At 42.4% G+C, this 72089-nt stretch overlaps 1 protein-coding gene and 1 non-coding gene across 3 annotated transcripts; one reads left to right on the top strand and one right to left on the bottom strand.

Moving 5' to 3' along the window:
• Nucleotides 1–4772: 4772 nt before the first annotated feature.
• Trnat-agu (transfer RNA threonine (anticodon AGU)) lies at nt 4773–4844 on the bottom strand. Its single transcript has one exon. It is a non-coding gene; the product is annotated as a tRNA-Thr (tRNA).
• A 21017-nt stretch (nt 4845–25861) lies between these two features.
• Nucleotides 25862–41423, top strand: LOC126212881 (speckle-type POZ protein-like). 2 transcript variants are annotated; one of them, XM_049940382.1, is made up of 4 exons: nt 25932–26028; nt 30211–30787; nt 32488–32625; nt 40873–41423. In XM_049940382.1, the coding sequence occupies exons 2-4, from the start codon at nt 30222–30224 to the stop codon at nt 41351–41353; spliced, it is 1185 nt and encodes a 394-aa protein (XP_049796339.1). In that variant the 5' UTR covers nt 25932–26028; nt 30211–30221; the 3' UTR covers nt 41354–41423. The 2 variants fall into 2 exon arrangements, with proteins under 2 accessions (XP_049796340.1, XP_049796339.1); XM_049940383.1 differs by lacking the exon at nt 32488–32625 and having other exon boundaries at nt 25862–26028.
• The last annotated feature ends 30666 nt before the right edge of the window (nt 41424–72089 follow it).

Genomic DNA, 72089 nt, shown 5'->3' on the forward strand with positions numbered 1-72089 from the left:
AGAGAAGACTTAGAGTATTCTAGAGAGGAGTCGAAGGCTAGACACGAAAGAGATCCGATGTGTACAGTAGTAGTTCCGATGGAAATGATGCCGGATCTAGCAGTGTTTCATACATCAAAAGTGTTGGAAAGTGACGGCATAATTATTCCAATGTGTGTGTAGAAATTTCGGAATTTTAAGTGAATTTTGTAACGAGAAAAGACATATATTCCACGTGGCGTGTTGAGCAGGTCGGTGGCTACAAACTGTGACTGCATTTGGTACCGACAGACTTAATATTTAGCGAGCATTCTCAACCAAAAATAATCAGTATTTTTGTAGCTATTACGTTTTCGGGAAATGCAATACCATAAACTTGCTAACGTGAGTGGAAGTGAAGTGTTAAGACTAGCACGGGCTTGGCAGTGATACTTGTTCACCTAAGTTTCAGAATATATTAATTGAGGACAATATTTCCAACCTTTCGTTTCGTGTTTCTCCCGAAACGTAGATTAGTGACTGTAATTGCAGCCTGGTTCACTCGGCATTCCTACTGATGATCTGCTGAGACAATGTTCACAGGTAGGTGCAAGTCCGTCGTAAAGGGACGGAAAGAACCGCACCTCTGCAAGAGGAATCGTGAAATACAAGAAAACGCAAGTATAACGAATTTAACGGCGAGCAAACACAGCATAACAGAAGAAATAGTTTAAATGATCGATGGAAGAAGAAAGTACAAAAATGTTCAGGAATGCAGCGATATAAATCACTTCAGAACGAAATAAACAGGAAGAGCAGGGAACCCAAGACAGAGTGGCTACAAGGAAATTGCCAACAAATCCGAAAGTAAATTGTCGTCGCAAGGAGAGATTAAGCATTCACATAGGTGAAAACAATCATAGGGGAAATTAAATGTAAATGTGTCACCATTAAAGCTCCAAGAGGCATTCCTCTGTTAAATGGAAACGAGAAGACGAATGAGTGGAGAGAGAACACTAAAGACCTGTTCGAGCGGTAGTAACTGTCTGATGATGCGACAGAAGAAAATACGGGAGTTGATATGGAAGGCACAGGCCATCCAGTATCAGAGTCCGAAAATAATGCAGAAGGCATAGGTAACGTTCCTTAGTAATTCCCAAAGTCATTGGGGAAAGTGGCAACCAGACGACTATTCAAGTTGGCATGAAGAATCTGTGAGTCTGGATCTTCAAAAGAATATCACCCACACCGCTCCGAAGAAAGCAAAGGCAAATAAGTGAGAAGACTATAGCACCCAGAGGTTAACAACTCATGCATCCAAGTTACTGACAAGAATAATAAAGAGAAGAGTATAAAAGGAAGCGGATGATTTATTAGGCGACGATTAGTTTGGCTTTCTGGAAGGTAATGGTACCAGAAAGCAATTCTGACGTTACGATTCACAACGAAAGCAAAAGTTCAGAAAAATCAAGACACGTTCATAGGATTTACCGATTTTGAAAAAGATCCTGTAATGTTTAATTGTGCAAGAACTTTGAAATTCTCAGCAAAATAAGTATAAGCGGTATGAAAAGATTGGTCATACATAATACGGACAACAATAAAGACGGAAAAGTAAGAACGGAAGAATGTGAAGAAAGTGCTCGCATCAGAAATGATATAAAACACGGATGCATTCTTCCATGTCTACTGCTCAATCTTTACATCTAAAAGTAAGTGTGGGAAATAAAAGAAAGATCCCGGACTGGGTTAAAATTCAGGTTAAAAGGATATCAATGATAGTATTCGCTGCTGACATTGCTAGACTCGGTGAATGTGAGAAAATATTGCAGGACCTGCTTAATGGAATAAGCAGTGTGATGTTCACACACTAATGATTCAGGGTAAACCAACGAAAGACGAAAGTAACGAGGATTATAGAAATAAGATTATTGGCAAATGTTACATTACAACTGAAGACCACGAAATAGACGACTGAAGCAAGGTGGATATAAAAAGGAGACAAGTTTAGACAAAAAGGGTATTCTTTGCCAAAGATTAACAGCATCAAAAATCGAATTTTAATTTGAGGAAGAACTTCCTGAGGGTGTACGTTTTGAGCACAGGATTACATGCAAGTGTTGTTTCCAGGGCTCTCGGGTGTCCAGCCGCATGCAGCTGTTGAATTCCCAACGATATTTCGGCGAATAACTAACCTTTCCGCCATCTTCAGGTGGTTCTGATGGAACCACCTGATGATGGCGGAAAGGTTATTCGCCAAAATATTGTGGGACTTCAACGGTCGCATCCGGCTAGACACCCGAGAGCCCTGGAAACAACACGTACGCCGGGAAGGCCTCCGATCGCATACCGCACATGTAAGAGAATTATGGACTGGTGGGAAAACAGAGGGTATTCCTTGTCAAAAGACGATTAGCAGCGTCAAAATCGAAGAAACCCTGTTTCATATTTCCTGTCTATAACCTGTGTCTCTGATTTTGCAACGAAACAGACAGGCATGGAAAAGTACTACAGTTTCTATCATTTGACACTCTAAATCGTCTTGCCTTACAAACGTTTCAAAAGAAAGTTTAAAACTGTTAGAGCTCCAACACGGACAAATGCACTTTTTCTTAAAACACTTGTGCACGACGCCCCGACAATGCATCTACACATTTTCAAAACATTGAATGTTACGTATAAAAATTCGTACTTTATTTAGAGATAAAATGTGTCCTATTCTGTTTGTTCCATTAAGTGCCACACCAATTTCATCTTAACATCAGGACTGCAACAACACCAGTTCTACAGTCGACGCCAGAACTGAATGGTTGATACCGAAACTTTCTGAGAGATAAAAAGTGTGTGCCAGCCTGGGATTGACCCTGGGACCCTTTGCCTTTCGTGGAAAAGTGCTCATCCAACTTTTATCTTCAATAATACATTTTTCCCAGTGTACGAGTGAGAATACGTTACAGCGAAGGAGGAGAGAATCAGGCTTAGGAATTAGTGGAGGATGGGGCAAATGAACGTTGGATTCAGGAGAATACCATAGGGGACAATTCTGATTGGATTATAAACGAACTCCAGGACAAAAGAAATACTTCTGAGACTTGGTATGGATTCATGAAACACCGTTCGAGGGAGACATCATCCCGTTATATCACAGACGATATCTCGAAATTAGTACTCATAGACGAAGAGATTCATTAGGTCTTCTCAGATTACAGAAATGCATTCGATACTGCACCAAATGATGGAATGATAATTACGAGAATCGCATAGGGTATATCTTCTAAGACAAGTTCACAATGCAGAGAATTTTTGACTGGTACAACTCAGACGACAACACCTCAATAGATGCCAATGTCCCAACATGTGCTCATGAGACGGTTCCATAGGACTCTAATAATCTCAGCATTTGTAATCGTTTTAGGTGAGAGCATCAGCTGCATTCTCAGAGGATGTCGTCGCCCACGGGAAACACTCGTCTCTGAAAGGCTACAAGGAAGTCAGGAACAACTCTGGAGAGTTCGGTACCAGAAAAGTTATTTCTGAAGATGTGTCAATGCAATGCAGAAATGGTCAACATATACAAACATTCCTTTGTAAAGGCATAGCAGGAACAGGAATATAATTTTATCAAGAATGCTAAGCAAGCTAGAAGCACTGTTGAACGACTCTGAATCCCATTCTTAATCATCTGTGGTGACATTTTGGAAATGTCTTTCACCTCATGGTGTTTAAGACATATCGTCTAAATAGTTCGGTAGTGGAAATTATGGCGGGTAGTACATGTTTAAGACAATCTGAATCCTTTATTTTCTAAGAGTTATGTTATCATCTATGGCATGCTGAAAATGAATAGAATGCTAAAAGATTGTAACTTAAAGGCCTAACTGCTTTAATATTTTTAAAACACTGCAGTATCAGTAGATAAAGTTTATGAAAACATATAGCTGATGGATATTTCTGTTTAACAATATTTTGGACACCTACATGTTTACTTACCATTACTGAAGCTCTGTTACATGTTCGGCTCGCTATTTTATCAGTAATTACCCAAACATCAGGTGCAAAAAATACAATTTTTGATAACAACTTGGCAGTTTTTTCACTAGAAATATTGTGAAAACCAATAAATCTCTCTGTAGGACCGCCTTCTCTATCAAATCCCAGAATAATCCTCATTTGTGACTTAGAAGAGACATCCAGGGTGCATCTGCTTGCACTCCAACAAACACACATGACCGGAACTATCCTTCAATGTGATCATTAATTACATCGGTAACTGATCCACTTAATTAGTTCTGAATTGTGCTTGGTGTTAATTTGAATCCACTGCAAATGATCACGAATAAACTGTTCATGTGGAGACAAAAGTTCCAAGGGCATTCCTTTTGTTGTCGGGACTTTCACCTTCAAAGTGTTCTCTGAATGCAAGTTCTTGCTTGTCCAGGAAACAAACAACAACATTAAGTTCTGGAATACGAATCTTCAGAAATCGAATGTTCGGTTTGTGCTTGACCCAACAACTAAAAACTGTTGGTTCTGAAGGGGCCTTCTTGAATTTTAGTGTTTCTCGGTTTTTGCATCAAAATTGTTGGTCACATATACTCTTAGAGAAGCTGATGACCTTTCTTTTACAGTCGCAGACCCATCAAATAAAATGCATGCGTAACAATGCTATTTATTTTTTGCAGAATAGTCTGTAAGCAAAGGATACATTTTATTCCAAAAAAATTGAAATTGCAGTGACACAGTTTCAGAGGCTTTACTGATCTCGTACATATATGATTTTAAATCTACAGACTGAACCAGTGACTGCGAATTTGTACCAAGGCCAGGAATCGAACCTGGGTCTCCTGCTTACTAGGGAGGTGCATTAGCCACTAAGCCACCCTGGCACAGTAGTTAGCACAACTGCTAGGATTACCTCGGCATGCCTCCCTCAAGGATCCCATTTCTCACTCCCCCCTCAGTCCACTTCAATTTACCCATTACACATGAACGATGCTCTGGAATAGCACCTCAGAATCGATGGGGGATCCAGCACGAAACCCAAATACACGTACTTATACAAATGAAATGACACTGTCAGTGACTTATTATACAAACATGATTTTATGTGTGCAGACTGAAGGCCAGCTCAAAGCTACTGGCTAACACATTTGACTAGTAAACAGGACACACGGGTTAAATTTCTAGCCTTGGTACGAATTCTGACTCGCTACTTCACTCTATAAACAAAAACTTATATCTGTATGATACCAGGAAAGTCACTGACATTGTGTCACTTCATCTGCATAAGTACCTGCATTTTGGTTTCATGCTGATTCCCCTATTACGTCCGATGCTGGGGTGCTATTCCAGAGAATTGAGAACCTCGCCAATTCCGTCTATGTGTGATGAGGAATTTAAAGTAGACTGGGGCAGCAGTGAGAATATGGATCGAGGAGAGAGGCATGCCGGGGTAATCCGTGCAGTTGTGCCAACCACTGTGCCAAGGTGGCTTAGTGGCTAACGCACCTGCCTAGTAATCAGGAGACCTGGGTTCGATTCACAGCCTTGGTACAAATTTTCAGTCGCTGCTTCGGCCTATACACATAAAATTGAAATTATACAAATAACGACACCACTTCTCTCTCTGCACAAACCATAATTGTTCCAGTTCATCGTATGTAGTCACGAGGCATATTATTAAGAGAAGTTTCCTTAAATAAAAACTGTACAGTGCCCGAAACAACACACAGTTTCACAGCTGAGGCATGCATTACTGCCATGCTCTTACGACACCCATGAATGCCTGTCGCCCTGTCAGCTACCATGTGGGAACAATGGGCTATTTATAAAAGCCTCCAGTAAATGTTTAACTAGAAAACATGCACAACGCAGTGAACTCTCAACTCATGGATGGATCAGCTGAAGCCGTAGTAACATACAAAACAATCTTACACAGTTTTCAATGCATTATGATATTCTACCTGTAATTGTAAGTATCCTACAAGTTTTAGGGTAGGCTAAGCCACTGATAAAGATGTGCTACTGAAGATTTTCAAAAGTGTTTTATTTGTTATGTTTCCTGTTTCTAGCGTGGGGCTTGGCAGATACGGAAGGACCTGTCTTCATGTCCAGACAAAAAAAAAAAAAAAAAAAGAAACATCACTGGACACCTTCGGCACCGAGTTGACAGCCGTTTTGCATAGAAAACATCTCAAGGCAAGTCGCCACACCCTGTGCTAACAATGAAAACAAGCAAATAGAATGTGATAAGAATTGTAAAATGATGAAAGATAATAAGTTCACATTTGTCCTTAGCCTCACTTAGATGAAAATTATTGAGTATTGAAGTACTGTTTTAGACATGACAATCTTGTTGACGTGTAAAGACGTGTATGTAATAAATATTTTAAAAAATGTGAGAAGTTGCTCAGAATATTTTAATTCATGCTTGAAGACCACCTTCCTGAATAAATTAAGTTTGAAACATAATGCGAGTGAAATGAGTCTTCAGAATAGCATCTCTGAATTTAGGGAAAGTGCGCTATGGTATTTTGTGTGATCTTACTTCACAAATTTTGGTAAAAAAATGTATGGAAGTTTTTTTAATGTAAGCTGATTTTCTGTTAGCTTTTGACACAGTGATGTTTCATTAATTGTGGAAAAATTGTTGAAGTGACAGTTACGAATTAAATGAACATAGATAACCATTGTGTGTACAGCTGAGCACCTACTAATACCACTGGCTGCTATGTACGACGCTCACTCAAAAAGAATTTTTGTAAAAATACAGTTTTCATTCTGCATGTGTGAAAGTTTTACAGTGTGTAGATACATCCTTCCTGCTTGTTTTCACACTTAGTTCAAACTGTTCCCGTGAGTGGCGCCTCACAGCATGTCTTCAAGATGGCTGCTACACTTGACGTTCGTGAGAAGCAATGTGCTGTCATAGAATTCCTGTGCTGTGAAAACGAGACATTGGGAAACATCCACAAGAGGTTGAAAAAGGTGTATGGAGATGCTGCTGTCGATCGCAGTACAGTTAGCCGGTAGGCAAGCCGGTTACGTGATGAAAGCGGGCACGGCAATATTGAGGATTGTCCTCGCAGTGGCAGGCCTCATACTGCACACACTCCAGACAATGTGCAGAGAGTTAACGAATTGGTGACTGATGACAGACGCATCACAGTGAACGAATTGTCACGCTACGTTGGGACAGGGGAAGGAAGTGTTTGCAGAATACTCAAAGTGTTGGCGTTAAAAAAATTTTGTGCCTGGTGGGTTCCCAGGATGTTGACAGTGGCTCACAAAGAAACAAGAAAAACGGTATGCAGCGAACTTTTGGAACAGTACGAGAGTGGTGGAGATGAATTTCTTGGAAGAATTGTGACAGGTGATGAAACATGGCTCCATCATTTTTCACCAGAGATGAAGAGGCAGCCAATGGAGTGGCATTATGCAAATTTACCCAAGAAACAAAAATTCAAAACCATACCTTCTGCTGGAAAAGTTATGGCTACGGTCTTTTTCGATCCGAAAGACTCTTGCTTGTGGATATCATGCCAAGTGCAACCACCATAAATTCTGATGCATATGTCAAGACACTGAAGAAATTCAAGCTCGACTGAGCCGTGTTCGACCACATTGGCAAAAGCAGGATGTTTTACTGTTGCACAACAATGCACGGCCACATGTCAGTCAAAAAACCATGGAAGCGGTCACAAAACTCGGATGGACAACACTGAAACACCTGCCTTACAGTCCTGACCTGGCTCCATGTGACTATCATCTCTTTGGGACACTGAAAGACTCTCTTCGTGGAACAAGGTTTGAAGATGATGACTCCCTTGTGCACGCTGCCAAACAGTGGTTCCAACAGGTTAATCCAGAATTTTACCATGCGGGTATACAGACGCTGGTTCCAAGATGGGGTAAGACAGTTGAGAGGGATGGAAATTAATTGGAGAAATGAAAATATCGTTCCTAAAGGATGTATCTACACACTGTAAAACCTTCAAACATGTAAAATAAAGGATGGATTTAAAAAAATATATAGTGTGCATTTCTTTTGGAGTGACCCTTGTATGACGATAAAGGAGTTATTGATGCTGAATATTGTAGTTCATACAAGAGGACCGTAATAATATCTAAATGTCAAGTTAAAAGAATTTCAAACTGGTAGCAGAAGACTCAGAAATTACCGACTGCATTGCGTCCATGCAAAGTGAAAGTCTGAAGATTACTGTAACAACGAATCAACAAGACCATAATACGACAATGAAGATCCAGATTTTATTGTCTGTTATTAATAAAAACAAAGCTTAAGCCCTCGATGATCGAACATGAGAAGACAACCTGCGAAATTTCTGAAAAATAACGTCAACGATACAGTGGTTTGTTGGCTAGGTAGTTAGTTAGTTATATGTTCCATAGATCATTTGAATTATTCTTTCATCGAAATGATGTGGAATGAGTCAGTTTACAGATTATGTACGTCTGGTCAGTGTTGACATTAATGAACATGTTATAATTGTATTCCCACTTTTGCAGCTGCACTTATAAACTAACTCCTACTTCTACAAGCTACCAGTTGTTGAGTAGAAATTCGTCAGTACAATAGAAGAAACTGTCCAGGAGAAATGATTTTAAATTAGATTTAAAACTTGCTTCGCAACCTGATAGACGTTTTGCATTACTGGGCAAATGATCAAACATTTTTACTGCTGAACTCCTCTCTGAGCCTCTTGTGAATTTCACAATGGGTAATAAAGGTCATTTTTTAAATCTAGTGTTATAGGTATTGCATCACTGCTCTTCTCAAATTGTCAATCATTATTTATGATGGATTACATTGGCAAAAATATGTATTGTGATGCCATGGCTAAAATGCCTAGCTCCTTCAAGAGTTGCCTACATGGCGTCCACAATTGAACCGCACATATTATTCTTACTACTCTCTTTTGTACAATCATTACTTCCTATGAGATGAGTTGCCCCAGAAAATTATTCTGCACGGCGTAATGGAGTGGAAATATGCAAAATATGTCAGGAGGTCAATATGTTTCTTTCCAAGATTCGAAATTATATGAAGAGCAAAATTAGCTGAAACTAGTTTTCCTGGCTTCCTGGCTTGGGTAGCTCAGATGGTAGAGCACTTTCCTGCGAAAGGCAAAGGTCCTGAGTTCGAGTCTCGGTCCGGCACACGGTTTTAATCTGGCAGGAAGTTTCATATCAGCGCACATTGCGCTGCAGAGTGAAAATCTCATTCTGGAAACATCCCCCAGGCTGTGGCTAAGCCATTTCTCCACAATATCCTTTCTTTCTGCAAGGTTCGCAGGAGAGCTTCTGTAAAGTTTGGAAGGCAGGAGACGAGATACTGGCAGAAGTATAGCTGTGAGGACGGGGCGTGAGTAGTGCTTGGGTAGCTCAGATGGTAGAACACTTGCCGCGAAAGGCAAAGGTCCCGAGTTCGAGTCTCGGTCCGGCACACAATTTTAATCTGCCAGGAAGTTTCAGATTATCGTGATCTACACAATCGAAGGCCTTAGAGAGATCACAAAAAATATCGACAGACGATGTATTATTAGTTAAAGCTTGAACTACTTGATGACTCGATGGACACATAACATTCTCAATCGAGCAACCTTTTTGCATTTCAAACTGTGATATGCTAAGTAAACTGTTTCCATTTAAGTTCATGTGTACTCTAGCATACATTACTTTCCCAAATATTTTGGAAATGATGTCAATAAAGAAACTGGGTGATAATAATTGTTTACGTCTGTCTTTTCAGTTTTCTTATGAAGTGGTTATTAATTGCATATTTTAATGTCTGAAAAAATTCTCTATTCCAGTGACATATTGGCTACATCACTACTTGTTAAGTCGGAACTACCTTTTAGAATTCAGTTTGAAATTCTATCAACCCCACAAGAGCTTCCGCTTTTTAGAATTTTTATAACTGTATTAATTTCAGTGAAGAGTGTTGGTGCTACTTCTAGTTCTTTACAGTTTTGTGTAATGACATTTTAATATACCATTATTTCTATATTTGCTGCTACGTTTGAAAGTGATTGTTAAGAGTGCTTGCAGCCTGTGAATAATCAGTCACAACATTGTTATTTAATTGTTATAGAATCTTGTGCGCTAACTGGCTGTCAAGTCTCCTGTTTGGCAACATCAGATTTAGGTGTAATCTTACTCTCTGCATTATTTACTTCTGTCAGAACATACATAATTCTGGACTTTCCTTAAGGTACTACAGCATTTTTTATAGAATGCAATAAATGTGAGATCTTAACTTACTCTGACCTTTACACAAATTTCCCTCTTTTTATTACAAGAGATTTTAATTCCCTTAATTATCTATGGCTTACTTGCCTTCAATGGCTAGTTTGGATAATTTTTCAGAAAGCAACTTTCAATTATTGACACAAATTTACTATGGGATAAACTGAATCTGACATTAGCAATACGCCTCATCCCATACTACCCCTTCTTGATTTCTCTTAAGACGTTGTATTCTCTTCTCATTAATAAGCCTCACTACTTTGTATGAACCTGATTTAGGGCTGTAAGATGCCACAATATTTATTTCAATTAATTGTCATGATCAGATAGTACATGAGCAACTGGGTACACTTTAATTGTTTCAACATGAGCACTGCCTATAAAAACGTTATCAGTATCCTACTCTTTTGCTGTACGCGAGGTGGAAAACTGACTATAGAAATTAGATTAAAACAACCATATAATAATAGGCCAATTTCCTAGGTTAACAATATACTTTGGATTGTGGTTATTCTGATTGATTATAATATTTAAATATAATTCTCAGAAAATATCTGTTATTTTTGTGTAATTAAAGCTTAAAAATCATTAAATATCAGGATCTGGTCATATGATCGAAATCGCACTGTTATTTGCTGATGATGTCACACACTAGGAGTAAGATGAAACTGAACATGTGTTACAGGAGCGTTATCCGAAGTTACGCGGTTTTACATACTTTTTCTGCAAACAATATGGCTATTTAGTGATGGAAAACGCAATTAAAATTTTTAATCAACTATAGATAGTAATGTTGTAAATACTGGTTGTAGAAGCCTTGCGAAAGTTAATGTGTTTATGCTCCACCCATTTAGAGCAGTGATATGTTTTATGACAGACATTCTTTTTCCCTACTCCCTGCAACGTCATTAAACCCACTCAAAACTAAAGAACTGTAGTACTTTTGCAAATGGGTGTGTAAATTATAACTAGATTGTCAACTTTCAGTCATGAGCTAAGATGCTAAACACAATAAAACTACTGTGGGCGAAACTTACTGCTGATTCCCTGTGTAAAAGACACTGAGCAGAGCTATCACATTCATCAGGCATTCAATGGCAGTCGGAATGGTAGCTCAGCGTGTTCAGTCAGACCACGAACAATAATGAATAAAATGATATTTAAAAAAAGAATAAGATGGCACAGTGGTCCGAGCGTGCTACTGTAGCTGAATGGGTCACATGTTCGAATCCTGGAAGGGTGATATATTTTTTAATGATTTACACGAAAAATGAAAATAGCGTTATCAAGAACTGATTGTAGCAGTTGTTTCGATTGTGGGATGTATTATATATAGTTACACATTTGTTTTAGCCTGAGATATGGGCAACAGAGGACAAATGCATTGTCTTTGCTAACAAACAATTCACTTTTTTGGAAAGCATTGCTAGTAGTGAAGATACCACAATACGCCCACAGTACAACGAGGTGCAGACGATGAGGTTATACAGAGAGATATAAAACGTGTACAACATGCAGTTTACAGAAACCTAAGGTGAGTGTAAACTAACGTTAGTATCTGTAGCAGACTTACTTATGTTTACGTAAGAGGATGAAACTGCAACACTCAAAAACAATAAGGACCCTCGCTGAACAACGTGAAGATAAATCATTGTTTCTAATAAAGTAAAAAGTTTGTGGTCATATTACCCAGAAAATATTTTTTTTGAACGTTATGTGTGTGAACAGCGATTGCAAATGTAAGAGAATGTAAACAGCAAGGAAAATACAATAATATTCTGTTACTGATCGGTGGGGTGAAGTTTTATCACTGTGATTTGGTTTTCATATGAGAGGACTATCGAGTCGTTTTACAAATAAGTTAAAATGCTTTTTCGGACTAGATTCGAAAGAGCGATTTATGGACATCATCTTATAAAATTCGACGGTTTACCGCTTTAACAACTGAACTACCGAAGACTTGATGTGTAGCTGGATAAAGCGATAATTTTCACTAGGAGTTTTATTTCGCTGAATGATGCTTTCCTTCGTTGTAACTGTGGTACAGCATGTTTCGGAGGCAAGTCAATGTCAACTTTGCAGTGCAACACATGTTTTATTAAGTTAGTGAATTTGTGCGTCGACGTGGTGGCAATTTGCTGGTACAGGGCAACCAAATTTTAAGCATCTTCCCATTCTCTGGAACATTCAAAAATAACTTTTTAGGAGCTTTTACCGATGTATTTGTACAGTACGGCACTACACACCATTTGTGACCAATTTTCCGAATCGTAAATTCCAAAACAAAGTATCACTGCGAATAAGCATTACTACAGTAGAAGCAGCGAGCTAGTCACTGTCATCACAGGCATCACACGACTCGAATCGAGCGTTTTATTTGAATTTCATTTCTGTTTTTATAAAAAATGCTGAACGTGAAGAAGAAAGAAAGCATGTTAGGAGCATAATGCGTCATAATTAATTATTTAAGGCAATTTCCAGCAAACAGTGAAATACCACACTCAGATTCATTTTTCCTTCCCGCATTTTTAAGAAATCTGTATTGAAATATCCACAAACTACTAACTGTTTCTTCTTGCGTGACAGGTAGTTCAATAACACATCTACATTTCTCATAAGCAGCTGAAAGTGTCCTAGATGTGATCTCTAGACTATTACAATTACTACAATTACTACAGAAATACTCTGCAGCAACAACTCACAAGCACGTGCTTCTAGGTTCTAATCAACACAAAATCTACTTGTTTCAACAATTTTTACTTTGTATCCAACTCTTACTTTTGTAACTCTTTTTCTTTACATGTTAACTCCACACGAAAATAATGCAATTCTATAGCCCATGATATTTAAATGTTCTGTCCCTGTAGTTTGTATTCAAAGAATCTCGGAACATCTATCTCTTCAAAATTTTGCACATCTTCTAGGCGTACAATAAGCTCATTTATCTTGTTTTTTAACTCTCTAATGTTCTAATGAAACAAATTAGTTTTCTGTTTCTGGAAACTAATACATGTATTGTGGTCTTGCACTGCTCTGATTTCTTTCAATACACATTGTCTGTAACTAATGTGAAAAAGGGCCCCTTTGATTCGAGTAATCATAGGGATTTTGTCCAGTGTGCTTGTGGCCCAGCTTACACTTTCTGCAAGGCACTTAGCTAGTCTTTCCTTCCCCCTGCTGTTTAGGTGCAGGCCATGGTTAATGTATCCTCATCTCGGAATCGTAGTAACAGACACAGCACAGATATTAGACTCTGTTTCAGTCGACAGCAACTCGCTCACCTCTCTGTTCACACGACTAACAGCTGTCCTTACCCAGAGCTGGTCACGTCGCTGCAAAACTTCGACAAACACGCAGGAGTGTGTGCTGTTTCTGCTCCCATATCCTCCAGGTCACCTCTAATGTTGTCCTAAGCTGTTGGCCAAACCATTTCCTGATCCTCCTACAATAAATATCTTACCCTCATCACCAAAATCTCCTCACAAGGTCCCTATGTTCTCTGTCACCTGGCTAAGCTTGGCACCAGGTTTCACGATGCTTGTGACCTGGTGTTCTATGAGTAGCTTTTCCTGTAGCAAGTGGCTTGCACCTAGACCATGACTGCTCCCCAGTAGCAAGAACCTTTCCTTCTATGTGACTTTTCTACTTACCTAGCCTTAAAGTCGTTCCTATTAGTCTGCTGCACACTGCTTGAGGCTTTTCCCCTGATTCAGGTAACAAGTCAAACTGACTTCTAACCACAATTTGAAGTATAATTTCTGAGGTTTTCTGCTTTTACCTATTACATGTCACATTCTCCCAGCTCCCATTGTCTGTTTCCCCCTTCAGCCTATTAAATTCAAAATATTGCATTTATAATTCTACCTGGAGGACATAAATCTTTTTTCTCTATTCCACTATTTTCTTGTCTCGACTACATAATCTACAAGTCCATGGAAGAGCAGAATCTGACACTGTTTTAGCTTCCCCGCTCCATTCTCCGCAATGAAACACCAACCTACAGTGCTGACATATTTGTCCCATAAGAGTTAACCTTTAGCAACATACACATCTGTCACACATGATGCTACACTTAGAATAAACTAAAGAGCACTACAAAACACTTCAACTGTAATAAAATAATAATCAATAAAACTTATCTCTGTGTGACTTACGCAGCTAACTTTCAGGTGTCAGGCAGACGTAGAATAGTACGATGGAAGTTTGTTAAAGGTAGTTTGTACCAGACCTGAAGTGAATGAAAACTATAAAAGCACGATATTCTCTAGCGACACTCTTAAAACGAATCTATTAGGAAATTATTTAAAACGCTGTAATGAATCCAAAACAGCATTATACGGTGAGCAGAAGTTAGCACTAGGCTATAAACACACCACTAATTTTCACTCGTAGGTTCTAAATCATGCAACACACGAAACGAATGAAAACTCTACAAAACAAGATATTTGTAACAACACTATACAACAAGACACAATCCGGAAATTATGGTGAGACTGCACTGCATTCCAAACAACTCGTAACACCTCGCCAGTGCTGTTTACTTCCGAGCGCTTACGGCTCGTCGTCTGAGACGGCTGCCACCTGCTAACTTGCAGTGTGACGCTATTTATATCTGTCTTATTGTCGGCAGTAGCAGTGCAACCTAACAACTAGAGATGTCTGTGACGTGCACCTCCTCCAGAACAAATCAAAAAAATGTTCAAATGTGTGTGATATCTTATGGGACTTAACTGCTAAGGTCATCAGTCCATAAGCTTACACACTACCTAACCTAAATTATCCTAAGGACAAAACACACACACCCATGCCCGAGGGAGGACTCGAACCTCCGCTGGGACCAGCCACACAGTCCATGGCTGCAGCGCCTCACACCGCTCGGCTAACCCCTCGCGGCAGAACAAATCCCACGCACTCGCTTGCCAGGATGCAAAATGCGCACATCACAGTGTCTGTGCGCTACGGAGCACATCTTTGTGTGTACAGCAAGAATGCCACCTGCTAAATACATTGTCAAGATATCGTGTGCTGAAAGGCATGATGCCAAAAGCTTAATAACGATCTGTTGTACACAAGCAGTGTAACATAACTAACGGCTGCAAATTGAAATGGACTGCTTGAAAGCGAAAACAGTTTCTGAATGTACGAAAAACTTCACTCTTCCACGACTTTTATAACTAACGTAACTGCTAATAAACACAGTTCAATGTAGACATTCGTTGACGCTGTCATTCCAGGCACCAGTCGGTGTTATATGCTCGTCGGACGCTGAGTTTTAATCTTCTGCAGTGCGACGATCGACACTAATGGAAGGCTGCCTACTTGTGACAGCATCTCATGAGAGGAGCGAGAAGGCTGGGGCTGTTCGGCTGTGTTGATGCCATGTACACCTATCAGCTCCAAGGTGTTTGCATTGCATAATGTTTACTGTGAGAAGTGATAGATCGAATGATGTTGCAATAGTCAGACGCTTTACTACACCTAAATGTTTCTACAAGTCCTGATTCACAGCATAGCAACATGAGAAACTGAACATTCTCGATAGATTACTGCCCTACTTCAATCGTGCTGAAGCGTACTACAATCTTCCTGCTGCTAGTAAAGAGTGACACACTTATTCCCCATCTTAAACTTCTCTTTAACTGGTTAGTTCCTTAGTTACATGTTCCATAGATTATTTGAACTATTCTTTTCTTAAAATGATGTGGAATGAGTCCGTTTACATATTATGTAAACAAGAGTATTGTTAACATTGATGAATATATTATCATTTCATTTCCACTCATCCACCTACACTTAAAAACAAGACTTTTTTTACTGCCTACTAGATTTTAAGAAGAAATTTGTCAATGGAATAAAAGGAGGTTCCATGAGATATGATTTTTAATTACATTTGAAGCTTGTTCGCTACCTGACAGACGTTTTAAGTTACTGGAAAAATGATCAAAAATCGTTATCGCTGCGTATTCAGCTCTTCTCTGTGCTACTGCTAGATTTAACAATGGACATCAAAGGTCATTTTTCCCTCTAGTGTTGTAAGCATAGACATGACTGTCCTCAAATTGTGATGAATTATTTATGACGAATTTCTTTAACGAAAATATGTATTGTGACGGTGCAATTAGAATGCCCAACACCTACAAGGGGTACCTACATGACGTCCGCAGTTTTACATAACATATTATTCTTATTGCTCGCTTTTATGCAATCAATACTTTCTTCTTATGTGATGAGTAACCCCAGAAAATAATTCTGCACGACATTGCCGGTGGAAGTATGTAAAATATGTCAGCAGGTTCATACATTTGTTTCCAACATTAGCAATTATATAAAGAAAAAAAGTAGCTGAAGTTAATTGTTTGAGAAGCTCAGTAATACACTTCTTCCAGTTCCTGTTTTCATCAATATGTACACCCAAAAAGTTTGGAGCACTTTACCCCGCTTACTGACTCCTGCTCATGTGCTATATCAGTTGTTGGTAGGACTCCATTTGTTGTACAGAACTGAACGTAGTGCGTTGTCTCAAAAATTAGAGACACTCCATCTTCAGACAATCACTTAATAATTCTTTGGGAAATATCATTTACTAACTCTTCTGTATCTTTTTCTCTAATGGGATTTGTAGTAACATTACCACAGTCTACAAAAAGTACCAGTTTTGCTTGTTGAATGTTATGTGGAAGGTCATTCACGAATATAAGAAATAGGAGTGGATGCCAAATTGAACGCTTTGGGACTCCCTTTCAATTTTTTCCCCAGACAGATTCTGAATTATTCAGCACAACCTTTGGCACCTCATGTTCGAGAAGCTTGTTACAAAATCAAAATCAAAAGCTCATAATAACTTCTTGGAATGGCATACGATCATCCACGGGTCAGTGTAGGCTGAAGGAGTTAAGGGAAGCACTGCTGTGACTATAAGGGTTCAGTATATCTCATATTAAAGTGTACTGCTAATCACTGGTGAATGTGAATGGGAATTCTAGAAAGATGACAGTTTTCTCACTAAGCTCTGTTGGTTATGTTTATAGATCTATTACGCAATTAAAGCAGTGAAACAACTCTGCTGCTCGATATGTCTCTCATAGGATCACAATAATAAGATTAGAGAGGTACGAAAACATGTGTCAAGTTGACCAGACAGTCTTTTCTCGCTCCATTGGTATAGAACAGCACAAGAACTGGATAACATCGCTACAATGCTTCTTCTGCCAGGCATTCACCCATGTATTGCGAATTTTATATATACACTCCTGGAAATTGAATTAAGAACACCGTGAATTCATTGTCCCAGGAAGGGGAAACTTTATTGACACATTCCTGGGGTCCGATTCATCACATGATCACACTGACAGAACCACAGGCACATAGACACAGGCAACAGAGCATGCACAATGTCGGCACTAGTACAGTGTATATCCACCTTTCGCAGCAATGCAGGCTGCTATTCTCCCATGGAGACGATCGTAGAGATGCTGGATGTAGTCCTGTGGAACGGCTTGCCATGCCATTTCCACCTGGCGCCTCAGCTGGACCAGCGTTCGTGCTGGACGTGCAGACCGCGTGAGACGACGCTTCATCCAGTCCCAAACATGCTCAATGGGGAACAGATCCGGAGATCTTGCTGGCCAGGGTAGTTGACTTACACCTTCTAGAGCACGTTGGGTGGCACGGGATACATGCGGACGTGCATTGTCCTGTTGGAACAGCAAGTTCCCTTGCCGGTCTAGGAATGGTAGAACGATGGGTTCGATGACGGTTTGGATGTACCGTGCACTATTCAGTGTCCCCTCGACGATCACCAGTGGTGTACGGCCAGTGTAGGAGATCGCTCCCCACACCATGATGCCGGGTGTTGGCCCTGTGTGCCTCGGTCGTATGCAGTCCTGATTGTGGCGCTCACCTGCACGGCGCCAAACACGCATACGACCATCATTGGCACCAAGGCAGAAGCGACTCTCATCGCTGAAGACGACACGTCTCCATTCGTCCCTCCATTCACGCCTGTCGCGACACCACTGGAGGCGGGCTGCACGATGTTGGGGCGTGAGCGGAAGACGGCCTAACGGTGGGCGGGACCGTAGCCCAGCTTCATGGAGACGGTTGCGAATGGTCCTCGCCGATACCCCAGGAGCAACAGTGTCCCTAATTTGCTGGGAAGTGGCGGTGCGGTCCCCTACGGCACTGCGTAGGATCCTACGGTCTTGGCGTGCATCCGTGCGTCGCTGCGGTCCGGTCCCAGGTCGACGGGCACGTGCACCTTCCGCGGACCACTGGCGACAACATCGATGTACTGTGGAGACCTCACGCCCCACGTGTTGAGCAATTCGGCGGTACGTCCACGTGGCCTCCCGCATGCCCACTATACGCCCTCGCTCAAAGTCCCTCAGCTGCACATACGGTTCACGTCCACGCTGTCGCGGCATGCTACCAGTGTTAAAGACTGCGATGGAGCTCCGTATGCCACGGCAAACTGGCTGACACTGACGGCGGCGGTGCACAAATGCTGCACAGCTAGCGCCATTCGACGGCCAACGCCGCGGTTCCTGGTGTGTCCGCTGTGCCGTGCGTGTGATCATTGCTTGTACAGCCCTCTTGCAGTGTCCGGAGCAAGTATGGTGGGTCTGACACACCGGTGTCAATGTGTTCTTTTTTCCATTTCCAGGAGTGTATATACTAGTGCTTTGCAATCACATCTCTGTTGCAAGTTGTAGGAAGTTAATGCTGCAGTTCAATGCTATTGCGTAATACAGTTGGACAGACTGGGTTTGTTTCTGGGTGATATTTGAATACATACACGAGAGTCATAATGCTGAAATTAAATAAAATTGGTGACTGAGTATAGTACTGAGCAAATTACAGCCCAGATGCTAACAGAAAGGACGTGAAATTCCCATGGCCAGACAGTGAGCTGGTCCCACTCCTTCTGCCTCCCAAAATGGCCAGCTCCTTCCCTGGAGCAGTGCCTGCTCTGGCGGCCATGTCGGCGTGATGTGAGGCTCCGCCTAGGGTGAGCTCTGCCTGCAGTGGCAGGGCTGCTGTGTCCGCCACAGCCACAATGACTGTAGCTGCCATGGCTACCCTCCTCCCCTCTCCACCATGGTGATGAAACTCATCACACTGTACTGCCCATCTGACCTCACATGTAACCACACGCACACACAATTGGAAGAAATGGGCAAAAGAAATGACAAGAGAAGTTGTGTCCATGATGGTAAACAAACTGGTGACATATCCATTAGTAGCAATAGTAGTCCACAAACATTAGCTAATTATTGTTTTTACTTCATGGAACAACTAGGGAAGGCATTATAATATTTAAGAGTTGACCTTCTCATTATTATTGGCTGATCACCATTTCAAGAAGACAGGAGAGACTGTAGCTGTGTGAAAATGCAGGTTAATTCACACAATAAAGTAAAAACTCCAGTCAGTTGCTGTAAATATTGATCTTTAGTGGGAAAAAATATTGGCATTAATGGTACTGGTTTCAAAGCAGCAGGTTCATCTCAAGACAGTAGTTCACGTTTGAGCCGCGTTGTGCTGTATGTGCTGAATGTGGTGATGATTTCCTAGCGTGGCAATACCTACAGGGAAAACATTTTGCATGTAAAAGGACTGGTTTGTTGCAAACTGATGTAATAATGACAATAATAATAATATCCTATCTCAAGAAGCAAAATTTTTATGCCACAAAACATGCGCCAGAACGCTGGACATTAAAATTACAACAACCATGAATATGATATGCAGCAAACTTCGAACTGGAGATAGCGTATGTATAGATACCGATAAACACTTTTTACTAATGTTAGGAACTAAATTATACGACACATACCTATGCCAGTTACTTTACATTTTTTGAAAATGAAAGCTGTGTAATCTACAATTGGGTTAGACGATGAAATTGGTATGAGGTGTGTTACATGCTTATCTGTGCAGATGAGTGGTATTTTAGCACAGCTGCACAAAGCAGCAAATCCATTTAGATGCTGCATGTAAGGCAATAACTGATGTTACATTTCTGATGCATTAAGGCCAGTCGCTGCACCCTACCCTTGAGGTCTCTGTGAGGTTATCTTTCAACAAGATAATGCAAGTTCACACGTTACCTGTGCTGTCCAGATCCTCCTTGACACAGTGAATGTTGGACAGTTGCCATGGCGAGGACATTCTACAATTAAGCCACCCACTGAAAACGTCTGGTCATAGGTTGACAAGAGCCTATCTTAACCACTGCTGTCCAGCCACTGAGGCTCATCATCACTGCCTGGCAATACTGCAATTTTAAAGAGAATCTGTGTGAAAGTTTAAGCTACTGAATTTGTAAAACTATATATATATATATATATATATATATATATATATATATATATATATATATTACTGGCCATTAAAATTGCTACACCAAGAAGAAATGCAGACAATAAATCGGTATTCATTGGACAATTATATTATACTAGAACTGATATGTGATTACATTTTCACGCAATTTGGGTGCATAGACCCTGAGAAATCAGTACCCAGAAAAACCAACTCTGGCCGTATTAACGGCCTTGATACTCCTGGGCATTGAGTCAAACAGAGCTTGGATGGCGTCAACACGATACCACAGTTCACCGAGAGTAGCGACTGGCGTATTGTCACGAGCCAGTTGCTCGGCCACCATTGACCAGACGTTTCCAGTTGGTGAGAGATCCCGAGAATGTGCTGGCCAGGGCAGCAGTCGGACATTTTCTCTATCCAGAAAGGCCTGTACAGGACCTGCCACATGCGGCCTTGCATTATCCTGCTGAAATGTAGGGTTTCGCAGGGATCGAAGCCACGGGTCGTAGTTCATCTGAAATGTAACGTCCACTGTTCAAAGTGCCGTCAATGGGAACAAGCGGTGACCGAGACGTGTAACCAATGGCACCCCATACCATCACGCCGGGTGATACACCAGTATGGCGATGACGAATACACGCTTTCAATGTGCGTTCACCGCGAGGTCGCCAAACACGGATGCGACCATCACGATGCTGTAAACGAAACCCCGATTCATTCGAAAAAATGACGTTTTGCCATTCGTGCACCCAGGTTCGTCGTCGAGTCACCATCGCAGGCGCTCCTGTCTGCGATGCAGTGTCAAGGGTAACCGCAGCCACGGTGTCCGAGCTGATAGTCCAAGCTGCTGCAAACTTCGTCGAACTGTTCGTGCAGATGGTTGTTGTCTTGTAAACGTCCCCATCTGTTGACTCAGGGATCGAGACGTGGCTGCACGATCCGTTACAGCCATGCGGATAAGATGCCTGTCATCTCGACTGCTAGTGATACAAGGCCGCTGGGATCCAGCACGGCGTTCCGTATTACCCTCCTGAACCCACCGATTCCATATTCTGCTAACAGTCATTGGATCTCGACCAACGCCAGCAGCAACGTCGCGATACGATAAACAGCAATCGCGATAGGCTACAATCCGACCTTTATCAAAGTCGGAAACGAGGCATCACAACAACGTTTGACCAGGCAACGCCGGTCGACTTGCTGTTTGTGTATGAGAAATCGGTTGGAAACTTTCCTCATGTCAGCACGTTGTAGGAGTCGCCACCGACGCCAACCTTGTGTGAATGCTCTGAAAAGCTTATCATTTACATATCACAGCATGTTCTTCCTGTCGGTTAAATTTCGCGTCTGCAGCACGTCATCTTCGTGATGTAGCAATTTTAATGGCCAGTGTGTGTGTGTGTGTGTGTGTAGAAAAGGATTCCTTTATCAGCTTAACATCAGACTATAAACTCAAGCCAAATTGAACTGAGAAACAAATACAAACACACCTGTTCTACAGATATGCACAAAGAGATTGATGATAATCAAAATATCCACGGGTGTGCTAACGGTCTATAGTGTCCAACGGGCACAATATTTCGGCGATCATACATGTCGCCATCATCAGGTGAACTGACGGACTGAGCTCCTGTGAACGTGCCGGCACGGAGATCCGTACGCTATAGCTGCTCAGAGGGAACTGGGTTCGGTCGCGGCTGCGGCCGATTTAAATACCCTCCGCCCGCGGCGCGCTCCCTCCGCCGTCCGCGCCCCGCGCCACGGTCGCGCGGTGGAACAGATTGCGACGGCGTCTGAGATGACGTCGGTGTGATGGCTCTGTCCGCCGTGGTCGTCACAACTATACGTTTGCTCGATTTACTCTTGATTAACCCGATCGCTGGTTCCCAAGCCTTGCTAAGATTATAGCCACAGTCACGGTTTATGAGGTCGTCATTGGTGCGAATTTCGATGGCCTCTCTAACAACGCTGTCCCAGTATCTCGACGTCTGTACCACAATCCTCGTGCGGTCATACTCCATGGCGTGATTTTCCGACAAACAATGTTCAGCGACCGCCGACTTGCTCGGATACATCAGTCGAGTGTGCCTCTGGTGTTCACTGCATCGATCCTCGACGGTACGCATCGTCTGACCAATATACGACTTGCCACATTGACACGGAATCTAGTACACGCCGGCCTTCCTCAAACCGAGGTCATCTTTGGCTTCCCAACAGTGCACGAGTTTTATTTGGAGGAAAAAACACAGTTCCGACCCGGTGTTTCTTCAGAATGCGGGCGATTTTCCCCGAGAGCGCGCCTGTGTATGGAATAAATGCAGTGCCTACCTCCTCCCTCGTGACATATTGTGCCCGTTGGACACTATAGACCGGCAGCACACCCGTGGTTATTTTGATTATCAAATACGCCGGGAGAAACTCAAGAATCACATCATACACCTTTACGGGGAGGAGATGTATCGCAGCATGAAGAAATTTGAAAAGTTGCGCCACCGTAGATGTCGTTTGCTAAGTACTCTTGCCTTTCTAAAGAGATGTCGTTCCGAGAATGTTGTTCCAAATTTTGCTAAGGTTATGCATCACATCGATTCTGCAGTAGCTAAGAGAATCAAGAAACGAGCCAGCCTCGCATTGGTACGTGAGAGAGGGCAATTCACCCGCCGGAGCCTTGAGTTTATCTCACAGGAATTACTCAAACTACATTTGCAACTGGCTAGTAAGTTCACTTCTTGTTCCTGGGATTGGATTGATGGTATCACCTGGGTGTCAGCTGATTCCGCCCATAAGAAGGCTGCGGGACATCAAACAGCTAAGTTCTCACGTCTCCTTGACAAACCATCTCTGCAGGTTCCGTGCAAGACTGTCATCAATTTGAGTGGCATGGTGTTGAGTGATGATGCGGTCTCGGTTTTGCAGAAAGGTCTCAACTTCGCTCCCACCCCCAAGTTCACTCCGGTCGCAGAAATTGTTAGTGCTGTTGAACAGGTTGCAGCTCGACTTCCGCCAGAATCAGCCGAGGAAATACGTCGTGAAACTTGTCGTGCGTTGACGAAATCCAAGCCGACGAAGTCAAATATCAGCAGTAAAGAGAGGTCGGCCATTCGTGATCTGAGGGAGCGCTCTGAAATTGTTGTCTTACCGGCTGACAAAGGCAATGCTACAGTTGTTGTCTCCCATAAGGACTACACTGATAAGATGCAGAGCCTGCTAAATGACGATTCCTACCGGAAGATCAGCGTTGACCCTACAAAGAAGGTGGAGAACAAGACGAGGGCGCTTCTCAAGGACGCAGATTTACCGGAGGGTGACGCTAAGAAATTGTTACCCCAAGGTCCGGTACCGCCCAGACTATATGGACTCCCGAAGGTTCACAAAGAGGGGGTACCACTACGCCCCATTGTCAGCAACATCAGGGCACCTACATATTTGTTGGCCAAATACCTGACGGGAATATTAAGTCCTTATGTGGGTAAATGCCCTCATCACATCCGTAATTCCGTGGATTTTGTTAAACGCCTTGATAGCTTCAGGTTGGATGAGTCAAATATCATGGTGAGTTTTGATGTCGTTTCCTTGTTTACGAGGGTACCCCTGCGAGAGTCACTAGAATTTATCAGTCAGAAGTTTGACGAGAAGACCACTGAACTTTTTAGGCATGTCTTGACTTCCACGTATTTTCTTTTTAATGGAGAATACTACGAACAAACGGAGGGAGTCGCCATGGGTAGCCCACTCTCACCGGTGGTAGCGCATTTGTACATGGAGAACTTCGAGGAGGAAGCCCTGTCGTCATCCGTATGGAAACCTACTTGCTTTTTCCGTTACGTGGACGACACGTTCGTCATCTGGCCACATGGTATGGATACACTCCTTGACTTCCTCACACATCTAAACTCCATACACCCCAACATCAAATTCACTATGAAGACTGAAACGGAGGGTAAATTACCTTTCCTTGACGTCTTGGTCAAGAGAAGGGCTGACGGCACCCTAGGTCATTGGGTGTTTCGGAAGACTACGCACACTGATCTGTATTTGCACGCAGACGGCTGCCACCACCCTTCACAGAGGAATGGGGTACTTAAAACTCTAGTACATAGGGCGCGCACTATCTCTGACGCAGAGAGTCTACCCCAGGAATTGGAACATCTGAGAACTGTATTTCGAAAAAATGGGTACTCAGAGTGGCAGATTCAACGTGCTCTCCGCCCAACCATTGCAGCACAACCTGTTGAGATAGATGAAGTCACGAGGGAGGAGGTAGGCACTGCATTTATTCCATACACAGGCGCGCTCTCGGGGAAAATCGCCCGCATTCTGAAGAAACACCGGGTCGGAACTGTGTTTTTTCCTCCAAATAAAACTCGTGCACTGGTGGGGAGCGCCAAAGATGACCTCGGTTTGAGGAAGGCCGGCGTGTACCAGATTCCGTGTCAATGTGGCAAGTCGTATATTGGTCAGACGATGCGTACCGTCGAGGATCGATGCCGTGAACACCAGAGGCACACTCGACTGATGTATCCGAGCAAGTCGGCGGTCGCTGAACATTGTTTGTCGGAAAATCACGCCATGGAGTATGACCGCACGAGGATTGTGGTACAGACGTCGAGATACTGGGACAGCGTTGTTAGAGAGGCCATCGAAATTCGCACCAATGACGACCTCATAAACCGTGACTGTGGCTATAATCTTAGCAAGGCTTGGGAACCAGCGATCGGGTTAATCAAGAGTAAATCGAGCAAACGTATAGTTGTGACGACCACGGCGGACAGAGCCATCACACCGACGTCATCTCAGACGCCGTCGCAATCTGTTCCACCGCGCGACCGTGGCGCGGGGCGCGGACGGCGGAGGGAGCGCGCCGCGGGCGGAGGGTATTTAAATCGGCCGCAGCCGCGACCGAACCCAGTTCCCTCTGAGCAGCTATAGCGTACGGATCTCCGTGCCGGCACGTTCACAGGAGCTCAGTCCGTCAGTTCACCTGATGATGGCGACATGTATGATCGCCGAAATATTGTGCCCGTTGGACACTATAGACCGGCAGCACACCCGTGGATATTTTGATTATCAAATACGCTGGGAGAAACTCAAGAATCATAGATTGATGATGTTCAAATGACACAGTGGCCAGTATCACGAAGCACGCTTTCTGACATTTTGTATTCCTGGAAGGCAGAAGTGTTCATGAACGTTGATAGATTACACAAGCCTACCTACGCAGTGCACTCGTGATCTGAGCGTGTCGCACCTCAGCAGTAAACACTCCAGATAGATGATAAGCTGAAACGTGCCACCACCTGGTGATGATGCGTGGAGCAAGTGCATAACGCGATTACGTCACGTCGCTGTAGCGGCCATCTTTAGGTGCGAGTATATAAGTCGCAGCGCAGCAGAAGCTTGTCAGGTTGTCTGCCTACACTTGCAGGACACTCTGTACGCTGGACGCACCTCGTGACGTCACTCCTCCCTGACTGTACGGTGAGTAGAGGATTTGCAGGAGCTGCTCGACCTTTTTACTCTCACACATTTGTGATATATTAAGTCAATAACTCCTTTATCAACTTTATACTCGATTAAGTCTGCATGGATCAGCTCCTGAATTAGCAATGCAACAAAATGCATGGCCATTATAAAGCCAAAGGTTTCCATCAGACTAGTGCTTGAGACAGATTCACTGTCATTTTCTCCATGTCTTCCAGTAGCCTTGTGGTTTTCTGCTCTTACTCATAGTATTTCGTTCTTTTTGAGTTTGAACGCTTGTTTCTACTTCATATTTGAAAGGTATACGTTTTTGTGTGATCTGTAACTCAATAAAAAACAGTGTGTCGTAGGCATAAGGCAGTGGGAAGTTATATAAATGAAGAGTTCCTCAGTTTGAAATGTTATGTGAGTAACCTACTATTGGCAGATTTTCGTTCACTTTAGTGGCATACCTATTTCCACTCTTGTCGTCTGGGAATGTAAACACTGACCAAGAACGCTGTACCTCAGTTACATACAGACAAAAAACTTCTGCAGCTTACACAGTTTGGTTGAATTGCATTGGATTTCAGTACAACTCACTCTGCACAACTGTGAAAAAGTAACAGCTAAATGACAACAAGACTCCGATGTCAGCGTACATAGAAACATAGTTGAAGATATAATTGCACCGTAGTTAATAGAAACAGAGAAAAAATAGGTAATGGGAGATCTCAAAATTTACAAGTACTACAACTTCACCTCTATGAAGAAAATGCTGTCTGTTTACCTTCGGTGTTGTAAATTCGTATAACAGCTGTTATTCACAATTCAAAAGTACAGAAGTTCTTGCAGAATGTGTATGTGACGGGACCGTCTGTAAATCTGCGCAGCGCTGGATTCAACACAAGGGTATCAAGTTAATTGAGAGGCATTGTTACATACAGCACACTCATCCGCACACTGAGGCATGCGAACAAAGAAGTGTTTCCTACTTTACTGGAATAGGGGAGTTTATAAGGTAATGAAGGAGACAGTTCTCATCACGTGAAAGAACCATCATTTTGCGTAGTACCAGTGATCTAAGAGAGACGGAAGTTTGTCCTTTAACCTTTAGGCCGTGACGTAAATCAATCATATGGAAAATGAGTGAGAAGAACTTTGAAAGGGGAAAGTAGTGTGTATTTAATACTAATAAAGTTATACATGTATTTCTGTTGACATTTTTGAATTATCGGCATCGTAGGAGCGGTCATAGGCAAGGGTGAAATGGCTCAGAAGCTTTTTTATTTTAACAGGCTCTTTCGGAATCTGTGAGGGAGTCCTGATGAATTTCCTGAATACCAAACATTATTCGACCAATTGGGGCTGGGCCTTGTCTGATATTTATGACAGTAATGACAGGGAATGACAGTTTGTTACAGCAGTGTAAATTAATTATGGTTTCCATTTCTGTATTTGGTGCAAATACAACAATATTTTTACAACTAGTGAGAGAGAGCGTGCACATGAACGTCATATTCGTTGTGGAAAGTTAAAATCACATACATATACGGAAATCATTGTAGTCAGAAGAAAAAATGCCGAAAGACAGTGAGGTCGACCGCAAGGAACAGTGTGGGTGCTACAAAGAAAGGGAAAATCAGTATTAAGGCGACAGGTTTAAGAAACTTGAAATGCCATGGTATGATATGTGAAGGAGGTAATGGGAATTGGGAGAGGCAAAATATTGCAGTATCGTTTATTTAGCTGACAATCACAGACTGTATGCAAAGTCATCTTCTTTTTCTTCAGCTTCAGTGTTCAGTCCGAGCATTGGTTGTCAGCATAGCTCCAGGCTTCCAACCTTCTTCTACTTGTACAAGTAGGAGCGGCAGTTAATATGTTTTATAATTTGGTCAATGTAATTTAGTCGCGGTCTTTCTGAAATTATTTTTCCATTCGTACGATGTTTTAGGAGCCGCTAATTTCTCAATAGATAAGTAATAGTCTCAACTCTTTATTTTTCAACAGTGTTCTATTAACTGCCCTTCTGCCCCACACTTTTAAGGACTTTGTCAAAAAAATGGCTCTGAGCACTATGGGACTTAACTGCTGTGATCATCAGTCCCCTAGAACTTAGAACTACTTAAACCTAACTAACCTAAGGACATCAGAGACATCCATGCCCGAGGCAGGATTCAAACCTGCGACCGCAGCGGCCGCGCGGTTCCAGACTGTAGCGCCTAGAACCACTCGGCCACTTAGGCCTGCTTAAGGACTTTGTCATTTGTGGGTTTGTCAGTCTATTTTATTTTTAGGACGCGCCTGTAACACCGCACATCAAAATAATTCAATGCTTTGGTTTCCTCAGTCTGAAGAGTCCACGTCTCACGATCATACAGTGCCACAATACAGATATATGCTTTCGGAAGGCTTTTCCTGATTTGTAGGCCGTTACTTTTGGATATTAATATCTTTATCTATTTCTTCCAGGCACGTTTTGCTCGGAGAATTATGCTTCTTATTTTTTCTTCGCTTTTTGCATTTGTAGTTATTCCACTTCCCAAATAACTAAATAAGACAAGCTGTTGCAATAGCTTGTGACACACATGTGATCGAACACTTGTTTGTCATCCTTTATCACAAACATTCACCTTTGACTACAGCTGCCTCTTCTACTTCCTGATTTAAAAATAGTTTCGTAGTGTACATCCTCCTTGGGCTGCTTTCTAAATAAGTACCTCTATCTGTGTAGAGTGCCCTCCAATAAAATCCTTCTTGTCCTTATAACGCACCCACATCACTTATCAGTCTCTGTGCTTTATTCCTAGTTTCTTCAGTACCTCTAACGCTTTTCGCTATTGTATAGTATTAAAAGATTCCTGTATATCTAGAACAGGTATGTATGCAACAAATTCCTTTCTATTTGATTTTCTGTAATAAATTTTAAAGCTGATATTCTTTTTCTGATCACCCATTTTTTGTTTTTTTCTTTTTTCTAATCCAAACTTATTTTCTCAGAACGTGGCTTCAACATTCTGTGGATTGTGGCTGTTATTATTTTCTATAGATGCTTAACTTTGGAACTTTCACATATAAGAGATTTATATTTTTAGAGATGAGAATAATAAGGTTTCTTTTAAGATCCTTGGGCAGTTTCCCTCGTACCTTAGACATAAGAGCATAGAATAAGTCTTTCGTCTCCATTCTTTCCACTGTAAGAATTTCAACCAGAATATTGTCTATACTGAGGTACTTGTCATCAACGATCGTATTCAGAACTACTTTCATTCACGTTTTAAGATGAATTCGATAACGATTGGTTTTGGCTGAAACAAGGTAACTGCAGTAAGTGAACAGTGATTTGCTCTTTCATTTTAACAGCCATCCCGACCGTGTAATATGGACTTCAGAGACCCTAAACATTAACTGGATTGTGAAATACTTCAGCCAGAATCACATCTTCCAACTGGAGATGAATAACAATGGAACTATCTATTGTTATAAGTATCATATGCAGTACTATGTTAGCGTGACATCGGCGAGAAAACTATATCACAGATGTTAGTTGAAGGCACAGCATTTTTTTTTTTGTAACTGATTCTGATACATCAGCGTGTGTAAGGTATGGTGTTGTCCTGTTGGTATATGTCAGAAGAGTTGAGAAAGAGTCGGTCTTACTGAAGTTGCCTTACTCAGGAAATCTCTCCTGGGGAGGTAGGCCAAAGCTCAGTAGCAGGTTGTCAGTCCACTGTACGAACAAAGTGCTGCAGGACAACACACTGGACTATCTGCTAAAAATAAATATCATGGTTTTCTTATATAACTGAAATAACTAGGAGGATAACTCGTTGAATCAAGCACTAGTGTAATTCCTTAAGGTCTTGTTCATATTTCAGTACATCTCCATTTCGAATAGCTTCATAACCCGTTATCAATGCATTGCAGGGAAAAAAATGAAAAAGAATGTGTCCCCCTCTTCTGTGGCTAGTTATACTTACGAAATGTGCTGAAACAAAAAGAATAAAACAGTTTTCAACATTTACAGCTGTTATACGTGGCACCAAATTGACACAGGAAGAATACTATACAGTTGCATTCACTTGTGGCCGACAACAATTACCAAATGTTGTCTGACACAGGTCTGTCTGTGCCTCACAAAACTGTATAGTGTACTGTGTAAGGGCAAAGGGCTACTTTAGTGATGACGTGTTTCAGAATCACCCGCAATGGAATCAGTTAAGAAGGTTAAGGAGACCCTGGCCGTGGACCTGGGTGCCCTCCTAGACGCAGGTGACGGCGCTATGGTGACAGTGGTGGCAGGAGAGACGCGGCTGGCTGCGCACAGGGCCGTCCTGGTCGCTAGGAGCCCCGTGTTCCAGGCAATGTTCCACCACGACACCCTGGAGGCCAGCAGCGGCCAGGTCGCCGTCACAGACGTGGAGGGGCCAGTGATGCGGCAGCTGCTGGCCTACATGTACACCCTGCAGGCCCCCCAGCTGTCCGGCATGGCCCCCCAGCTGCTGGCGGCTGCAGACAAATACGGCTTGTCAGACCTGAAGGATGTGTGCGAGCAACAGATGGCTGAACAACTCGATGTGGAGAATGCGGCGACGGCAGCCGTGCTCGCTCTGAGACACTCCTGCCCCACCCTCAGACAAGTCGCTGTTGCATTCATAAAGGCCCACAAATACCAGGTGGTGATGACGCAAGACTGGGCAGACGCTACGGTCAGCCACCCACTCTCTGTTGTGGAGTTAACCCGACTGATCGTAGAGCCACCTGCAGAAACCAGGTACGCATAAATGAGGTTTTCACCTAATCTCCCACAAATGTGTATGTATCTGCCTATGAATATACAACAAGCAGTCACTGTGCTGTCCTTCACAACTTAGTTCGCTTAGTGGTGTCTGTGCTGTGAAATGTACCTTTATTGACAATTACAGAAGTCGTGTGGAGGTACATCTCAGTGCTTACTTTACCATCTCCTAACAGATTCATCAGATCTCTAAATTAAACTGTTTTATAAGCAGATAAATCTGCCAACAGAAGTCTAGGAAGAGCATTTTTTGCAGCTTCATACACTGTTCTCACTTTAAGTAATATAGCCCTATTCGTCATAAATAGTTATGTTAAATTGCACGTGTATAAGAAGCTTTTTGAGCTTTTAGCTTTTGTCATCAAGAGTCTCAATAAAGCGATTATTGACTGTACACGCAGCATGAGCCATTGCTGTGGAGTTCTTGATCCTGATTTTGCACAATTTACTGTTCACTGTAAACTAGTTCACACAAAGTAGAATTTAAATTTATTTGCTGTTTCAGCTGTTGTTTACAGTGATGTATTATAAATGTTATCATGCTGTATAAATAGAGATGTGATCAGTTGTGTCTCTCAGAAGCATCGCCAGGGATACTGTAGTATAATACAAGGAGGGCAATGGTGTATTTGAATTTTTTTAACTTCTAACGTTAGCATGCCGTAAGTGTTGACATGTGGAGACCTTAGGCTTAGTAGAGCAGCCAGTCAGAGTAATCAGCATTCCCACATCAGCATTACAGCTTTGCTTTTTGGATATTTATCTTTCACATTCTTGGTTCCTGATTGAATTACCCAGCAATTTCAGTAACAAAATTCGTGTTGTCTAGCTAGTAAACAATTTCACATAAGCACCTGTGTGGGAGGAAGTAGTGTTGCTTACTCCTTACACAAACTGTGATCACTGCATGTGACCCCAGACAGTTTCTCACATAACGCTAGGCCTTTTCTTCCGATTTCCTTCTCCTTTCTGCTCACTCATGCTTCACACTGTGTTCTGTACTTCAGTACACTGCCTTGTATAGCACACTGAGAGAAAGTTTTTTTGGTCAAAATGCTACTCGACCTTCTTGCAGGAGCTGGGTTCATTTGTCTGCGCACCTGCCTTGCCTGAAGTTCTGTATGGCCTCTCTAAACACGTGCTGCGCTGTTTCCTTTTACTAGAACACACGACACAACGTTCCCTATTCCATCTATTGCAGTTAACGTTCCATCTCAACGTTAATCATCACCTTCCTGCGCCGTTTCCTTACCTGAATTTTCTTTCCTATTAAATTGAAAAGCTGTTCTCACTTTTTTCACTGTCTGTGCCACATGCGGTCTGTTTCCGACACACATCTGATGATTATAGTACCACATTTAGTACATTTATTGAATGGTTATTATCATTCTAAATTCTTTGTGATTTATGTAGCAATTTATTCAACCTGTCCAATTCGATAGTGCTCCTATCGCTCTACAATTAACGTTTACCCTTTAACTTGGGCTTAATTTTGAACAACCTGTTGTTTGTGTACCAACGAAAAATGTGTAAACTGAGAACCTCACTGGTGAGTCATTCACCTTAGAAGACCCACTATTGTTGAACGCAGTGAATGTTCTGTTATCTTGATCCCTCTGCAGTTGTCCGCGTCCTCCACGTGAACACGCTCGCTCACGCACTGTCTCTCTGCGCAGAGCATCAGCCACTACGGAGAGCCGGCTCATCCCGGACACTCAGCTGTATGGCGACGACGACTGGCCTGACCCAGCTGCAGTGCCCACAGCTTCCCGCCGCTTTCCCCCACTTTTCGACATCGCTGTCTTGTACTATCGGTGAGTTGCGTCAGTACACGTGTACAATTTCCACACTCATAGTACCACTCATTTGGATGCTACCGACGTGTTACAGTAAAAAAAATCAATCTTACAAAATTTGTGTCATACTGGGATATGACTGCAGACATCATGCTTACCACAAGACCAACCATTAGGCTACCACACCACATGCGCAGGCCTGACTCAACCTCCATTCTCGTTGATATTTCCATTGAAAACATTAGAATCAGGGGTATTTCTGAACCACACTACTGTGGGAATGGAGCCGATGTGGACAACGGCCTTTCCTATGATGGGAGATGTGTGTCAGAACCTCTAGCAGTATTGTTTGAATATTATTCGTCGAAACAGCAGCAATAGCAAAGTTTGTGTCCTGTGTGTAGGCATGCCCAGGTGGGCTAACAATTAAGATGCCTGTTTACAATAAGGGGGATATCTAGTCAGTCTTGCAGTGAGCGTGGATGAGTGAAGACGTTTGCGCCACTGAGCACCTCGCCAGTTGCAAACAACCCCCTGCAATTAATGGAGTTTATCATGTACCCTGTTTACAGTTTTTCACTCACCGCAGCTCCACCAGATACTTCATTTTCATTTTTGATAGCAGTGTCTCTTAGGAGAAGATTTCGATGTTTTGATTTATCAAAAACATAATCAGCTGACAGTGAACTGATAGATTCACAACATGACTTCATTCCCAATCCAGTCCATCTTAAAGTCAAATAGAATTCAATATGTTGCTGAAGTATTCTTACATAGAACTTACTGTATTTAGAGAATTCAACACGAATTTTGAAATTAATAAAACATGACAACCTGGTCTATAATATAGGAGTTTCTTAGCTATTCAAGGGGAAACACGGAAACAAAACATGTATCTTAATGTTGATAGAGGGATAAAAAATGTGTGAACGGACTTAAGAAAACACATTCCCTTCTATAGAGCGATTAAAGAATTAATTACCTAGGATGGTCAGAGGCAGGTGTCTACGACCTGTGGATACATTGTACATTTAGGAGCCTGATGCAGCGTAGGTAGGCAACAGAAGTACATCTACTCCGTCATATGTTGAAGTATGTCACACAGCACATTCAATGAAATTAAGTCAGAAAAAGGAACCCAACAAAATTATGCCAAATTTGCCACATAGAAGTAAGATGACTTACACACCAAGAGGTACCTGCTAACAATTAACAAGAAGGATGTACCAGGAAAGAGATTAAACCGATGGACACACCAAGGAACAGTTCGATGTAAGATGGCACCGCCACATGCATGCCCCAAAACAGGAACAATAGTGTTAAAGAGAGTGCACATACTGACCAGGCTAAGGATTATAATTATGTAGCACATACTTAAATTGAAATTAGTAGACCCTCAGTAGAGGAAAACAAATTGGAGAGGTAGAATTAGAAACAAGACAGGGAAGCTGATGGACTCTATACCACAAAGGTATCTGTATAAAGAGCGAAAAAAACTTGTTATAAGCAACGACGACAGTTTCTCAAAAAACGAAAAAGTTTTATTGAAACAGTTGCTGGGGGAAACAAAGGAGTTATACAGAAGGTAAAAGGAACTAGAGAAATGGATAAAGAACAATTTCTTGTTGAAGGGAATAAGGAAACCAAACTGGACTGAGGAAAAATGGTTCAAATTGCTCTGAGCACTATGGGACTTAACATCTGAGGTCATCAGTCCCCTAGAACTTAGAACTACTTAAACCTAACTAACCTAAGGACATCACACACATCCACGCCCGCGGCAGGATTCGAAACTGCGACTGTAGCGGTCAAGCGCTTCCAGACTGAAGCGCATATAACCGCTCGGCCACAGTGGCCGGCTGACAGCGGAAAGTGTGCTGAAAAGAGCATATAGACAAATTACCAATAAGAGGCAAGTATACCTCTGTGCTGGAAGAAAAACATGAAACCTTTCCTCTGATGTCGGCAGTGGCTGATTATAGGGGCAAGTAAACAACATTATAAAATGTCAGAGACATGGAAGACAATAGTATATCTACTATAAACACAAAACTCGTAAGTAAAAATACAAGTTCTGAAAGGCAATCGTCATGCAGCAAATTAAGTGCAATTTTCTTGCAAAAACTAAAAAACGAGCAAAACAAACTTAATACTCATTTACGAAATGCTACGTATCGTAGATTAAGACCGCTGATAATTATAAAAACATCGATAATCTGGTGAACCGATATTTTTTGAAACGTCATTATTTGCTGCTGATAGATCGAAAGATTTGTCGATTTATCGATATACCTAAGTACGAAATATCAACATACTGGTCAAAATAAATAACAGCTGCACATTGTAAATACTCCGCCAGTTTTCGACCTGTATATTTAAGTACTGATTTATTATTATTTATTCTGTGCATCAACAAGTTAGAAGTCTGGTTATCATCCTCAGAGCAGGAATCGCAAGGAAAACGAAGTTCGTTCACGCTGGGTGATAACCACTATGCTAGCAGTGGTAATTGCATGCAAGTCGCACAATAAAAGGTGTCCGATGGGTCCAGCGTTCTGTTTCGTCACATATCAGATTTGTTCGGAACACTTCAAGTCGACTTCCCTGTTTCCTCATTTCTGCAAATGCCAGCGACCTAGTAGTTGTAGTGTCAAAATTGCGTGGTGTTTTGCAGATTCTATTGGTAGCGCCGAGCGGCGATTACGTCAGCATTTCCGGTCGTATGTCTCCGCCCATCGCAAAGACCAATCTTGTCACTTCGATTTTTTTGGTCAGTTTCAGCAGAAGAATGCCTATGTGAAAAATAGCACACTAGTTGCGTTAAGAACTGTTTTTGTAAGCAAATATTGCGCTATATCTTCACTTCGGATATCTTGTTATTCAATTCACACCACTACTCTGCAGTCCAATCGGACTACTTCATTGAGCCATCTATAATTGCTTCACAAAGTCAAACAGACAGACTAGACATGATGAAATCGCAAAAAGTAGTATGACTCCCTCACACAGGGAAAATGAAATTATGTTCTACTACAGTTTCAAAAGAAACAGCATCAAATATTTACCGAAAATTGGGAATAAATATACTATAAAATAAAAATATCGGCAAATGATATTGCCGTTTCGATACCGATGGATCGAAACTGAACTACAAAGTCAATATACATCGAAAGTCCTGGAAATATGTCGATATATAGATATTTTACCTACAGCCGTAGGGTTGATGATATGGATAGCAAGGCAGTTTCATTTAGAGGTGGAGTAAGCCCTACAATATTCAGTTTCAAAATATGGAAAGGGCATAGTGGCATGGCTGCAAAATCTGTTATTATTGAATGTTTTGCACCATAATCGATATATATACATATAGATGCTGAGTGTCTGGATAGCAGGCGTGGGATTTGTCAACTGTAATAGCTACCTTGGCAGAGTAAGAAAAGGATTTTGTTTTTAAATACCTTTTGATCATAAAAAATTTACTTCATTCTTCATATCATGAAGCACATACTTTTTAGTGTGAGAACAAAGGTTGTTTATTAGGCTCATTGTAGTAATGCTGTCACATATGAATCCAAGGTGCTCTTTCTCAGCGCATACGTGAGGTATACAGTGTGTTTAGGAATCCAAGATTTACTTTCTGTATTCAGAATGATAATGTAGACACGTGCTTGAAAAACTAATTTACTCTCTCAGCCTACACTTTTTGCTGTAGCCTCCAGGAGCGTGGTCACCACAAGAACGTAGGAAAAGTGTGTGTGTGTGTGTGTGTGTGTGTGTGTGTGTGCGTACGTGCGTGCGTGCGTGTGTGTGGCTGATTGCATGTGTGTGTGCTTGTTATCATGAAACGTGTTTGCCTACGTATCTATGCAACTGTGCACGTGTCTATGCATCAACAAATTCATTTGTTGTAATGTGAGGGCAGCCAAATAAGTGCCATTTTTATAACTGAAATATTTCGACAGAATGGTGTTCTGGCCAACGTAATATTTTCTGTTCGACGAAGAACTTCATAAAATCTGTGGATAACTGAATTGAATTTTTTCCTGAAATACCAGGAAAGTTAGTCTATATAACTATACATGTGATTCAATAGGCATGTGATAAGTGTGAGAAGCGATTCCTGTACATAGAGAACTAATATGTGTTGAGCATCTGTATGCTGTCTTACAGCAACATTCTAAGGGCAAAGGAAGTCAATGTCAGAAATGAATTATGACAAAATGTGACAAATTATGAGATAGTGGAAATCGGAAGAAGCGTTTGATGACAGGATACTGCGTTACATTTGTACCTTACAAATCTAACTTTCAGACAATTCAACATCGTAGAAGAGAGAGTTGCAGATTTCTATTGTGTCACTTTGGAAATGTGTATACAGAACTGCTCAGAGACCCAAAAACAAAACAAAAATAAATAAAAAATGACACACCATAAAAAAGTATCTGAATAGGACGGATATCGGTAGATGTGATCTACATGTACAGGCAAACAAACGACTACCACTTCAGAAAATTTGGATGATTTATTCAAGAGAACAAGCATCACAAATTGAGCAAGTCAATAATGCATTGGCCCACCTCTGGCTCTTATACAAGCAGTTCTTAATATTGGCATTGATTGATTGTGCGATGTCCTCCAGATGGCAATCATGCCAGATTCTGTTCAATTGGTGCGTTGGATAGTCAATATCCCAAGTTGGTTGGAGGCTCTGCCCATAATGCCTCAAACGTTCTAAGTTGGAGGGACATCTAGCGACTTTGCTGGCAAGCACGAAGACAGGTGGTAGAAACGCTCGCCGTTTGCGGGCGGGTATTATCTTGCTGAAAGATAAGCCCAGGATTCCGTGAAGGGCAACGAAACAGTGTGTAGACTATAGACGACGTACCAGTGTGCTGTAAGGGTGCCACAGATCACAACCAAAAGTGTCCTGCAATGAAATCAAATGGCATCCCGGACCATCACTCCTGGAAGTGTGACCATATGGCAGGCGACACTGAGGTTGGTATCCCACCCTGTCTCGGGCGTCTCCAGACACGTCTTCGCTGGTCGTCAGGGTTCTGTTCGAAGCAAGACTCATCACTGAAGAGTCGTACGACCTGACATCCAGGGGTCATGGTTTTCAGTGCCAATTCATTTCAATACAGGACCCTTCTCGTATTTGTCTACAGCGCCCTTACAGCACAGCTGTACGTCGACGATATTCTTCACCCAATTTTGTTGATCCTCATGGCAAGCCATGCTGGGCTTACATTTCAGCACACGGCGAGAGTTTCTACTGCTTGTCTTCGTGTTTGTTAAACACTACCTTGGCCAACAATGTCGGCAGGACTCCTCATATGAGAATGTTTGGAGAATAATTGGCATTATTTTGCAACCAGCTCGAGAATTTGACGATCTAACGCGCCAATTGAGCAGAATTTGCCACGATATCCTTCAGGTGGACATCCAATATTTCTGACATTAAATGCCAAGCCGAATGACTGCTTGTATAGACGCTAGAGATGGACCAACGGATTATTGACTTTCTCAATTTGTGAAGCTCGTTATCTTGAAAAAATCATCCTACTGTTCTGAAGCTGAAACCTTTTGTTTGCCTGTATGTGTATGTCATGACTACCAATTACCATCCCATTCAGATAAATTCGTCGTGATTGGTCGCTATGTCTCTCTTACAAGAAATTCCTTCAGTGCGAGGTTTGCAAGTACTATATTCATTCTGAAGCACTGTTTTCACTGTACTGACAGGAAACATATTAGCTGCTGATGACTCACCATGTGCCTCAGGAGAGTGACACAAAGTGAGTATCTGCGAGGTGCAGAGATCGGTCTTCTATGGGATGTATGTATTACGTTTCAAAAACTGGTCATCGTCACCATTCAAGAAATATTAAAAACAAGCCGTCACCATGAACACAAAATTAAAAATGGTGCGCCACACTGATCACATAGGTTCGCACCGTGAATATCGAGCAATAAACTTGGGAGCAACAATTTATGTAGGACGTTCTGCTTTGTATCCCCTCTTAAGGAAGGCGTAATGGTGTGATGAGAACTGGTGGAATGTGGTGGCATGTAACTGAATGCAAAACAGCCTGTCGTAAATCTAGCAATCCTTCAAGGTGTAGCTGCAGATCGTGTGTTAATATGTTTTATAGGCAAAGAAGAAACAAGCATTCTGAAGCTGAATTTGTCCAGTGGTCACAGTTGGTATGGATTACAACGCCGCACACTTTTCAGGAGACATAGTTTGCTCTCAAGAAGTATGATTTTCGTACATAGACCAGGAATGAAGTAAAAGGAAGTTATTTTGACCAGCTATTTGCCAAAAGCAGCATTCATACCATAGTTGTAATACTCTTACGTCCATTTCCGCACTCTTGCTTGCTGGTACGTAATTATTTCCTACTGGTCTTGCAAGGTAACACACACGGGAAAGAATCGTAAGGGGCCAAGCACTTCAAATTTGTCGTAGTATATTAAATAACTTCCAAGAAAATTTAGCATCCACATTAACAGTCAGCGTAATTGTATACAGATGGGTGAAGGCGTTGATGTTAGTTGATGCTGATAAAACCCTATTGGTACTGTCTAATTTCCAGGGTTTCTTTCATATACATTTCCCCTTCACATCCCGTCAGGTCATAGTAGAAAACAAATTTTTTGGTGAACAATGAGACGAATTTGTTTATCTCATCTACAAATTTTTGGGCCGATTCCGCAGTTTGCTGTGCACTGACAAGTTCACATTTTGTTTGGAATTTCGTTATCCTACGTCTTCCAGTTCTGTAGCACTGTTTGAAGTTATGCAACCATGCACTGCTTCCCTTGAAATCACTAACATGCATATCCTGTAAATTTTATCGAGCATGCTTGAAACACGCAAACACCAGTTTTTGTAACAGATGCGCCTCGTCGTCTCTTATATACCTCTAGTTGGTCTTATGCAATACACTGTCATATTTCTGCGAATGTAGGTACTCGAAACCTCGTGGAAACTTTTTTTGTTTAAAAGTGCTGCAAATGAGGTCCCATATACGTAATTATGTTTATTACACGCTCCTTGGACAACGATATTTCTGCCCAACAAAAATGACGAATGACATAGTTCGACACCTGTTTTCACTTATTACGCATGTATCTTCACAATTGTATTCTTCATTTACATTATTTGCACAGTCGACAGTACACGACAAATTCCACTAACATCTTGGAAATACGCTAATCGACCCGCCGCCGTGGCCGACGTCGCTAGCGCACGTTTATGAGATGGTGATCGACCCAGGGTAAGCCAGTTTCGCGGTGACGGAAAAATTTTCACTGCCAGTGGGCAAGGGGAAGGGAAGTGGTGGCGGAGAGGGCTGATCACCATAATCTGCGCCAATGTCCTGGTTTAAATACCAAACCTCTCTACAGTGTGTCAAAAAATGAGGCCATGTGACACTGTAGACAGTGAGCAGTCTGTCGGGTGGGGAAGTTAAGTTCGGTGGCCCCCTTGGTACCGAGTACCGGCACGGAGTTTGACCATCTCCATTGTCACAGCATCATCATACAACACAAACATTACGCCGAGCAAGGTGGCCCAGCGGGTAGCACACTGAACTCACATTCGGGAGGACGACGGTTCAAACCCACGTCCAGGCACCCTGATTTAGGTTTCCCATGATTTCCCTAAATCGCTTCAGGCAATTTGCGGGATGGTTTCTTTGAGAAGGCACAGCCGACTTCTTTCTGCATCCTTCAATAACCGGATGGGACCGATGACCTCGCTGTTTGGCCCCTCCCCCAAATGAACCAACCAGCAAACATTACACTACATTCCACAGACACACAAAAAAGGCTAATATTTCATCTGCCACTTCTTCCTCAGTGTGCAAAATTCCTTGGGTCCCTCTCTGACGAAATGTGAACCTCGGCAAGTGTTGTTGTAGTTATTATGCAATGTTTGCTTCTTATGTGCTTGCCATGGCTCCGTTTTGTAGTAGTGTTGTGAGTCACTCATCGACACAGCAGTTCAACAACGCTCAGTATCATCATTCTGTGCTGTCCATTGGATCCTGCAGCCCCGCTCCCTGTTACCATTAGCAGCCTATATTGTGATGCATGGTAGACAACATGTGGGCCATCAAGTGCTGTAAACATCATTGGCCCTTTGCGACCTCTCACTCAAGAGGTTTCTTGTTAGAATGTAGTTTCGCCTCTATGATAATTTTCTGCTCTTGGTGCACGTGTATGATTTAAGTGTAACAACCTCGATGTTTTGTGCAGGAGCCTTCCTGGGCTGCAGAGAGACAGGAACCTGATCCAGGCGGGTGAGGAGGGGGCAGTGGAGAAGCTGGAGGCACTGCTCGCAGCAGGGGCGGACGTGAGTGCGGGGGATGAGCAGCGGCTGACGGCTTTGCATTGTGCAGCAAGGGAGGGACACGTGCGGGCCGTGAATTGTCTGTTGGAGCATGGGGCAGAGGTGGACGCCAGGAGCAATTTGGAGAATACACCTTTGCACTTGGCAGCATGGAAGGGCCACGCAGCTGTGGTGCGGCTGCTGCTGGCGTCATCCGCTGACCCTAACGCCACGAATCGCTTTGGGAAGACGCCGCTGCACAGGGCGGCGCTCGACGGTCATGCAGGCGCGGCGGCTGTGCTGCTGGAGTCAGGGGCCAACAGGCGGGCCATCGATAACACGGGGGACACTCCGCTGGACCTCGCCAGGCAGAACTACCAGCTAGAGCTCATAGATATGCTAACATAACGCTGGAAATCTTACGAATCTAGGTTGGCAAAAAAACAAAAAAATCGCTACCTGACATCTCGTTATTTTAATAAATAATACAATAAAATTATCCTATTCTCATTAATTTGTACCCATCATTATGTAGTTCATTTAAATGCTCTAGCAAACTTCAACAAGTACGACAATGGAAGTGATCCATACAGGAATGCAAGTAACCTTTCTTTTCAGGAAACATTCCAAAAGCATTTCTTATGCAGCCTTTAAAAACTCAATAACAAGTTAAAGATATTAATTTCGATACTAATAACAACATTTCTCTGTCTGAAACCAGAGTTTCTCCCAGCCTGCAAAATGTTCAAACGACTCGAAGAGAATTCATTTTGAAGGCTCAAATGATGGTATACCGCCAGGTGTCAAAGATGTCATGCAGCTGCATCCCCATAAGTTGTTTGAACCAATCCTCTGCATCATGTGATTATTAGCAAGAACCAGCAGGAGAACATACGGTGTTAGATTAGTGTAAACAGCACCATGACCAGATTACCGCCATATTATCAATACGAGTAGAACGCATCTTTAGTTCTAATCTCAGATGGAATTCATTTCTCTGTCTGCAGTAAAACTGCTGCAATAACTTGTGCCTTAAACTACAATTTGACATTGCTAGCAATAATCGCACCATATAAGGATCGCAGTACAAGTTCATGTTAACTAAAGAGAAACGAAGAAACACCTCAAATCAGTCATTTTTCACACATTTGTGATGCCGCTGTTAGAAGACATACTAACATCAGTCAGGTAACATGGTCGTTCTCGACCACACTGCAGAACACTACAGGAGATTTTCCCACTTTTCCACGTTTCCCACGATTTTCAGTCCTTTTCCCGCCCACCAGCACAGTACCTGCAATTCGCTACACAACAGCTCTGTGTAGACAGACGGCGCTGCCGACAGCACCCTCACTGCCCCTGTCGGTAGTTTGCCCAACTACGGCTCGGACGAACTCTACAACTCATGGGTTAATGTTACATATTTTTGCAAAGAAGTGGATCACAAAATTAGATATATCACGTGAGACTTGAATTCTACTCCACTCCAAAAGAATAAAAACCACAGTCATTGTAATATTTTACGAAATTAATACACAGAGAGAAATAACTTCCCAATGTGGTACAGTAGATAAGGAAACAATATACTCGGTTGTCTCAGCTGTTAAATAATGGAATCTCACCCACTACCAAGTAGTAACAACAGCTGCGATAAAGGGCTATGTAACATGACCTTGCTTAAAATCTATAAGATGTAGCTGCAGAATTGTGAGCTACTCAAGTAGTCCGCAATGGAAAGTGTACCAAACATCCATTTTTCGCTGTAATACAATTGAAAAAGCGAACCGAATCTGTAATACAGCCAGATATTAAATATGGCACAAGTAAAAATTAAAATCTCCATCATTGTAATATTGTCATGTATAATTTTAATCATGAAAGGACATCCTTCCAAAGACTTGAAGATAAGTAGTTAACTGTGAATGCAACAAGAGACAACCCATATTTCACAAAGCTGCGCACCAAATGTGACACATATCAACAAAATCATACAAGAGAGATGAAAATGAAATTTATAAAAGAACAGCAAATACAACAGTCCTCTTTCGCCCGTAAATTCCAGTGCATAATTTTAGTTGACAGTGTAAGTGTGACAAGCGACTTACTGTTACGTTAAGTGATTGTAGTGCATTTACCTTTAATCAGCGAAAATTATATCCTTTCTTCGACTTAAACTAAACGTGAAAGTGAAATAACTTTTATGAAGTTTTGCAAAACTAGCTAGCAAACTTAATGGCTACGTCACTAGGACAGCATTAGGCACTTACACACAACCGTTCTGTGCCTTAATACATGTAAACCAGGACATTAAATATAAATTTAGCTCTGTCTGATGTAATCACTGTATGGGTATATCCAACAGAATGACCTACTCTACACCAAATACCATGGATTTTGTAAAAATAGATCACGTAAAATCAAATTTAAACTTTTCTCACGTGAGACTTTAAGCCATGGACCAATGAAGTATTTCTTGACTTCCAGAAAGGAAGTGACTCACTGTCAAAGCAACGTTTACTAATGAAAGTACGATATATGTGGTATCAAATCAAATTTCTGACTGTACTGAATTTATCTTGAATGGAGATTGATCGACAGAAGTAGAGGTAAAAACAGGTGTACTCTATGGAAATGTGTTGATACCCTTGTTGTTTATATTGCATGTTAATGATGTGGGAGACGATAGGAATTCATGATTTTTATAGCAGATATCTGCAATTAAGAGCTACGTGATAAAAATTGCATAAATATTCGGATTTTAATGAGATTTAAGAGCAGTGGAAAGATTGGTAGTCGTTTTGAATATGGTATTGCGCTCTTCACAAAAGACTAAAATCTGTTGTCCTGTGAGTTTTATCTCAATGAGTCACTACTGCAATCATTCGACTCATAAAAATACCTAAGTACAACATTTTTTTTGGGGGGGGGGGAGTGTGAAATGGTAAAAACAGGGGCAGACTTCAGTTCACTGGCAGGATACTTGGAATATACATTCAAAATACCTATTTTGCATATTGTTTGAATATTGCTTTGGTATGTTACATCCAAATCAAATAGAAGTAACTTGAGATTTAAACATACGGAAATAATGGGAACACAAATGGTCACTGGTTCATTTGATCTGTGAGAGGGTGTCAGAGTGGTGCCAAAATAACTGAAATGTCAGACGCCTGAAGACAAAAGCCAACCATCATGTGAGAGTACTCTTACACGCTTCTAAAACTAGTATTGCTGGAAGAACATAGGAATGTACTAGAATGCTCTATTCAAGGGACCTCAAAGACAAGTCCAGACAAGTTACAGCACACACATAGGGAGTTACACAGTTCCTCACTCCAATTTTTACCGTGGAAACATTCTCTGGCAAGTACTTTAGCGGTTTGTGGAGTATGGAAGTTGGCACAGAAACATTCAGAAATTTTGCTTACCAGTGTACAGTATATGGCAGTGTGTACTTCATATCAATATTGATTCATTCAGATATCATCTGTACCACCTATAAATGTTTAATAATGTCCCTCTCATTATTTTCAAGGTCGTTGTGGAGGTACACGAAAAAAAAACAGGAAAAGCGTTGCTAATTTTAAGTTTTGTGTCGTGGTTGACACTGTAGAGTCTTGTACCAGCGGAAGCAAGGGAGAGGATGTTGCTTGGTGGCTGGTATCCTCTTCCTATAACACAACTGCACACATGTATTAATAGGGTTCCTTATTAACAAGAACAAGAAGCTACTTATCTCTAAGCAAGTTGTTGTGGTACAAGCTCCTCCATAATATTCCACGTTAGCCTCACTGCTGGTGACGAACATGTCCTGCTATGCACACTACTCTGGTCACTATGTGCTGCCTGAGACTGGGACTCTGTCTGTGACTGCGACGGTCTGCGACTGCAAGTGACTGGGCTGTGACTGATGAGCTGGCACTCCAGTCTGCGGCGGCGATCTAAATACCGGCGGTCGAGAGGGCGTTGGCGGTGCGTTGCTGGTGAGTCTGCCTTTGGCCTTTCTCCTGACAGGCACGCAGATTCAGCGCCTGTTGTCGATCATCTTGCCGATCGGTGTGCTGGCGACAGCTTACATCCCCACATTACCGTCAGTAACTTTTTTTTTCTGTATTTACTCAGCAGGGTTAGTTGGACAGAACACGTACCTCTGAGACAGAACCATTTAAATTCCTGAATTATGCCACTTACACTTTCTTCTACAGAATACTGATCTGCCATAAATCGTTGTAAAGTGCCTTATATTTCGTTTACAGTCTGGCATCACGCCTACATAATGATCGCAAACATTGGTACAGTACACTAGAATAGGCTTTAGTAGTTTGCTAACTGCGAATTACTGAACAGATGCATTGCACTCTCAAAGAGTCCTGCAAAAAAATATGCATGTGTCCTGTGCTGTGTGGATCCTCAAGAAACAGATTATGGATAGCCTTACAGAGGATTGTAGTAAGGGATGTATGTATCTTGGCCCTAATGGGGGCATTGCTATTTTAAGTAAACAAACCAATCACTTTCCCTACCCTAATTCAATGGCGTTTACATAAACAAACTGTTCACTTGGGCATGTTTTGTTTATAATTATTGGTCAATAACTGTCATGATAATTATCATAATTTATACACAAGAAGGCAGCATGTTTATTCAGATATTCAGTGCTGTTAATGTAAACTGATAACTGTCATTTTTGATGATGGTATTTTACAAAAAGAAAAACGATGACCACACTGTGCTGCTTTTGGGCTTGCCCCCACCACCGCCCACCCGTCCTTAGTGTCATCCTAGCATCCTGAAATTGTCATTCTTAACATGAAACTCGCTCGACAAGCAGCAGCATCAGTACATTCAGGTGATGCTCCAAATTTTCAGAATAGTGTAACACCCAGAAGTACTGACATCGTTTTTGCGAATGGTCGGCACGCTATTTTCTGCAACATACGGTGCTATTTACAGATTCGTGGCTAGTTTTTTTCTGATTTTTTAAGGAGATGGACATCTAACTGTCATTTTGTGATTTCTCCCTCACTTTTTAAGAAAGTACATGTAAATAAAGGTTTCATCACTAATTTTACCGAGTTTTTAAGACAACATGTACAAATACGGAATTTGCTACTTTTCAGTAAACATGTAAAACACATAGCTGTAGTTGTTGTTGTGGTCTTCAGTCCTGAGACTGGTTTGATGCAGCTCTCCATGCTACTCTATCCTGTGCAAGCTTCTTCATCTCCCAGTACCTACTGCAGCCTACATCCTTCTGAATCTGCTTAGTGTACTCATCTCTTGGTCTCCCTCTACGATTTTTACCCTCCACGCTGCCCTCCAGTACTAAATTGGTGATCCCTTGATGCCTCAGAACATGTCCTACCAACCGATCCCTTCTTCTAGTCAAGTTGTGCCACAAACTCTTCTTTTCTCCAATTCTATTCAATACCTCCTCATTAGTTATGTGATCTACACGTCTAATCTTCTGCATTCTTCTGTAGCACCACATTTCGAAAGCTTTTATTCTCTTTTTGTCCAAACTATTTATCATCCACGTTTCACTTCCATACATGGCTACACTCCATACAAATACTTTCATAAACGACTTCCTAACACTTAAATCAATACTAGATGTTAACAAATTTCTCTTCTTCAGAAACGCTTTCCTTGTCATGCCAGTCTACATTTTATATCCTCTCTACTTCGACCATCATCTGTTATTTTGCTCTCCAAATAGCAAAACTCCTTTTCTACTTTAAGTGTCTCATTTCCTCATCTAATTCGCTCAGCATCACCCGACTTAATTCGACTACATTCCATTATCCTTGTTTTGCTTTTGTTGATGTTCATCTTATACCCTCCTTCCAAGACACTGTCCATTCCGTTCAACTGCTCTTCCAAGTCCTTTGCTGTCTCTGTCAGGATTACAATGTCATCAATGAACCTCAAAGTTTTTATTTCTTCTCCATCGATTTCAATACCTACTCTGAACTGCTTTTTTTGTTTCCTTAGTGCTTGCTCAATATACAGATTGAATAGCATTTGGGAGAGGCTACAACCCTGTCTCACTCCCTTCCCAACTACTGCTTCCCTTTCATGTCCCCCGACTCTTATAACTGCCATCTGCTTTCTGTGCAAATTGTAAATAGTCTTTCGCTCCGTGTATTTAACCCTGCCACCTTCAGAATTTGAAAGAGAGTATTCCAGTAAACATTGTCAAAAGCTTTCTCTAAGTCTACAAATGCTAGAAACGTAGGTTTGCCTTTTCTTAATCTTTCTTCTAAGATAGTCGTAGGGTCAGTACTACCTCACATGTTCCAACATTTCTACGGAATCAAAACTGATCTTCCCTGAGGTCGGCTTCTATCAGTTTTTCCATTCGCCTGCAAAAAATTCGTGGTAGTATTTTGCAGCTGTGACTTATTAAATTGATAGTTCGATAATTTTCACATCTGTCAACACCTGCTTTCTTTGGGTTTGGAATTATTATATTCTTCTTGAAGCCTGAGGGTATTTCGCCTGTCTCAAACATCTTGCTCACCAGACGGTAGAGTTTGTCAGGATTGGCTCTCCCAAGGCTAATGGAATGCTGTCTACTCCCGGAGCCTTGTTTCGACTTAGGTCTTTCGGTGCTCTGTCAAACTCTTCACGCAGTATCATATCTTCCATTTCATCTTCATCTACATCCTCTTCCATTTCCATGATATTGTCCTTAAGAACATCGCCCCTGTATACATCCTCTATATACTCCTTTCACCTTTCTGCTTTCCCTTCTTTGCTTAGAACTGGGTTTCCATCTGAGCTCTTGATATTCATGTAAGATGTTCTCTTTCAACGAGTGCACCAGTGTATGTTCAGTGAATGTTCTACTCCTGGGCAAAGGTACAGGAGAGTCAAAGTCAATTTTGTGTTATGTTTCTACTTGGTTTTCGTTTATTTTCTGAAAACTCCAGCAAGTGGATGAGTTTGTGACCCCAGACTCAAAGCCATTGTTGTGTTATGTAATTAATAACGCCGTGTTTCAGTGAATGGTATACTGTTATACATTTTTGAATAGATCTTTAGGCGAGGAAATGAATTACCGAATTAAAAATACAGGGCGCCATTTAAAAAATGTCATACCACTGTTCATATCTTTGTAAAAAACAAAGCTACAACGAAGGCAATCATGTTGATTGATGTCCCCTTAACGGCTAAAGAGCATTTCTTGAAACATTTTGTAATTTGCATATGGACAAACAGTTATTTAGTGTGGTCATGATAAATGGGACACTCTGTATATAAGAAGCACAACATTCAGCGCAGTAACACTCAACAGATCTAGCTGCAGGAAGACACAAACAGGCCAGATCCAAATAGATCCTACACAGACTAAACAGTGAATAAATACTGATACTAACAGGGACTAAACAATCAGGTAAGTCCCAACAGAAAATGTCTACAACTGAGAAATGTAAAACAAACCTAACAGACACAAAAAACAGACAAAAAACTGCAACATTAAGCAACACGAAGTACACCAAGACTGGGATGCCTCATATAACAAGAAGACATGGCACACACTGATATCTGATAAGAAACTAATCCATAACTTAAGAGTGTGAAATGTAATGAGGAAACAAAGAATACAAGTCGTGTACAGGATAGACAGCATATAGCTTAGATGGCTAAAGTGTGATAGGACTCCTCCCCCTACGCTGAAACTTGGTTGTCGCGACACACTGATCACTGGCATAGCTCGAGGTCTAGGTTGGTAAGTGATAATTTGGTTGAGGACGTGAATGTTGAATAAAAGATTGTGGAAACAGATTGACCTGTTGTGTAGACTGTTTATTTTCACACCATATTTAAACACATTCTTTGCCATCTTTAAAGCACGTTTCGTCATCAAACTTAAAACTGCAAGGTATATTCTGTATGCTCAGACCTATATTAGATAATGGTTCAAGAAATCGATGGGTACTTCTCGTTGATGAGTATTTTAACGTATCTTATGTATATTCTATGTGCATTGTACAAAAACTACGAAAAATGTAAGGGGGTGTCGAGTGTGTTACTATTATGAGGAGACTGCAAACATTGCACAACTTGGAATAAGTTGGACCTTCAAATATGAGACTCTCAGTTTGGAACCAAACGTTGTATGTCGACAGAGTACCAACCAAAACTCCGATATAGCTCGTAGTATGTCCTGCTGTCCAGCAGATGGGCGTCAATGTTAATTAAAAGTAGCAGCAGAACTACAGAGCAGAGAAAAAGCAAAACTGTAATAATGTGTATAGCTTCCGTGGGTAAGTTGGTAAAGCGTTAGATTGTCGTATCAAGGCTCCTGGGATCATATCCCAATTACATTTTTTTTTTACTTTATTATGCTTGGAAGTGATATACCTGTATGGGAATATTAATAATTTCGCACGTGCGATGCAATTGTTTCTTTACTCTACTGTTCCGATTCTTTATGTTTGTTTTTTGAAACGACAAATCCACTAGCTGCTTCATCACGAGTGGTGCCTTTTCTGTCGCACATGCCCGACAGAGCACCACACCTCTCTACACAAACGTACTCTAAGGCTTGCTACTTTCAGCTAACGAAGCGAAAGCAGACCGGCAAAAGAACATTGCTACTAACTCTCCGAAAAGTACTTTTATGTGCCAGGAAAATGTCCCATACAACAGTGTGACGCGTATACGGTTAAAACGAATTGTTAACAGTGAGGTTCGAACGCAAGACATTTAGAACGACGAACTCACTCTATACCAACTCACCCAGACGAGATCTGCAAACTGTCAATCACAGATACGGCTTTCCTGTGCTCCATAATTCTGGTGTTACTTTTAACTGTCGCTTATGTATGTTCTGCTGGACGACAACACGTAATACGAACTAAAATCGGAGTTTTGGTTGATACTCTAGCTACATACAACGTTTGGTATTTATCTGACTGTCTGATATCTGGAGGTCCGGGTGTCAGCAAAGCTGGCATATGCCAGTTGACTCTCAATTATCCTCATTCAAAGTATGTGTGTGAGACGCTCATAACTTTTAAAAACACCCTGAAAATCTGAGCTCTGAGACGCGAAGAACATGCTCCGAATTTGAAAACCACTTCATACAACAAAATGGAAAGCCTGCTCACCTACGAATACAAATGGTGTACAGAATAGACAACATATTACAGAGTAGATGGCTAGAGTGTAAAAATTCGTAGACAGATAACCGGGCACAAACCACAACCACAATCACAATCAATCCACAGTAGTAACTGTGAACACGAGACACGCCACTGCTCTCACTTGAACTACTGTATTCTTATGGATATAACTTAGGCCTACAATTTCCGACAGCAGTAGAAACAGGTGGACAGGTAACCTGGCCACCTACCATAAACTCAAAAGATTGATCAGTAAACTTCAAACAGCTTCTACAAATTATTGTTTGAGGCTATGATTTACACCTAAAAATTCTGACAAAGATTTTGCCTGCTTATAAAGCTGCCGTTGCAGTCCATAGTTCTGGGATTACTCCCGATTAAGACATTTTTCTCAGGTTTCTACAAGTTCCTTCTTCCTTGAACTAAACTGACCAGTTTCTCATAGTCCATGATTTGTGTGTGAGAAGTCGTCCAGTTCTAACGAAAAAAAAAAAAAAAAAAACGACAACAGATTTCAGGATCACCGATTGTAGTCCGAAGTCTGCATGTTCGGATGATGATATCGGCTGCTTTTCGACCACGCGCGTACTGCGATACCGATTTGAGACGCTCGATCGCCCTCGGGCGACGTCGGTAGTCGGGGGGATACAGCGAAGCCGGGGCTGGCAGACTATGGCCGTTTGTAGCGCAGACTGACCTCTGCCGCAGTTCACTGCCCGCGAGAGCCCTTCCGCGTGCGGCAAGTGCAGACAACGCAACGTAACCCCCCACCCGCATTTACATTCATCATATCTCAGTGTCGTTACATAAAGGACAGCGAAATGTTAGTTTATATTAGCCTTTCAGCGTGTTTTCAACACCATTGGCTTTATCAGTACCACTAAGTACGTTTAGATAGAAGAAATTATCACTAAGCACTGAAGCGCCAAAACAATTGGTATAGGCATGCGTGTTCAAATACAGAGATATGTAAACAGGTAGAATACGGTACTGCGGTCGGAAACGCCTACATAAGACAAGTGTCCGACGCTGTTGTTAGATCGGTTACTGCTGCTACAATGGCAGGTTATCAAGATTTAAGTGAATTTGAACGTCGTGTTGTGCGATGGGACACAGCATCTCCGACGTAGCGATGAAGTGGGGATCTTGGCTTACAGCCATTTCACGAGAGTACCATGAATGTCAGGAATATGGTAAAACACCAAATCTCCGACACTGCTGCGGCCGGAAAAATATACTCCATGAATAACAACGAAATACGAGTGGAGAGAATTGTACAACGTGGCAGAAATGCAACCATTCCGCAAATTGCTGCAGATTTCAATGTTGGACCATCAACAAGTGTCACTGCGTGAACCATTCAACGAAACATCATCAGTATGGACTTTCAGCGCCGAAGGCCCATTCGTGTCCCCTTTACGACTGCACGGCAAAAAGCTTTATGCCTCACCTGGGCCCATCACCACAGACATTGGACTGTTGATGACTGCAAACATGTTGCCTGGTTTGACGAGTCTTGTTTCAAATTGTATCGAGCGGATGTACATGTACTGGCAGGGAGACATGCACGAGTCCTGCATGTCAACAGGGAACCTTCAAGCTGGTGGAGGATCTCTAATGGTGTGGGGCGTGCGCAGTTGGAGTGATATGGGAGCCCTGATACGTCTAGATACGACTCTGAAAGGTGACACGGCCGTAAGCATCCAGTCGGGTCACCTGCGTCCATTCATGTCCATTGGGCATTCCTACGGACTTCGGCAATTCGGCAGGAAAATGCGGCACCCCACACTCGCAGAATTGGTACATAGTGGCTCCAGGAACACTCTTCTGAGTTTAAACACTTCCGCTGGCCACCATACTCCCCACACATGAACAATATTGAGCATATCTGGGATGCCTTGCAATGTGCTGTTCAGAAGAGGTCTCCACCCCTCGTACCCTTACGGGTTTATGAACCGCCGGGATTCATAGTGTCAGTTCCCTCCAGCACTACTTCAGACATCAGTCAAGTCAATGCCACGTCGTGTTGAGGCACTTCTGCGTGCTTGCAGGGGTCCTACACGATATTACGCCGATGTACCACTTACTGAAGAGCCAGTGCATATGAAGAATTACATCATACTACTTTCCGATATTATACAGTGTGTTTCAAAAAGAATATACATATTTCGAACGCTTGGGACACATATTTACGAATCCCTGAAGTTTAGATTACAGATATTCCACATGTCCTCCACAAGGAACACGAACAGTGTTGCATTGATATCGAATTCCTCCCATACTCGGGTGTTACGACAGTAATGATCCAGTTCCTCTTCTAGGTCATGTCGTAGTGTTGGCTCAAAAACGTTGTCCTCGATGAAAAACCCCTCAGGAAGAAATCACAGGGCGTCAAATCTGGTGACCGTGGAGGACAGCTGAGAAGCGACGTTCGACAGCCAGTCCCACGGCTCGGTAGAGCTTTATTCAGGTATTCCCACAGTTCGCGATTCCAGTGAGGGGAGCCCCACTTTGTTGAAACGTGAACCTGCCCTGGTTCAGCCTTGGGAACGACCATATCTGTAACATAGCAAGATACTGATGTCTGCACCAAAGAAGAATAGGCCGTAAACAGATCAGTGTGATATCGCACAGAGGACGTCGACTTTCGGTGAATCTCATACATGTGGTTTTTGTAGTCCCCAGATCAATCGATCATTGTGTTTCTTTGCTTCTCCGCTAAAGTCGAAACTCGCTTCATACCTCAACACGATGCTTTGTGCAAAAGTGTCTTCAGTGTCAGTAGCATTCTGAAGCTCACTGGAAAATGCCACACGAGTGCGTTTGTCATCATGACGTAAAGCCTGTAGCAGCTCCAAATTTTAGGGATTCAGAACCAACAGGCCACACTGTTGTTGTAGACAATGGTATCCATCGACTGGTCCGACGAATTGATTTTGGGGGACTACTCTGGAAAGTGGTCTGAATTTGTGCGACATTTTCGTCGGACGGCGGCAAGACTTTTCTTTACGTATACACCCTGTATCTATAAATTGTTGATACCGCCTGCAAATGTTCCATCCATTCAGAGTATCAGTTTGGTCCTTCAGAGTGAAACGTCTTTGCACTCTAATCACGGAATTACACTTCGCAGACTCGAGAACACAAAATGATTTGTGTTGCGGAGTAGCCATTTTGCAAGTGCATAGCAAGGTTAACTTTTAATCGAAATTTTTAACAGGGCTACGAGCTTCACTTTATGTAGAAGTAGTGTTTTTACTGTTTATAGTCGTTTACAGTAAAGATCGAAGTTAGGCGTTTGTGGTTCTTGTTTATTACTGACAAAAAATAGTGGCCACGTACACTTTAAAACTATGTTTTTTTCTGTTGACGTTTAACTGTACATTCTTACTCAAGGTAAATTTCTAATGTAGTCCATGACAGAGTGTGATTCCGTGATTATGTTACAAACTTTCAGAGACGATGGAGAAGGGTAAATGTATCTGAGGTAACGCACCCTGGTCCAGAAATGATCAACTTGTAGTACCTCTGACAGGTGACTTCCAGAGGTGGTGGTATGGACGAAAAAAAAGGAAAAAAGTGTGTGTGTACAGGACAAGTGCTGATAGCTACCAAGATGTGCATTTTAGAAGTCATGTTTAGTCGAATGCTTTTTTTCTTGCTTCGGTCCATAGTACCACCTCTGAAAGTTGCCTACCCTACAATTTCAGCATTAACAGTACCAGCACATGTATTCCACTGTCGGAGGTATCAGAACGATATTCGCTTATAACTTTGTACTCTGTCGTTTCAGGACCAGAGTGCCTTTATCTCAGTAATTTACCATCCTCCGTCATCCCTGACAGTTGGTAACATCACAGAATCACTTTGTATATTAGGCAATTACGTCATCGCCAGTTATCAAGGCACAATTCGAAGTGGAGCTCAACACTGAAGACAGTTCTGTTCCTTTCAATAAAATCCCAGACCGACGTCGAGTCTGGGGGCGCCCCAGACGGCTGCAGCATACCAACCCGACTGTCGCCTGCCGTATGACCCGACAACCGGGAGCGATGGTCCGGGCCGCCATTTCTTTTCACAGCAGGAGCCCTTTGGCTGTCATCTGCGGCACCCTTACAGCTCAGCGGTAAGTCGACGATATTCTGCAGCCCGTTTTGTTGTCCTTCATGGCGTGCAATCTTGGGCTCATATTTCAGAAAGATAATGTCCGCCTGCACAAAGCGAGATGTTCCGCTGCTTGTCTTCGTGCTAGCCAAACCCTGCGTTGGCCAGCTAGTTCGTGGGGTGTCTGGCCAACTGAGCATCAAGGGCGGGGCCCTACTACCGAGTTCGATTCCCGGCGGGGTCATGGATTTTCTCTGCCTCGTGATGACTGGGTGTTGTGTGATGTCCTTAGGTTAAATGTAAGTGTAGGCTTCCGCGGCCGTTGTCTTCTTCAATAAAATTCTTCAGGGTATCAGACCGCATCGTCATAATTTAAAATGCGCCAACGTTTCGGCCAGCGTAGCAGCTAGCCTTCATCAGGGCCTTACGTTAACTCAGGTTAGTTAAGTTAGTTAAGTTTAAGTAGTTCTAAGTTCTAGGGGACTAATGACCCTAGATGTTAAGTCCCATAGTGTTCAGAGCCATTTGAACCATTCTGAACCTCCTACCGACTTGGAATTTTGAAGATCTATCACGCCAATTGGACCGGATTTGGTACGATATCCCTCAGGATATCAATGACTGCTAGTTTAAGGGCCATAGGTGGACAATCGCATCATTGACTTGTACAATTTGTAATCATTTCGCCGACCGGAGTGGCCGAGTGGTTGTAGGCGCTTCAGACTGGAATCGCGCGACTGCTACGGTCGCAGGTTCGAATCCTGCCTCGGGCATGGATGTGTGTGATGTCCGTACGTTAGTTAGGTTTAAGTAGTTCTAAGTTCTATGGGACTGATGACCTTAGAAGTTAAGTCCCATAGTGCTCAGAGCCATTTGAACTATTTTTTTGTAATCATTTCTTTCTGTTTACGTGCATCCAATCTACCGATTTACGTCCCATTGGAATGATTCGTTCGTGGTGCGTTGTTTTTTTGTCTTATAGTGTTGTTTATATTTTACTACACAGCGAAAATACTTGTTTGCACTATATATGTCATATAAAATCATCAGAAGAGACCGGATTATATGCATTTCCATGTTGCACATGCATTTGCATATTTTGCTCCCTTTCACGAGTTATTGCATATTTTATCTAAAAACAGTGACGATGCATATTTTCGTTTATGTTTATAATATTTTAAAAATTTAGACAGGCGGTCTCTAGCTCGATCTAGTTTTGAAGTCTCGCAGATTGACGCCGACTTATAACTGCATGCAGTCGCTAACCGAGAGGCCAGTGCCTAGCGATATCATTACAGAAGAAGAACAGCGAACAGCCAGACAGAGCCAATTCTCCTGCGCCCGCGCCCCCGGTTAATCCCCTCTGCTGTCATACCGTACTCGTCGGCCGCAATTAAATTAAAATAGGCAAGCTTTTAGTCGCACGTCCATTGTTTCAGTTTAGTCTTCTATTTACTTACACACAGTTGAACGTGTTTACGACGTGTTGTGTGTAACGTGTTGTGCTTCATGCCGCTCGAAAAAGGAAACGTCGTTTCGTGGATACCTGACCATCCTGGATCATTTACATACGACGGAACTGTTTTATATTGCCGAGTTTGCGAGAAAAACGTTTCATGCAAAAGAATGTTTCAAACACACCAGCATGTCAAGACAAGTCTTCATATCCCAGGAATGCAGAAGAGAGGACGACAACAACTTCTGACAACAGCAAGTTGCAGTAGTGGGGATTTGTCCAAAGGTAACCAAAAATGTCGGATTAACATGGACGTATGTGAAGCATTCATTGCAAACAATACTCCTCTTCACAAACTTAGAAACCCTAACCTCAAAGGCTTCCTGCGCAAATACTGCTTAAATCAAAATATACCAGATGAATCAACATTGCGTAAAAATTACATACCGACAAATTACGTAAATGTTCTGGAAGAAATACGCAATGAACTCAAGGACAGCACTACTTGGATTTCACTAGACCAAACTACATACACGTGGTCGTTACATGGCAAATTTAATTGTTGGTGCTTTAAAAGAAAAGCCTTCTTCTTCCTACTTAGCAGCCTGCAAAGAAATTGAAAAAGTAAATCGTTCTACGATCGCCAGATTTTTGAATGAGAGTATTAGAAAAATATTTCCAGAATCTTCTGCAGATGGAAGGGTGTTTGTGTTTATTTCAGATGCTGCTCCATATATGATCAAAGCAGGAAAAGCCCTCCGAGTATTTTATCAAAAATGGTTCAAATGGCTATGAGCACTATAGGACTTAACTTCTGGGCTCATCAGTTCCCTAGAACTTCGAACTACCTAAACCTAACTAACCTAAGGACATCACACACATCTACACCCGACGCAGGATTCGAACCTGCGACCGTAGCGGTCACGTGGTTCTAGATTGTAGCGCCTAGAACCGCCCGGCCACCCCGGCCGGCAGTATTTTATCCCATGTGACGTGTTTTGCTCTTGGAGTACATCGCCTTGCTGACGAAGTATGTTCCACGTTTGTGAATGTAAATAAACTGATTTCCTTGACAAAGAAAGCGGTTCCGAAGGCTCCTGCTCGCATCAGGACCTACAAACAAAAACTACGAAATGTGTCTTTACCTCCCGAATCGTTGATAACTCGGGTACGTGGGTCGAAGCTGCATTGTTTTACAATGAACATTTCGAGGCCCTTAGAGGGGTAGTAAACGACTTCGATAGTGCAGAGGTTTTGGCAGTTGCCAGTGCAAGGAAGCCTTTAATGGTTCTGGTATTAAAAAATACATATCTGTGATCAACACTATTTTTCTCTTATACCTAGAAGTATTAAAAAGCTTGAAACTGAATGTTTGGATGGATGAATCTATTCAGTTAATGAATAAAATTATTCTAGTGAATTGCTCATTGCCAGAGGTATTCCCAAGAAAACAGAGAAAAGTTTTAAAACATTTTAAACAATAACCCAGGCTTTGGATCATGGTCCCAAATCAATATTTTTATTAACGGGATGCTTACCAGAAACAGTAAGTGCCGACGTAGCACCCATATACGATCCTGCAGCCAAACCCAATGATCCATGCATCCAGACAGCTCTGTCATCTATACATATTATAAAAGTGGATGTAAATGACATATAGACATGTATGTTCGACATCTCCCTCTAAACCACTAAACCGATTTCAACCAAACGTAGTAAACGTACAGGGTGTTTCAAAAATGACCGGTATATTTGAAACGGCAATAAAAACTAAACGAGCAGCGATAGAAATACACCGTTTGTTGCAATATGCTTGGGACAACAGTACATTTTCAGGCAGACAAACTTTCGAAATTACAGTAGTTACAATTTTCAACAACAGATGGCGCTGCTGTCTGGGAAACTCTATAGTACGATATTTTCCACATATCCACCATGCGTAGCAATAATATGGTGTAGTCCCTGAATGAAACTACCCGAAACCTTTGACAACATGTCTGGCGGAATGGCTTCACATGCAGATGAGATGTACTGCTTCAGCTGTTCAATTGTTTCTGGATTCTGGCGGTACACCTGGTCTTTCAAGTGTCCCCACAGAAAGAAGTCACAGGGGTTCATGTCTTGCGAATAGGGAAGCCAATCCACGCCGCCTCCTGTATGTTTCGGATAGCCCAAAGCAATCACACGATCATCGAAATATTCATTCAGGAAATTAAAGACGTCGGTCGTGCGATGTGGCCGGGCACCATCTTGCATAAACCACGAGGTGTTCGCAGTGTCGTCTAAGGCAGTTTGTACCGCCACAAATTTACGAAGAATGTCCAGATAGCGTGATGCAGTAATCGTTTCGGATCTGAAAAATGGGCCAATGATTCCTTTGGAAGAAATGGCGGCCCAGACCAGTACCTTTTGAGGATGCAGGGACGATGGGACTGCAACATGGGGCTTTTCGGTTCCCCATATGCGCCAGTTCTGTTTATTGACGAAGCTGTCCAGGTAAAAATAAGCTTCGTCAGTAAACCAAATGCTGCCCACATGCATATCGCCGTCATCAATCCTGTGCACTATATCGTTAGCGAATGTCTCTCGTGCAGCAATGGTAGCGGCGCTGAAGGGTTGCCGCGTTTGAATTTTGTATGGATAGAGGTGTAAACTCTGGCGCATGAGACGATACATGGACGTTGGCGTCATTTGGACCGCAGCTGCAACACGGCGAACGGAAACCCGAGGCCGCTGTTGGATCACCTGCTGCACTAGCTGCGCGTTGCCCTCTGTGGTTGCCGTACGCGGTCACCCTACCTTTCCAGCACGTTCATCCGTCACGTTCCCAGTCCGTTGAAATTTTTCAAACAGATCCTTTATTGTATCGCTTTTCGGTCCTTTGGTTACATTAAACCTCCGTTGAAAACTTCGTCTTGTTGCAACAACACTGTGTTCTAGGCGGTGGAATTCCAACACCAGAAAAATCCTCTGTTCTAAGGAATAAACCATGTTGTCTACAGCACACTTGCACGTTGTGAACAGCACACGCTTACAGCAGAAAGACGACGTACAAAATGGCGCACCTACAGACTGCGTTGTCTTCTATATCTTTCACATCACTTGATCACTTGCAGCGCCATCTGTTGTTGAAAATTGTAACTACTGTAATTTCGAAAGTTTGTCTGCCTGAAAATGTACTGTTGTCCCAAGCATATTGCAACAAACGGTGTATTTCTATCGCTGCTCGTTTAATTTTTATTGCCGTTTCAAATATTCCGGTCATTTTTGAAACACCCTTTATCTCTTACTGTCTGGAAATCACCGCACTTGGGGTGAGAACTACGTACTTACCAAAGGAGTGGGGATGAAAAAGCAGTGTAGCACATGACGCGCGAATACCCCTACTTTAGTCATACAGCATTTGAGAATATGTGCAATTAGTGACTTGCAGCAAAGTTAAACACACAACTTCAAATCTTTAGGAAGCTTTTTGTCGCTGACGACCCCCAGAAAACGACGAAAGCAAAAAAAGTTTGTCGAATACTACAGTTTCGGTGTTCGTGCAATAAAATTCCCACATAAATTTATTACTTTTTTACCACAAAAAAGTACATCACTGTAGGACACACAGTGCAGGGGATATTATATCAAACATGGAGATTCCTGAAAAACTACTGCATCATGCTAGGCGTTTAAATTTATTACTTCGTTGCCACTAAGTCTATTCACATTTCGCAGGCAGGAGCCACATACGCCATTGGAGGTACCGGCAAAATTATGACATTGTTCATCACAAAGTTCAGGAGATATGAACCCATCAACATTGAGTTGACTGAAAATGAAATTGTAGGGTAAAATTTGCTGGAGATTCAAGTGACATATGTGTACAAATTCGTGAGAAAATATGTTAAATACATGTGAAATATTGTTCATCACGAGTGTACTCTTGCAAACCTATGGGTAAAAGACTCATTCTAAACCCATGGAACGAGTTCTGGCAAATTTGGTACACCTTTTAGTCATAATATTGATAGAAATAGTGTGGGTGTCAGAACCACCAGCCTCATAGTGAGGTGAACGTGAGAACGTGGAGAGAGAGAGAAGGGTGGAGCAAGAGATGGACGGAGAAAGGGAAGATGAGGACGTTTCCAAGGAGAGGGGGAAGACGAGATGGACTAATAGAAGATTGGAATAACGTGTATTAAGGGATCCGTATTCGGTAATCCTTTAGAACAGTTGCCTCTTTTTCCACTACGCAACCTGTTTGATAAATGTATAGTCTTATGTTCTTGTATAAATAGACCTTCACCATTTGCGATGAAAGAGTCAGCAGCTTGTGGTCTTGTGCTAGCACTGCTGACTCTCAATCACGGAGCCCTGAGTTCGATTCTCAGCCAGATCGGCGACTTTCTGTCCTCGGGGTTGGGAGCGTGTGTGTGTTATCATGACCATCATCAACGACGCCCTACTCGCCGAGGTGACGTCAAATAAAATGACTCGCACCATGCGAACGAACTACCAGAGAAAGGGACGCACTGCCAAAAATGCCATATGCACATTTCCTATCACGCTAAAAGAATTTCACCGACTCTGTAAATAATTATGCTACCACCCATGCCACGTTCCATCCACCCACATGCACCTACTCCCGAGAGCTCAATGCAAGTGCAGAATTAGAACAGATTTAAAGAAAGAAATAGGCACAATGACAGATATACAAAACTATACAGCTTACAGCGATTTTCACTGTATTAGCTTCCCTGACACGATTGTTTAGAATTGCGTTATCCGTTGTTGAAAATCGTAAATTATTCGTTGGGCAACATCCGCTGCTGTTACACATCAGTAATGCAAATCTCAGTGCTTCGCGCCTAAAGACGTCATGTAGCAGGTGTGACCTTGAATTGTGTCATTTGATGACAGCCACTGAACAACAAATTTTTGCGACAGTCCGTGCGTCTGTCGAAATCTGTGCGATGGTTTTAAACTCGGCAGGGTACAGGCCCAAGCGCAACAATTTTATTCTTTTGATTAACTTTTCCTAAAAACATGAGACAGTGTTGTGTACACTTTACATCTGCTACGCTCGTGCACTCTAGTACGGGCGCGACATCTCTTTGCCGCGTGGTGAACTCGGGAAGCTGAGCTCGATCCGTGATGTAGTGGTTGCCGGAATAACAGGCTCCTCTATTGCCGGCCTGTAGGATATCGCGCCGGCCTCTTCTACCATATAGTGATCGTTCTGCAAACTTTTTAGACACCCCCATTGTCAGAACTGCACTGGAAACTATACCTGAGCAGCATGACCCAAGAAGAGAGAGTCCGAAGGCTGCATAGATACAGTTATTTTAAACAACGTTTTAAGGAAGCGCTGTGTAAAACAAAAAAGGAACGAAGGAAGCAATTCGTTGAGGCTAACTTAGAAACCGATCCCTAGAGTGTACCAGAAGTTAGGAAACGCTACTGAAAACGCCACTTCCTGACAATGGAGAAGAAGTACAGGTTACAGGAAATGTTAAGGGAAGAATGTAGTAACAATAAACTTCTGTACCCCAGTGCACAAGAAGAAATTAGGCATATAATTTTAAGACAGAAACAGAGAAAAATCTCCAGGACCAGACGGGATCCCTGCCGAAGTAATACTAGCCTTGTGTGTCCAAATAGATAGTTACTTGTGCGATGTGTGCAATGAATGGCCCGCATCTCGTGGTCGTGCGGTAGCGTTCTCGCTTCCCACGCCCGGGTTCCCGGGTTCGATTCCCTATAATAACAATAAGTTGCTTTAATGTAATTCTTGCGTATCAACTACTAACCCTAGATGAAACCTTTAATTTAATTGTAGATTTGTCCCGCTATTTGAATTAGGTGCCGAGTTATGATTAGGTTAGTCATCGAACTTATAGTGGGGTAATGCCACGCACCTGTTGAAGTGCGTGGTATTCCCCCTCGCAGGTTATATTTTCGATACTAACGACGTTTTTTTTTTTAAATTTCAGATGGGTAGATATTATAAAAGAAAAACCCAGAAAGCAAAATGGACGCAAGAGGAACTTTGTAAGGCTCTTGATGCCATCAAATCTGGAAGAAAAATAAGAGAAGTATCAAGAGCTTTCGGGATTCATGAAGCTACTCTGCGAACGAGAATGAACGTTAAAATACCGAGGGTCCAAAACTTGGAAGAAACCAAACATTTTCGACAGAACAGGAGAATGAGATTAGGGATCGTGTTATTACAATGGTCAAGCTGTTCTATGGCATTACATGCATCCAGCTGCGAAAGATTGCATTGGAGTATGCAGAGGCTAACAACATTGCAAACAATTTTGATAAGTCATTTAGGTTAGCTGGAAAAAATTGGCTAGCTCTATTTTAAAAAGAAACCCAAGTATTAGCATGAGAAAATCTGAAGCAACTAGCATTAACAGAATACTGCCATTTATTGAAGAAGAGGTTAATGCATATCTTAAAAACTTAGAACATGTCTTTGAAAAATATAAATTTAAAGAGGGGCGAGTGTTCAACATCGATTAAACGGTCATAAGTACTGTACAAAAGCCCGAGAGAATTTTGGCTCCTAAAGGTGTTAAACAAATGGGTGGGGCCACGTCTTGGGAAAGGGGGAAAAACGTGACTGTGATATGTTGTTTCAGTGCTGCTGGTACCTACATCCCCCCTATGTTTATCTTCCCCAGGAAGAGGATGTCAAATCTCTTAAGTAAAGGGGGACCAGTTGGAGCAATATATGGTTGTTCCGTCAATGGCTGGTCCAATGAGTCATTATTTTTCAAATGGACCGAACATTTTCAGAAAAAAATAAAATCAACTATTGATTACCCTGTGCTGCTGATTTTAGATAATCACAGCAGCCACATTTCACTTGAAATTTTTGAATTTTGTAAAAAACATTCTATTGAAATGGTAACCGTACCTCCACACACTTCTCACAAGCTTGAACCACTAGATGTTACATTACTTCTTCTTTGAAATCAGCCTTCAATCGTGAATGTGACATGTATATGAAGTCACAGGTGTATCAAAAAATTACACCATATTAGTTAGCAGAACTTTTTAATAAGGCATATATTAAGATCGCTGCCATGGACAAAAAATGTAAAAAACGAAAATTATATGAGATGTTTGTAGAATTACATTATTTCGTTCTTAAATATACTGTTTCTATTTGTAGTAACTAATAAACAAATACAAATGGCAAGTATTGTACATTTTTACGGTTTGTTTCTTTTACGTGTTATTACCAAGTACTTCGCATATCATTACCTCAGGGGTGGGGAATATCACGCAAATGCACTTTTTTTAATTTTAATGTTCAAAATTAAGGTACTGTTTATAACAACTTACAGACGATTGTAATATGTGTAGAAATGTCCATTGCACGGTATGTACACTACTGGCCATTAAAATTGCTACACCAAGAAGAAATTCAGATGAGAAACGGGTATTCATTGGACAAATATATTATACTAGAACTGACATGTGATTACATTTCACGCAATTTGGGTGTATAGATCCTGAGAAATCAGTACGCAGAACAACCACCTCTGGCGGTAATAACAGCCTTGATACGCCTGGGCATTCAGTCAAACAGAGCTTGGATGGCGTGTACAGGTACAGCTGCCCATGCAGCTTCCACAGGATACCACAGTCCATCAAGAATAGTGACTGGCATATTGTGACGAGCCAGTTGCTCGGCCATCATTGACCTGAGGTTTTCAATTGGTGAGAGATCTGGAGAATGTGCTGGCCGGGGCAGCAGTTGAACATTTTCTGTATCCAGAAAGGCCTATACAGGACCTGCAACATGCAGTCGTCCATTATCCTGCTGAAATGTAGGGTTTTGCAGGGATCGAATGAAGGGTAGAACCACGGGTCGTAACACATCTAAACCGTAACGTCTACTGTTCAAAGTGCCGTCAATTCTAACAAGAGGTGACCGAGACATGTAACCAATTGCTCCCCATACCATCACTCCGGGTGATACGCCAGTATGGCGATGACGAATAAACGCTTCCTATGTGCGTTCACCTCGATGTCGCCAAACAAGGATGCGACCATCATGATGCTGTAAACAGAACCTGGATTCATCCGAAAAATTGACGTTTTGTCATTCGTGCACCCAGGTTCGTCGTTGAGTACACCATCGCAGGCGCTCCTATCTGTGATGAAGCGTCAAGGGTACCCGCAGCCACGGTCTTCGAGCTGATAGTCCGTGCTGCTGCAAACGTCGTCGAACTGTTCGTGCAGATGGTTGTTGTCTTGCAAACGTCCCCATCTGTTAAGTCAGGGATCGAGACGTGGCTGCACGATCCGTTACAGTTATGCGGATATGATGCCTGTCATGTCGACTGATACGAGGCCGTTGGGATCCAGCACGGCGTTCCGTATTACCCTCCTGAACCCACCGATTCCACATTCTGCTAACAGTCATTGGATCTCGACCAACGCGAGTAGCAACGTCGCGATACGATAAACCACAATCGCGATATGCTACAATCCGACCTTTATCAAAGTCGGAAACGTGATGGTACGCATTTCTCCTCGTTACACGAGGCATCACAACTACGTTTCACCAGGCAACGCCGGTCAACTGCTGTTTGTGTATAAGAAATCGGTTGGAAACTTTCCTCATGACAGCACGTTGTAGGTGTCGCCACCGGCGCCAACCTTGTGTGAATGCTTTGAAAAGCTAATCATTTGCATAGCACAGCATCTTCTTTCTGTCGGTTAAATGTCGCGTCTGTAGCGCTTCATCTTCATGGTGTAGCAATTTTAATGGCCAGTAGTGTACTTATTTTCGTAGGCTTTAATGACGTAACGAATGGTTCACATAGATTTTTCCTTAGGTGCGTGTATTTCCACCACTCTCTCCTACATTTTGTTGTTGACCCTGATACCAACACAATGTTGGAATTGTGCAAACACTATCGTTACAGATCCAGATTAGGAACTGAATTATATAGTAAATCATGTTGTGGAGGGAAGTAACTCTCGCTTTCTGGCTAATAGATTGACATTTGATTATAATAACACTCCATACATCGACTTTATTGTGAACAAGTAAGTCCTTACTGGCATTCAAATATTTCATTGGTGGTGCGATTAATGCATTACAACACATTCAGTTTTGGTGACTCAAAGTAGATTGTAAACTCTCAGCAAAGCCACATACCGAGAGGCTGAATAAAGCCGCACTTACGATTAAAAGACTGTCCATAGCGTCAGCGCTTCATGGAACACTGTTTCCATCACATTATGTCAAATAATATTTCAAAAGAATTCACATAAGTAAGTCCAAAATGTGAGCTCCCCATGCCATTTGTGGTGTAATTCCCATATACCATGTATTCTTTCATTCAATGAGTGCGACGTTCTTGCAGTATATCTGATTTCTTATATGATTTTTAGATGTCAAAGTGCATTTGTTGGGAAGGAATAATAGCAGGCAAGACAAAAGAAGGAACTGAGGTCTGGTAGTGGCAAACCTGCTCTCCAAACGCAATCTACAAGATTTCTCCTGACAATGTCTTAATTCTTGTAGAAGCTCCGCCTGCTTTTTACTATAATCAAGTTGAATGAACGGAATAGTCGAGAAAACAGTTGATACCTGAGTGCTTCGTGTCTACCCACTGAAGTGTAAGGCACTAAAAGGAATGAATACCTCGTAAACTGTTTGTCAAACAAGGATAAAAAAAATGGTTCAAATGGCTCTGAGCACTATGGGACTTAACATCTGTGGTCATCAGTCCCCTAGAACTTAGAACTACTTAAACCTAACTAACCTAAGGACATCACACACATCCATGCCCGAGGCAGGATTCGAACCTGCGACCGTAGCGGTCACGCGGTTCCAGTCTGAAGCGCCTAGAACCGCGCGGCCACACCGGCCGGCCAACAAGGATACCTAATACAACTACTGTGATGTAGGTTTCTGCTGTTTGTCCAAATCATGTGTACCAAAACGCCGTGGCTGACCTCTCGGCATTCCGAGAGTGAGGTGCCTGAGGAAACGGTAGTATTGAAACTGAAGCCGTGAACGAAAGTCTTGTCTCGATATTTCGGTTGGTGAGAGAAATATCGACTACAGGGAAAGGATCGGCGTTTTTGAGTCACAGCCTGACTCATAGTTCCCATCTGTCAGCAAGATTCAGCAGATTTTCGTTTATCCCATTATTGATATATTGAATGTGAAAGAGCTTTAGTACAGCTACCAATATAGTTGTTGTTGCTATTTGTTGCTGACGTCTTTATCACAATGATTGGTGATTCACCTCTCCATGCTACTCCATGCTGTGCAAACCTGTTCATGTTCAAATAACTACTGCAACCTGTATTCATTTGAGCCTTTTTACTGTACTCCTCATTTGGTGTTCCTCTACAATTTTTACTCCGTACACTTCGCATCCACTACCAAACGGACTATTCCCTGACGCCTTGGTAGGTGTCCCATCAACTCATTGCTTCTTTCAGTAGTGCCACATATTTTTGTCTCTGATTCGGTTCATTACCTTCTTATTGATTAAAACATCTACCCACCTATTTTTCAGCAGTTTACTCTAGCATCATATTTCAAAATCTTCTATTCTCTTCTTGTGGCAACTGCTTATCACCCATATTTCACTTCAATGCAGTCCTACATTCCAGACAAATACCTTCAGAAATTACTTTCAAACACTTAAAATTATACTAGACGTTAATAAATTCCTCTTTTCCAGAGATTATTTTTGATCTATAGCCAGTCAGCATTTTATATCCTGTCTACTTCAGCTATCTGCTGCTCGAATATGACTACGAATCTGCTGTTTTATTGTCTTATTCACTAATCTAATAACACTTTCGAATGTGACAGATCAACTGTACAGCAATTTTATTAGCTCGCTTAATAAGTGATGAATATGTTGAGATGTATTTTACTACTTAATATGACGGAGACATAACCGCATTTGGCAGAAAATAAACCTAAGTAAATGACTTATCGTTTGACGCTTGACAGAACATGACAGTAATATCATAATGGAAACGTTTTTCCGATGTTGTGCAGCTGTTATTAACTGAATCACAACGCGCCACGTTGTCACTTAATGATAGCATAAGAAGCTGAGTCCCAGTTTGTGATCAAATAAATAATAGTTTTAGAATATAAGGAAAATGTTTCCTTTGTGATACTAAAATAACGTTCAGTGCAAATGAGGAACTAAGACTTGAAATACATAAATATTCGATGAGCAGCACATGGATGCCTGTAACACTAATAACAAAACTTGCACGGTGATTGTAGAACTACATGTCTTTTGAACAAACACATTACCCGATTGATAATGGTATAGCGTTTGTAAGTGAAATAAGAAACGAGCAAAATGTGTTTGCTTCAAGTCGCCGAAGATAACGTGATTCCCAAACGATGTTTATCATTAGGCGATTTAAGTACAGGCTAAAAGTTTACGAAGCCCAAATCATATGGAAAGCATGAAGAAGGCTCATCAGATAAAATGTTAAACGCACCCTTAGCTGCTGAGCACACGGGTCGCTTTGGAGTGCTGGATGCAATTGTGCAGCCGGTCGCTGTGGCCAAGTGGTTCTAGGCGCTTCAGTCCGGAACCGCGCTGCTGCTACGGTCGCAGGTTCGAATCCTGCCTCGGGCATGGATGTCTGTGATGTCCTTAGGTTAGTTAGGTTTAAGTAGTTCTAAGTCTAGGGGACTGATGACCTCAGATGTCCCATAGTGCTTACAGCCATTTGAACCATTTTTTTGCAGTGGTGCAGTAGGGGCTCTCCACCACTGACGTCAGAGGTGACAGTAGGTGGTGATCACAGTGTGTACGTGCAAGTCTCTCGTGTGGAATGAGCACGGACAGATGAGTCGATGTGGAGATGTTGAGAAATGGCCAAAAGGAACTATTGCTCTTGGAAGTACCCACGACCACACCACAAGTAAACTTAGATGACTTGTTGGTGCCTCAGTGTGGACTGTCAAAGTACCTACAAGGAATGGTGTACCACTCACAGGTATGTAAGTCAGCATGGGAACAGTAAAGTAAAAAGATCCTAGCCGACAGGGACTGGAGACGAATTTTAGTCCAAGTCACTGAAGATCAGTTTCGGACCAGACACGAATTGCAGCTGCCAGTAAATGCAGGTGCGTCTGAACCAACTGCCGAGCATTCATCGCAAAGACAGCTGCACAGACTCGACATTTCGAGTCGGGGACATTAGCTCACAGAGACACACGCAGCTGCACGCCGTCAGTGGGCCAGATGACACAGAGACGGACTGTGGATGGAGGTGAGTGACGTCGTCAGATGAGTCGCGATTTCGCACCTTCTGAAATTATAGAGGTTTCGATTGGACCGACGACCCAATGAGGCCTTTAAGCTGCAGTGTATAGAATGTAGTTCAGGCCAGTGGTCGTTCCATGGAATTATGGGGGTGTTTCTGTTACCATGACTAGGATTCAGTCATTAAGGTTAATGTGAGCATGAACCAGCACGTTTATTTCAACATTCTCGGTGAGAAAGTGTTGGCCTGTCATCTATATCTTCCTCTGAACACTTGCATCGTAGAAGATGACAACAGTCGTGTTCTCAGGGCTGCATGCGTACATTCCTGGTTTCACGAACACTCAGGCACCGCACAGCACCTCGAGACGACCTCTAGACAACCCGGTATTAGTGCGGCAGACACTCTACGGGACTGTTTGGAACAGCAGCTCAGACATGGCAGTCCCACACACTGGTAGCTTTAGTGGGCTGATCATCAGTTGGAGACCTCAGGTGGATGCTGCGTATCTGAAGAAACTTTCGCTACTCTCTTCGTCACCTAACTGACGGAATTTTCGAGGCTGGAGGCGGTAATATGGTGATCCTTCAAGCAAAAGTTGGCTTGAACCTGACTGTCTTACTATAACTTACTGACGTCTTGGAAAGACGCGAATCACAGAGCCAACTATGAGTAAGCCAAAAGTTTATTCAAACCTTGACCTAGGTTTCGACATATAAAAACCTGTCTTCTTTGGAAGAAGTAATAAGACATGTTACATGTTGTGTGAAAAGAAACCAAGTCATGAGGCTCCATCAACAGTAAAATGACCCATGTAAATGCTAAGGCATTGCTGTAAGGATTAATTAACTGTAAACCTAGGTAAAGATTTGAATAAACTTTTGAAGTGGCACTGGTTGCCTGTATCATTCCGCATGCTCTATAATTCTGCAGTTGCTGACTGCTGCCATGTTCAAGATTTTAATGACGAATGTATAGCAGATGATGTGCAGCATTATGGTGCACGGTGTTGACTCAACCGTTGCTTCTTTCCCATAATACGAGGGTTGACTGTAAAGTAATGCCTCCACCTTCGTAACTCTTGAACAGTTGGCAGCATTGGTATGGTACTGGCTTGTTCTGTAGCCTCTTGCCTACAGATCCAGTTGGCGGGAAGCCTTGGCATTGAACGGTTGTGTTTTTACGGTGTAAAGTATGGAACCCTGCGCAGACGGTCGGTCAGTGCGATTTAAGCAACCTGCAGTTGTTGAATTCTTGACAGCAGAAGGTGTCACCCCAGAGCAGACTGATCAGAGAATGAAAGCAGTTTATGGCGATTGTGTTGATGTGAGTACTGTGTGTCGTTGGGCGAGTACGTCTAAAGATGTTGAGGCGGGAACATCTGACCTGCGTGACAAACAAAGAGCTAGGCGTCCTGCGACAGCAGCCACCGAGTTTCACATGTAAAATGTTGACAGATCGATTCAAGACGATCGTCGTATCACTCGTAGAGAAACTGCAAGCACAATCGGCATTTCACAAGAACTTGTGGGTCATATTATTGCTTTGCTTGACTATCGGAAGATCTGTGTACGATGGACACCCCGGATGATGATTCCTGAAATGGACGCGCACTGACTTGAGTGTCACCACCGTACGACATACAGTCCAGATTTAGCACCATTTGACTTCCATCTGTTCCCGATCATGAAATGCGATATGCAAGGACATCATTATGTTTCTCATGAAGACGTTGAGAGAACTGAGGCATTGTGGTTGCGGTAACACATTGTCGACTTCTTCCGTGATGACTTGAGAAAACTTGTTCATCGTTGGCAGAAATGTACACTACTGGCCATTAAAATTGCTACACCAAGAAGAAATGCAGGTGATGAACGGGTATTCATTAGACAAATATATTATACTACAACTAACATGTGATTAAATTTTCACGCAATTTGGGTGTATAGATCCTGAGAAATCAGTACCCAGAACAACCACATATGGCCGTAATAACGGCATTGATGCGCCTGGGCATTGAGTCAAACAGAGATCGGCTGGCGTGTACAGGTACAGCTGCCCATGCAGCATCAACACGATACCACAGTTCATCAAGAGTAGTGACTGGCGTATTGTGACGAGCCAGTTGCTCGGCTACCATTGACCAGACGTTTTCAATTGGTGAGAGATCTGGAGAATGTGCTGGCCAGGGCAGCAGTCGAACATTTTGTGTATCCAGAAAGGCCCGTACAGGACCTGCTACATGCGGTCGTGCATTATCCTGCTGAAATGTAGGGTTTCACAGGGATAGAGCGAAGGATAGAGCCACGGGTCGTAGCACATCTGAAATGTAACGTCCACTGTTCAAAGTGCCGTCAATGTGAACAAGAGGTGACGGAGGCATGTATCAAATGGCACCCTATACCATCACGCCGGGTGATACGCCAGTATGGCGATGACAAATAAACGCTTCCAATGTGCGTTCAACGCGATGTCGCCAAACACGGATGCGACCATCATAATGCTGTAAACAGAGCCTGGATTCATCCGAAAAAATTACGTTTTGCCATTCGTGCACCCAGGTTCGTCGTCGAGTACACTATCGCAGGCGCTCCTGTCTGTGATGCAGCCATGGTCTCCGAGCTGATAGTCCCTGCTGCTGCAAACGTCGTCGAACTGTTCGTGCAGATGGTTGTTGTCTTGCAAACGTCCCCATCTGTTCTCAGGGATCGAGACGTGGCTCCACGATCCGTTACAGCCATAAGATGCCTGTCATCTCGACTGCTAGTGATACGAGGCCGTTGGTATCCAGCACGGCGCTCCTGAACCCATCGATTCCATATTCTGCTAACAGTCATTGGATCTCGGCCAACGCGAGCAGCAATGTCGCGATACGACAGGCTACAGTCCGACCTTTTCAAAGTCGGAAACGTGATGGTACGCATTTCTCCTCCTCATACGAGGTATCACAACAACGTTTCACCAGGAAACGCCGTTCAACTGCTGTTTATGTATGAGAAATCGTTCCCCTTGGGGTTTTACCTGCTTCGTGACTGTCTCACCTGTTTTTGGAATGGGGGACTGATGACCTTAGCTGTTTAGTCCCCCTTAAACATCCCAACAACCAACCAACCTATGAGAAATCGGTTGGAAACTTTCCTCATGTCAGCACGTTGTAGGTGTCGCCACCGGCGCCAACCTTGTGTGAATGCCCTGAAAAGCTAATAATTTGCATATCAGAGCATCTTCTTCCTGTTGGTTAAATTTCGCGTCTGTAGGACGTCATCTTCGTGGTGTAGCAATTTTAATGGTCAGTAGTGTATATCCAATTGGCTGGTGATTATGTGGAGAAGTGAATATTGGTAATTAAAGATCACATTCTAAGGATTATTTCTCCGTTTGATTTATTAAAACATTCCCATCCAAACCCCATTTAACGAAGGTGGAGACATTACTTTTCAATCAATCCTCGTTCACACTTGAATTTATTTAGAGCTAACAAACAACATCAAGCTACTTTGCTCCTGTTGTCGTCCCTAACGGCACGATACTTTTATTGATTTTTGATGACAAGGGAAATAGGGATCTAAATTCAATTTTAGTAAATCAATCAGTCTCGGTTGCAAAACGTTGTATTGATGGGTACCGCCATCAGTCTTTGACGATCCCATCAGAGAACTGAGTGTCTCCTGCAGCAATATGCGGAGGCAGCAGCCGGAGTGGCACGTATGCTAGAAGGCACTTCCGTCAACTGTTCGGTGGCCACTGTCAACGGAAGGGACGGCGTCACAAGGTACTCTGAAGCGCCAAAGAAACTGCCATAGGCGTGAGTATTGAAACACAGAGATATGTAAAGAGGCAGAAGACGACGCTGCGGTCGGCAGCGCCTATGTAAGACAACAAGGGTCTGGCGCAGTTGTTAGGTCGGCTACTGCTGCTACAGTGGCACGTTATCAAGATTTAAGTGAGTCTGAATGTGGTGAGGTCATCAGTGCCCTAGACTTAGAACTAACCTAAGGACATCACACACATCCATGCCCGAGGCAGGATTCGAACCTGCGACCGTAGCAGCAGCGCGGTTCCAGACTAAAGCGCCTAGAACCGCTCGTCCACAGCGGCCGGCTACAACACGTCGAGTGTCAACGTTTTTTATTTGTATGGTGGCTGGACACAATCATTAAAATATACAGCTGTATTT

This window comes from Schistocerca nitens, chromosome 11, assembly GCF_023898315.1.
Source record: "Schistocerca nitens isolate TAMUIC-IGC-003100 chromosome 11, iqSchNite1.1, whole genome shotgun sequence".
Lineage (NCBI taxonomy): Eukaryota > Metazoa > Arthropoda > Insecta > Orthoptera > Acrididae > Schistocerca > Schistocerca nitens.

Coding starts and splice junctions, on each gene's coding strand:
- LOC126212881 (XM_049940382.1), top strand. CDS start 30,222: ATGGAATCAGTTAAGAAGGTTAAGGAGACCCTGGCCGTGGACCTGGGT. Junction 30,788..32,487: donor GAGCCACCTGCAGAAACCAG/GTACGCATAAAT, acceptor CTCTCTGCGCAG/AGCATCAGCCACTACGGAGA. Junction 32,626..40,872: donor ATCGCTGTCTTGTACTATCG/GTGAGTTGCGTC, acceptor TGTTTTGTGCAG/GAGCCTTCCTGGGCTGCAGA.